The sequence below is a fragment of the Citrus sinensis genome, chromosome 3 (assembly GCF_022201045.2).
Source record: "Citrus sinensis cultivar Valencia sweet orange chromosome 3, DVS_A1.0, whole genome shotgun sequence".
Classification (NCBI taxonomy): domain Eukaryota; kingdom Viridiplantae; phylum Streptophyta; class Magnoliopsida; order Sapindales; family Rutaceae; genus Citrus; species Citrus sinensis.
This window is the reverse complement of record NC_068558.1, coordinates 47,907,745-47,969,385: the sequence shown is the minus strand read 5'-3', so window position 1 is coordinate 47,969,385 and position 61,641 is coordinate 47,907,745. Positions and strand designations below refer to the sequence as shown.

The window sequence follows — 61,641 nt, the reverse complement described above, 5'->3', positions numbered from 1 at the left end:
CGCGGTGTCCGGAAGAGACGGTGGGGCAAATGGGTGTCTGAAATTAGAGAGCCACGCAAAAAGACACGCATTTGGCTGGGTTCGTTCCCCGTGCCGGAAATGGCAGCTAGGGCTTATGACGTTGCTGCGTATTGCTTAAAGGGACGAAAAGCTCAGCTAAATTTTCCTGACAAGGTTGAGGCCTTGCCACGACCTTCCACGCGTGCGGCTAGAGATATTCAGGAGGCAGCGGCTAAGGCAGCACATGCCGGACTCATTTCATCAGAAAAGAGTGATGTCTCGGAATCGGACGGTGATGACTTTTGGGGGGAGATTGAGTTGCCTGAGTTGATGAATGGTGGGTGGTACAGCAATTCTTGCGGATGGACGTTCAGCTGTGATACCACGTCCACGTGGATTGATGAAGATGCACAGCCACAGGAACAGCAGCCGCCGTCCATGGCATGTTTGTAGATTGAACGCTGTGGTTTGTTACGCGTGTACGTTTGTATACATATTTTTAACCGGCCGGTCCATCTTGTACGTTGTAATTACTTGGTATGTGTTAGTTATTTGTTAGTGGGCCGCGTTTAGCTGTGCCATCATATCAAAGCTCACTGGTTTTACAATAAATTCGCCATTTGCGGCTCTGCGCTTATGATATCAATGTCTATATTTTTCTCAAGTTTGTTATGTTGAGCGTGGCTGTTCGTCACGGTCGCTGTCTCGTTTACATGTGCCATGGGCCACTGGTTCATAGCAATTGGGCATCATTGGATATGTACATTAAACCCACGATGTTATGCATAAATAAATTCAATCGATTTTAACTGTTTTTGCGTAATGAAAGTTAAGCCTATTTCTGTTGCTGAAATCTTGTTCCTTATCGGATATTTTGCCCATTCCTCTATGAGAGCCTGCCCCACTTTTTTTTTCTTTATTATTATTATTATTATTATTAGGGTGCTGCTAAGTTACAGATTCTGTAACTTACAGCTCACCCAAAACAAATTTTACACAACCCCTCAATTGTTTGAATAGCAACACTTAGAGGTTTGTTTTTGGGTGGTTGTATGTTACAGATTCTGTAACATAGAAAGGTCCTTATTATTATTATTTGTTTTGGATTCTTTGATCGGTTGATGGCTGAGGCTGAGCCCATAAGAAAGAGAAATTGCCAGAAGCTTGTCTCTTTCCGAATTTTGGGATTCGCTGCCCAACGTAGTTAAGATTTTGAAATTTTAGTGTTATTACCTTATTTATATGCATTGTTCGAAACAGGTAATCTCAGTCCTCTGCACGTAAAACAAAATAAATAAATCACTATTTCATTCAAAAATTATATTATGATGGTGCAATTTAGAAACATTGAAAATTATATTAAAATTTCATTCAAAAATTTTAATTTAGAATTAAAGCCTGGGATGGATTTATGACATCGTAAATTAATTTTTACAGCATTGTAAATTGATTTATGATACCAAAAATTTGTGTGTGTTTAAGAATGAGCCAAATTTATTTTTAAATACTAAAAAGAAAATGAATTCCACATATAACCACTATAACTTGAACTCATTCTCGCATGAAAAAAATGCCAAACACCCTCTCCTGTCTAAGGAAAGTAATTAGAACCCTATCATGTGTTTAAATCCATTTGAACCCCTTATGTTATAACAATTTTGTTAACTATTTTATTGATCATTTTACTATTTTGTCCTAAGTGATTATAAAGTTTAATGTTTTGAGAATATGAATCAAGTAAAATGACCTATATACCCTTAGTGATTGAATTAATTTAATACTATGATGTTTGTGAACTTTGTATTCATAAGATAAATATCTAAAAAATTGACATAGATAAATATATTGCATTCGATCGTACATAGACATCACTACATAGTTATAAAAGAACCTAACCCACCTAATTGTCACGGGCTTTTATTAATTCAATTATCAAGTATATATCGACTTAATTTGGGTCGCTTATGCATATAACATATTTTCTATATGGCTCTTATAGCGAAGTTTGTTCATGTCACCACAAAACTCAACTTAATTCGAACCCCATGTACATTACAAAATTTCTGTATGGTTCTTACAACGAAACTCGTTTATATTGCCATAAAATTCATTAAATTGAGTGTCATGTATTTGAGAAGAATGCGGAAGAAGAGCACGTTGCTGCTCATCATATAAATCATTTACTTGATTGATATTCCTAAAATATTAGGGGCAAAATAGGTAAAAAAAAACAAAAAAAAAGACCCTTGACTCGATGTCTGATATAACGTCAGCAGGTTTGGATGAGTTTTAAAGCATGCACAAGGGAGTTCCGTTACATTCTTCAAACAGTAGAAGCTTTGACTAAACTTTTTTTTCCTACTCACTTGGGTGAAATGGAAGATAATTTATCAATAAACCATTTATTGTTTTGTTTCTAGTAATTGATCTTTAGCTACCTCAACGAATTTAATTATCATAATTTTTAATTTCATTTTTTTCTGCATGTGAATTTACAATTTTTTTTGTATGTCTATATATATAATCATTCTTAGTTGTATGTGCCTTTTTTTTTTTAATTTAAACATGATCTTAGTCTTTTAGTTTCAGAGAGTTATTTTTTAATGAACTATAAAACTGTATGGTTTAAAAAAATTAATTTTAAATTTATTATTTAAAAGTATGTCCACATAAAAAAAAAAAGAATATCTTCACTAGAGAATGAATATATATATTCTAATCCTAACTTACCATGTAAATTTCTTTTTATTAAGAAATAATATAGCATTAGTTTACTTAGAAGAAGACGAATCAAGGACTTTATTTGGAGAATGACGTGGTGAAGATGGGATGACAAACAACTGATCGTTTAGTCAAAATCTTTGTTTTGAATTGGTTGACCCATTAATCTTCTTATTAATTTTCAAGACAATCACTTGTCATGTACAATAAGTATTTAATAAAGGGGATATAATACTTTTTTTTTAATACTGATTAAACATCATATTACTGTATTACACAGATATTTACAACAACTGCTATTATAGCAGATATATTACACTGATAATTACAATCAGATATACATGAGTGGGACTTACATTATTACATTGAATTATGTGAAGTACATGCTCAGACAAATAACCTTTCACAAAGGAGGATGTCCATCATCCACTCGCATTTCGCAAGGGAGAATGATTTTTACATATTAAGAACATTTAGCCCCCACAATGCTTTTGTGGGGGCTAGAACCGCTGCCCTCACAAGCCTTGTGAGGGCAGCAGCCCACCACTTCGGCCAATGCCGAAGTGGCAGGGGATATAATACTTATGACTAATAAGAAGCCCACTGCCCACTCTTCTACTGGATACCGCTAATCAATCATCAACGCGTCCAATTCTTAATTAACTCCCGATTTTATTTTTTGTTCTTCAAATTTTCTAAAAATCAAAGGATTATGGATGTTTATTGGCTGATGAATACAGCAATGAGGTTCTTGATTACAATCCTGAAGTTGTCAGTGATTTGAACCCGGTCTCTAATGGGCCAAGAGTCGAACCGAATCGAATAATTGGCCGGACCACATTATTGGCACCATTGATGCTGCGACTGAGATATGTGAAACTTAGTTTCTTCAAATTGCACCAGCATTTTCATTGCCACCAATTAATTAAATATCATATAACTCTTTTCTAAGTACTCTCCCTCTCAATTGAATTGGCACTGGCTGTCTACGACTGTCCAATAAGAATAACACAACGGAACTTCAGGAAATAGTGACAACAAATGCTTTCACTCATACTAACAAACAACAATTCATAAAAGTGGCCAAACAAAACAAGCAATTAAATACCATATTCTAGACATACAATACCCGTTGCTTTAGGGCAGGACATTCTGTATACATATATGAAAGTGGCTCAAATGCATTTATGTGAAGGCCCGCACAGAACGTGTCGTATCAATTGTAACATTGCAATCGAAATCAATATTGTACACTACAACAAAATTGATTTATTATGGCAGAGGTTTTATGGCAAATTTTAATTATATGCCGTTAGTTATTATTAAAGACGACATGTCTAATAGCCATGCCGTTATTCATCACCGATAAGATTAATACTACAACGGACTTCTAATACATGTTGTAAAGGGTGTGTTTGGTGCATGTGATTATGGTGTATTATAACAATGTTTACATTAATTTAACATCAAGACCATGATTGGAAAGAAATTGTATTGGGATAAATGGAGTAGCTAAACACGACTGTGAGTCGAGTTTAGCTTAATGCCTGCCCAAGTGCTTTAGGCCTAGCATGCATTGTGAAGTATGGGTATGGGTAAAAAATTTTAAAGTTTGTTGTGAATATGTCTAGTTAAGAGTTTATAAAAAAAAAAACACGTGCTTATAAATTAAAAAATAATTTATAATTTATATAATATATGATCTATAAGTGTGTGATTTACTATGTTGTGTTTCTACCATTTCATTTATTTGACTATTAATATATTATGTATTAAATAATCATCTTTAATTCAAGTGGTTTTTTTTAACTTTTAGTTTTATTCTAAAATTTATTTAAAAAACTTAATGGAAGCCTAAGCTAGGCATCCAGGCCCGGCCCAAGTTCGAACCAAGCCCGTCTCTCAATCTGTTATCAATAACATCGACTTGGGCCTAAGTTTGAAAAAATTCGACCTAAACCCGCAATTTGCTATTTCAAATTAGAAAACGCTATGTGTTATTTAAATTCATTAAATTAGTTTTAACCCCCATTTTCTCGACACATCAATTATAAAAACTTACAAATTCATTTTTTACTCTATGCACCTATTAAAAATTCCAACAAAACCCTACTTAAAAGATGCCTTTTAACGAGTTTATCGTTTTCCACAAAATTATTTCCTTACCAACAAATAAATCTATATTCTCATTTTCGCGGCCTTCATAGTTCTTTCTTATTTTTTTCATTGTTCTTAATCTTTTTCTTGGTTCAAATATAAACTAAAAATATGTATTTGGTGAAATAAAGAAACAAAATTACTAAATTATTTAAAAGAAAATGTATGTTTAGACCAAGGAGGTCCAAAACACGAGCTCCTTGCACACACATGTATGTTTAGTACCCCAAGAAATCTTGAATTAATTTCACCTTTATGCTTCGTGGTTTTACAGGATTTATTACTGCATATGACCGTCTTTCATATAGATTACTGATAATCAAATTGTAACAAGTGGGAAAAATATTGAATACTATGCACAACAATCTAGCCTACTATTTTTATTTGTTCCATACAACTGATTAACAAAAATGAGAGGAACCTAGGTGTAGAGTGGGTGTAATCTTGTTCTCTTTTTTGAAAAATAAGTAATTATAATTACTTTTTATTAAGGTGACATTTTGTTTAACTAGTTGATTTTGATTTTGTAAAAATAATCTAATGCTTATTGAACAATGAATATATGTACTAACACAAATTTTAAAATATTGATTTCAAATAATTTAATAATAATACTTATAAAAAAATTCAATAATAGATATTAAAAACAAAAATAATATTTATTACTTTTATTATTATTATTATTATTTTGGTTCTGTTTAGCATTGAGATACTGTAACTTTTAAACTACAAAACTATAGTTGCTCTAAAATATTATTATTATTATATTATATGTAATAAATATAAAATTTAAATAATAATTTTGATAAAATTATTAAAAATATATAAAATTTTCATCATACAAATAAAAAATCGTATCAATATAATTTTAAAAATATAATAAATAATACTTATCAAATATTTTAATATTGTTACTTTTAAATTATAGTTCAAACTTTAATCCTAAGGGATTAAACTGACCTTTGTCTACCGTTGAAACAACGCTCAAAATCTAGTGTATTAAAACCCCCAAATTTCCCTCTAAACCTAAGCATTCAATCTCTCGCTCTCCCCCTTTCTGTCCTCTCCGGCAAGCCCCAGTCTCTCCTCATCAATTCGGCATTTCCTGATTTGAAATCTTTCAAATTATTACGTAAAACCCTAAAGCCCACGCACATTCAAAAACCCAAAAATCAACAAAAACACACACACAAACATTGGAATAGGTATGGAGTGGAATCAGGAAACCCTCCAGCACCTCTCCCAATGCTTCCTCCACACTTTATCACCATCCCCGGAGCCGCGTCGCGCCGCCGAGAGATCTTTAGCCGAAATGGCGGACAGGCCCAACTATGGACTCGCTGTGCTTAGACTCGTAGCCGAGCAGACCATCGACGAACAGATTCGCCACGCCGCCGCGGTCAACTTCAAGAACCATCTCCGCTTTCGCTGGGCCCCTGCATCGGATCGTAACTCTGGCCCCACGCTTGCCCCTATCCTCGACGCCGAGAAGGACCAAATCAAATCCCTAATCGTGGGTCTCATGCTCACTTCCACTCCGCGCATCCAGAGCCAGCTCAGCGAAGCCTTAGTGGTCGTCGGGAATCACGATTTTCCTAAACACTGGCCCACTTTGCTCCCTGAACTCATCGCCAATCTCAAAGACGCTGCCCAGTCCAACAACTACGTCTCCATTAACGGTATTTTGGGAACTGCCAACTCTATTTTCAAGAAATTTCGTTACCAGTTCAAAACAAATGATCTTTTGCTGGATTTAAAGTACTGTCTCGATAATTTTGCTGCTCCACTGCTGGAAATTTTTCTGAAAACTGCTGCATTAATTGATTCTACTGTGAGCTCTGGTGGGCCCGTTGCAACTCTTAAGCTATTGTTTGAGTCTCAGAGATTGTGTTGTAGGATATTTTACTCATTAAATTTTCAAGAATTGCCTGAGTTTTTTGAGGATCATATGAGAGAGTGGATGACTGAGTTCAAGAAATATTTAACAACAAATTACCCGGCACTTGAGAGTACTAGTGATGGATTAGGTCTTGTTGACGGACTTAGGGCTGCAGTGTGTGAGAATATCAGTCTTTACATGAAAATGAACGAAGAAGAGTTTCAGGGGTATTTGAATGATTTTGCTCTTGCTGTGTGGACTTTACTAGGGAATGTGTCACAGTCTTCAAGTCGTGATAGTCTGGCTGTTACTGCAATTAAGTTTTTGACTAACGTGAGTACGAGTGTGCACCACACTTTGTTTGCGGGTGAAGGAGTGATACCGCAGATTTGTCAGAATATTGTGATTCCAAATGTGAGGTTGAGAGATGAGGATGAAGAACTTTTTGAAATGAATTATGTTGAGTTTATTAGGAGAGATATGGAGGGTAGTGATGTTGATACTAGGAGGAGGATTGCGTGTGAACTACTTAAAGGGATTGCAACGCATTATAGGCAGCATGTAATGGAAACAGTTTCTGTTCAGATACAGAATTTGTTAACTTCATTTGCTGCTAACCCTGTGGCAAATTGGAAGGATAAGGATTGTGCCATTTATTTAGTTGTCTCTCTTGCAACTAAGAAGGCTGGGAGTACTTCTATTTCAACTGATCTTGTTGATGTCCAGAGCTTCTTTACATCAGTTATTGTCCCAGAATTGCAAAGTCCGGATGTGAATGCATTTCCTATGCTCAAAGCAGGTGCTCTTAAATTTTTTACGATGTTTAGGATTCAGATTCCTAAGATCCATGCATTTCAATTCTTTCCAGACTTGGTTAGGTTCCTTGGTGCAGAGTCAAATGTGGTACATTCTTACGCTGCAAGTTGTATAGAAAAACTCTTGCAGGTGAAGGATGAGGGAGGAAAGTCGAGATATAATTCAGCAGATATAACTCCATATTTGTCGGTGCTGATGACCAGCCTTTTTAATGCTTTTAAGTTTCCAGAGTCAGAGGAAAATCAGTACATAATGAAGTGTATAATGCGGGTTCTTGGGGTTGCAGAGATTTCCAATGAGGTCGCTGCGCCTTGCATATCGGGCTTGACCTCTATTTTGAATGAAGTTTGCAAAAATCCTAAAAGTCCAATATTTAACCACTATCTCTTTGAGTCGGTAGCTGTTCTTGTCAGGAGGGCATGCCAGAGGGATCCCTCTCTCATATCAGCTTTTGAAGCAAGCATTCTCCCCAGCCTCCAGATAATCTTGCAGAATGATGTGACTGAGTTCTTGCCATATGCATTCCAGCTGTTGGCTCAGCTTATTGAGTTGAATAGGCCACCTCTTAGCTCAAATTACATGCAGATTTTTAATCTTCTTCTGTCCCCTGATTCATGGAAGAGATCTTCAAATGTCCCAGCACTTGTTCGTTTGCTTCAAGCCTTCCTTCAGAAGGTGCCCCGTGAGATCGCCCAAGAAGGCAAGCTGAGAGAGGTGCTTGGGATATTCAACATGCTTGTCTTATCACCTAGCACTGATGAACAAGGCTTCTATGTCCTCAACACCATTGTTGAAAGTCTTGAATATGGGGTCATTGCTCAATTTGTGCCTCACATCTGGGGAGTCCTTTTTACTCGCCTCCAAAACAAGCGCACAGTAAAGTTTGTGAAGTCTCTTTTGATTTTTATGTCACTCTTTCTGGTCAAGCATGGTCCTGAAAACCTTGTTAATACAATGAATGCTGTTCAATCTGGTATTATTTTAGTAATCTTGGAGCAGATTTGGATACCAAATCTCAAGCTTATCACTGGAGCCATTGAGTGGAAGTTGACTGCTGTTGCTTCAACCAGACTTATCTGTGAATCTCCAGTACTTTTGGATGCTGCTGCTGTTAGACACTGGGGGAAGATGCTGGACAGCATTGTTACTCTTCTTTCACGGCCTGAGGAGGAGAGAGTTGAAGAGGAACCTGAAATGCCAGATATTACTGAAAATATGGGTTATACAACCGCGTTTGTTAACCTTTACAATGCTGGGAAGAAAGAAGAGGATCCTCTAAAGGATATAAAGGATCCAAAGGAATTCTTGGTAGCATCTTTGGCCAGGATTTCTGCTGTTTCCCCAGGGAGGTACCCCCAGATCATTAGTGAAAATCTTGAGCCAGCTAATCAATCAGCATTGCTTCAGCTATGCAGCGCTTTCAATTGCCCAATAGTTTGAGTGAGTAGTTTTCTAATCATAATTATTACTGCAGATTGAGTCTATCTAATCAAACTTTGATGTAATTAGTACAGCCCTAATGTTCTTGTTCGGTTGATAATCATACTTTCTCCCATCAAGAATTACAAATCTTGCAAAAGGAAAGGGGAAGTTGTAGTTTTATTTCTCATTAATCAGAACTGTTTAATAGATTTATTTGATTTCTTTAGCTGATTCAGTATCTAATGTTTCTTAATAATATAGGATTAGAAATCAGCAGACACTTTACAAACTGGACTGAAGAATGTCAATGTCCTTGAAATTTGCAAGTTTGGTACCTTTTTGTGAAAGTGCCCAACAGTTCAAAGTTACGATTTATTTCCCTAACATTGTTGCCAATGGACTTAAAGAATTATGCTGGTTGGTCTTTCAGTTATTAGAATATGGACCTGGATCCAGATCATCTACTGACAGTTGTTATGAAAAATATTTAGGTTGATTGATTTGTATTACTATATGATGTGATTCAAGCTCATTTTTTCTGTTCTTTTCCTTAGAAAGATGGTTAGTTTGCTGGCTAATAACATTTCTCTTAAAGTTCATTTTCTTATCTTACCATTTATTCAATATTGGAAGAAGTCACATTTACTATTTACTTGTACAGATCGCTGAGAATAAATTTACGGTCCTTTATAGAAATTTATGCAAGTCCTCCCTTATGCCACTGATGGCACCGATACCTTTTTGTTGTCTTGGGATGCTCCATCATAGCTTTGACACTGCCCTGTTACTGTTTCTCGTTTGTATTTTCTCATGTGATTTGGCTTGCAGTCTCAGACGCTTCATCTAATCATTTGTTATACAATTATTCAGGATCTTATCTACATGAAGACTTCTATTTTTCTTCTGGTGTCAGTTTCATGAAGTTTTGGTCAGCTTGGAATTGTGAGCAAAAGGTACTTAATGCAATGTGAATAAATGGTTTCGACAACTCATTTTCCTTGTTGCAATTTCTCGGGATTGTAACAGTTGGAGTTTGTGGTTGCAGTTGCTCATTTAGTTATACCATGCATAGATATCAGACGGTGAACCCTATGTGGTGGGGTAAGGCACCTCCATCTTAATTTTTTGTCACAGGTTGTCTTTTTCAGTGTGCATGTTTCAGCAACTTGTAGATCTTTGTTGTAGACAAAGGAGTTATAGGTTAAACTCACCCTGCATTTTTCAGTTACATGTGTGCATTATTGTGTCACTCATGGAAGCAGTTATGCTGTTGTGACCGAATTTAAATTTTTTTTTCCCCTGCTGCTGCAAGTTTTGGTAGTTCTTTTCTTTGATCCAGTTCTGTGGTGGCCTAGTATGGTTGTATTTAAGTGTCAGCTAGAGTTCATGTTTATATTGGTTCAGCATCATGCTGGAGTTGGTTGCTAAAATCTTGAATGTTATGGCCAGTATTAGAACATTAAGCTTGGTCCAATGTCACTTCCAATCTCTTTGGAATTTGGATGGACCAAGACAGATTTATGGTGAGTTTATGTGTCTTCTAACATTAACCCCAAAAAAAATAAATAAATAAATAAATTAGTTGAATTAGAAATATGGAAGGTTCAATCAGGAGAGAACATGCTTTGTCATAAAATGGCATCTGTCTTACCGGAGCAAGAGGTTTCTGTGTTTTTAGGGAGTTTTTATCTATAACAAGGATGCTGAAGTGATGGGGACGGCTCTGTCGTCCTATTCCCACCCTTTCAAACGATGCTGCGTGATTTTCATTTTTCACTTCCGTAACAAACAAAAAATTTGCATCTTTTGAGTTATTAATTCAAAGTGTAAGACATTTGCGTGTCTACACGAGAACGAGAGATTGCGAAGACGACTTGATTTGTTTGCCATGGGCCCTTAGGTAATTGGGCTTCTTGCCCATGGGAGAAACCCAATTATATATATATATATCCAATGTTGTTTGGTATTATATGCCCTGCCTGAAAACGTAATATGTGAGAGTTGTGTGGCATTTCAGCCTTCTCTTTGCATAATGCCTAAGGGATCTACGCTCTCGTCTGGCCGTATGGTACCCGTACGGCCCAACGCTTAAAATGATAGTGGCCCGTAAGGTCATAAATAATTTATTTATTTGCACCACTATTTAAATAATGGACGAATAATGAACCGAGTTTATTTAATCTAACTATATTTGATTAAATCCAAAGAGTTTTCTAATTTGTTTAGTATACATGCCCCACAAGTCATTACATCCTTCTTGGAATTATGCGGTGCTACTGAGCTCGGAAGACCTGCATTAACTCTTAGTAAGCCGTTTCATATTATTTCCAATTAATTAAAGGTCGCAACTGATGACAAAATTTCAATATGCTAATCATTAAATTCATTGTGGAAACACTATCCCACTGTTCTGCGACACAAATTATGATAATCATATTTGTTTAAAAGCATTGGAGCAAATGTTTGTGGTGGGTTTGGAAAGACTGCCCAACTGACTTCCACTGCCAGTTCTTCCTATCAACAATTTGTTGGCTTTGTTGCTTGTTAATATGTAATTCTGAAAATTGGTTTGGCTTAATTTCAAGTTTCCTTATAACCTTGGGCTTATGAGCTTATGAATTCGAGTCTCAGCCATTGTTGGGACTCGACTCCTCTTTTGATAAGGGTTTATTTGACTCCCTACTTTGGAGCAGAATATATTTTTCTCTAGTATTAAGTGAGGGTATTGTTTAGGTTGTACCATATTAAAATCATAACAAAAATTTTCAATTACTATCTGATTAAAAGTATTAGTAAAGTTTTGATTGTAATATATTACTATTTTTTAAAAATTATTTTCAAATAATAATAATAAATAAATAAACAGATAAATAAAACACAGGGAGTGTCCTCATCGCGAATAATGGTACGGAGGTAATCATGATCGTAGTATTATGTCTCATCTGACCCACGGTCGGATGGTCCGGGTTAAGCCACATAATTGGGCCCACACCCACTTCCCCCCACTCGATATGATGGCCTAATTTTTTTTAACACTTAAATTTATATCCCATTATGCCTTTTATTGTCCAATTACAACTTACTGATTATCATAATTTTTCTAAGCGGTAACTTTATCCTATTTGACCAATTATCTGTCATCCATGTGACCCTGTACGTGCCTAATAATGTTTGGAATTTCTCTCCACTATTATTCCCTTTGTTATTCGCCTTTCTTTTTTTTCTTTTTTTTTTTTCTCTCTGTTTATTCTTAAAATAGGACAATTGTGCTTTTGTGAATTAAATAATTAAGAAAATCAAAGTGAAGGGATACCCACATGAAATTTCTTTTTCTTTTCTTTTCTTTTCTTTTCTTTTTTCTCCCAACAACTTCCGCATAAGGTCTTAACAACTTTTTCTTCTTTCAGATGTGTTAAGTGAAGGTGACATGAATTTGAAGCGAAAAGGCAGCGAAAAAGATTAAGGATGAAACGGAGAGCCAATGGATCTCAAGGCCGAGTGAAACTTTGGTCAAAAGTAAAAGTACGGATACTGGACAGAAATTCTCCCACTTACCACTCCCTCATTGGACCTCCTCATTCAGGCTTATTGGATGTTTTAAAAGCAAAACAAATAAAATATTATTTGCGAAAAAAGAATCCAAATTTCTTCTATACGGAGGATTAAAAAAAAAAAAAAAAAACACCTTATCAACAAAATAATAATAATAATAATAATAATAATAATAATAATAATAATAAAGATACATATACTTTTTTCTTAATGGTGAATTTGATGCCCATGATGATGATGATGGTTTTCACATGTTTTAACATGAATCGCAAGTTTTTGCAGCCTCATATGAGGGTCAGGTGTTACTTTTTTTTTTTTTTTCTTTCTTTAAGGTTCCTCGGGAACCAAGATGCAAACAAAAGTAATAATAATGTTTATTCCCTAATAATTTCGCAGGGTACCTACCTACCCTACAGATGAAATACAGTAATTTAATGAATGGTGGGAATAAAGGGAGGATCCAGATTGGCTGAGGCCTCATTATGTGTAAACATTTTAGGGCAGCTGAGGAAGAAACACAAACTGAATTGGTCTCCACATGGGGCATGCACCCAAAGTCACCAGTCCCACCAATCATGCATTTTCCATTTTATTATGTTACAGAAAGTAGGGCACATTGTCTTCCAGCCTCTGGGACTGGGAGGTCAACTTTTTAGTTACCTGTTATTTATTTTTTAACCTTAACATTTCCCCTTTAAGAAAGTAGCTTTAATGCTTTATTATTATAATAATAGTTATTATTATTATTATCTTTTAACAGTTCAAAATAATGGGAGCAATTCAGAAGATTCTGCTAAGATACCAAAGCTTTGACAACAAAATTATTTGACAAGCACAGAATCATAGAAGCGCTTAAATGAAGTTAAACCAAAAAAAATTAAAAAATATATATTTTGCTTTGCTTTTGTCATCAAATGATCCGATAAGTATTTTTTTGTTTGACAACAATTCAGGGATCAAATCTCTGATCTTAATGGCATCTTCAGATCGGATGGATAAGATATGAACTTAATAAGATAAGATAAATTAAATTAATTTTTTTTAAAGTGAATGTGGGAGTTAGATTTATTAACCCTTGAGAGGTGGCAAGAGTCAACTGTAACGTGAAATTAAAGCAATAATCTCCTTTATAATATTGATCTAAAGATGCAGTCCAACATCATTAAGTTATTTTAGATTTATATAACCTCATTGGCCCCAAAAAAAAAAAAAAAAATTATATATGAGAGAATAAAAATACACCATCCTCAATGTCATTGGTCGATCCGTCATCTTGTTCATATCCCTTGTTGTTTAAGATTAAATATACTTATTGAAATTGCTAGCAATTAGTATATAATCAGTCTTAATATTGACTTACTTAAGTCTGGACCAAGAATTAATCTGGCATTGTCAAAATGGTTCTAATAGAAATTTTTTCTATTATCCCAATACCAAAAAAAAAAAAAAGCAAGAATTTTAGAACTACACTAATTTTTAATTTACTATTTGAATAAAATTCAAAATGTTTGAAATTTCATTAAAATTTAATCATTAGGAGATTTTTTTACTATTATTAAATGCTACTTTGATTTTCTACATCTATTATTTGATTGTATGAAATCATTAACTCAAAACCCACGTCAAAATTTTAAGGAAAATATTAACTTGAAATAACTAAAAATAACGAATTAAGTTGAAATAATCTCTTCCTATACATAGAGTATTCTTTGGTGATGATATTTTTCACTTTAATAAAGTAAGGATGTCACTACGTACATACAGACAAAGTTTTTTTTTTTAATACTGGTTATACATCATATTACTGTGTTGCACAAATATTTACAACTGTTATTATAGCAGACATTACACTGATATTTACAATTAGACATACATAATTGGGACTTATATTATTACATTAAATTAAATAGAGTACATGCCGATATTTACAATCAGACATGCATAATTGAAACTTACATTATTACATTAAATTAAATGGAGTACATGCCCAGACAATATAACCCTCACAGACGAGGGATGTGTCTGCTCCACTCGCATTTTGCAAGGGATAATAACTTATAAATATTTTAACCCCCACAATGCTTTTTGTGGGGGCTTGAACCGCTGCCCTCACGCCCAACCACTTTGGCCAAAGGCCTAGTGGCACATACACACAAGGCTAAATAAAGAAATTGATCTTTTCCTCACACTAAGGTTAATTAGTCAAGAAGAGTTGCTTAGTATTGAAAAGATGCAAAGTAATTAAGAATAAAATATTCATTTGAAGGTTGGTTGAAGTTGATTGGTTCTTAATGACATACTCTCTTAAAATTTAATCATCAAAATTTTTTAACACGATTAAATGCTACTTTAACTTTCCACATCTACTATTTAATTACATGAAATCAATAACTCAAAATTTATGTCAAAATTTTAAGAAAAAAATGAAACTAAAAAACATCTTATTATATATAGAGTTATTCTTTAGTGAGAACATCCCCACTTTAACAAAATGAAGATTTAAACCGTGCGGTTTAATAGTATTTCTACACTGATTTTGTTAAATCGCATAGTTTAGCAGCGTATCCACATGAAAAAAAAAAGGCACCTTCACTGAAAAAAGACTATATATATGGTCAAATGAAGAAATTGTTCTTTTTCTCACTCTAGGATTAATTAGTCAAAAGAGTTGCTTAGCATTAGAAAGATGCAAAGCAAACAAGAATAAAATCTTCATTTGAGGGATGGTTAAAGTTGATTGGTTCTCAATGACATTGTCTCTTTTATCTTTTGTTCTCCGAAAAAAATATAAAATTAAAATAAAGTAGAAAAGAAGCCTTAACCCTGCAAGATGCATTAGATTCATTTCACACTTCAACATTTAGTCCAAAATGACGCGAACAACAATTGCTCATCAATCAGACGGCGTAAAAACAAAGTTGATTAATTAGTGTCATTTTTTTAAAAAAGTAGAAAAATAAACAAATAAAAACGGATGGTGATTGTGTGCACAATAAATAATGCGTGGACTGATGCTGATCGTGTATATAATTGATCACGAAGTTGTTTCCTTTGCCTAAGAATAGAAAAAAACATCATAGCTTAATAGAAGGCTGGCCGTTTGTTGACGACTTAATAATTACCATTGTTTTGGCCATGATTTGGATTCCACAGTCCACTCCACCACTAAGCTTTTCTTAATATATGAAAAATCAAAATATTCTCATCCGTGCGCCCGTTGTATTATTTTAAATTAATTTGTTTGTATTGCTTGAAAGGAACGGTCCATGTTATACTTTAATTAAATTAATACATATGAAACTTAATCAAATCTTAATAGTAATTGATCTCTTCCCCTTTACTATTATTTAATTATTATTATTTTAAAATAATCAAAAGCAAGGAATAATATTCACGCGCACTAACATATACCTGTGCAGCGTAATTTTTTAATTTCCTTCTTAAAAAATATAATAATATCATTTTGGCCTTCATTAGTTTGGTAAAACCACAAACTTGACAGACAGTAATAATATTTAGTTCTAATTATCTTGAATGAAAAAAAAAAAGGAATCCAGTTATCTTGAATAATATTTTTAAAATGCAAATAAACAATGAAATTAGTTGCAGCCCTTCTTATTTATAAATTATGACTTATTTTTTAAAATAATTATTGTCCAGTTACCAGTAACCTCCAGGCACGTTGCAGGAAAATTTTTTCATTTGGGAAGTGATCAATGTATAATACAACTTCATCTCGTAAATGTAGTTTAGAAACGTGAATATATCTTGTACCAGTGGTCATTTAAGTTCAAATAAGAATAGATGGTAAGGATTAATGTTTAATGAGTGTGATTTTTCATGAGCATCCTAAACTTAAAAACAAAAAAAGAGAGAGAGAGAGAGCGAGTACAATACAATTTCAAAAAATTCAAATAATAATATATGACAATATAACTATAGTATTCATTTATTTATTTCTACAAAAAAAAATGTAGTTTCTGAATTATAGGTAAGTAAATTCAATTTTTTGAACCAAGATTAAATACTAAACTTTTCATAATCAGCTAGGATATTTTCATAATTTTAAAACTCAGAAAGAAAAAACCTTCCACAAATTCAAAGAAAATGAGGTCTAATTTAAATCGGGTAAAAGCTTGTTTAGTCCCTATATTATGAGGTTAGTGTCCATTTAGTCCCTGTATTTTTTAAAACATCTCAAAACGTCCATGCTACTAAATATTGACACTTATGCCATTATTTTTTATTATTTTTAACTTGCTTTTACAATATTACATTTTTACAATAATGTTTCTTTTTTGGATATTAATAAAAAATTAAATTATCAAATTAAACTCAAAAATAAAATAAAAACAAAAAAGGTATATATTAATTTTTGTGGAAGCTCACGTATGTCTAAAAAATTACATTATCAATTTTTTTAGAAAAATTAATATTTTAACTCAAGAGTGTGTTCCACAAAAATTAATATATATATTTTTATTTTATTTTATTTTTTTTCTTTTTAATAATGTCTAAAAAAATTATTATAATAGGGTTATTTTTTTCTTTTTAATAATGTCTAAAAAATTATTATAATAGGGCAATATTATAAAAATAAGTTAAAAGGAACAAAAGATAATGACAAAAGTGTCAATAATTTAATGATAGGGATGATTTGAGGTATTTTAAAAAATATAAAGACTATACAGACACTAATTTTAAAATATAGGGACTAAACAAACTTTTACCCATTTAAATCATTCTTAAAATTTTTTCTAAAGCCAGCTGCACAGTCCCCAACTGATCCCATACCAGCTTTGCTACTGCCCACTTCCGTGGGTTAAAGCCTATAGAGACTATTTTCTCTCTCTCTCTCTCTCTCTCTCTCTGGTTAAATTCATAATGCAAATATCACCTCGTGGACTTGTGGAAATAGAATTTTAGAGTTAGTTCAATATTAAATCTAAATCCTAAATAATAAGTTGTACTTAATTCTTTATAAATTTTTTGCAACAAATATATATATTAATATTTAATTAATTTTATATTCTTATTTAATAACTATCAATTGTATCTTAAAAGTTAGTAAAAAATTTAGATAAACACTAAATTTAAATCCTAATAATTAATAGACCACTCCACTAAAGTTTATAGAATCTCAAAATTCTCATTAAGTTTCTTATGACATGTGTATTTGTAGAGGAGAAGTTCTAGACTATATAATAATTAATACAACCAACTAATACATGTATAATATGTATTTTTTATTTAACATAATCATCACTTACATGATAATTTTTGAAAATAAATACACTCATATTATATTATGATTTACTTATTATATGACTAATATGGTACATTTAATATATTTTAAAAATTTTCATATGCAAAGGTGTGATTTGGTACAATGAGCTTCACAACAAAACTCTCTTAAATAAAAACTCGCCGTGTGCATAGTAAAATTCCTGAAAATGTAAATCGTTAAGTTAAATAAGAAAATCAATTTATTTACGGGGTTAATTGTATTACATTGATGGCATATTTGAAAATATTGCATTATTTAAGTGCTCCCCAAAAAATAAAATCGCATTGTTTAAGAAATTCGAAACAGAATGTCCTGCATCAGAAAAGGGAAAGCTACTCGCCAGACGACGCGTAGGTACGAAATCGACCAAACCACGTGGCTTAACTTTACGATCTTCGCATTCAGACGTGGATGTGGACCACCTAACTGATCGGCATGGTCGGATATCAGTACATCAGTTACACTGTTTTCAAAGCAAAACCCACGCTCTCGTTATTAGCGTGACTTGCACTCTCCACCCCCCGCCAAATAATTTTACATTTTTACAGGCTGCAAATAATATTACATAGGTTTACTAATTGGTTATTATATAGATGTTAGTTAATTATATGCCCAATTTGTCACAGTGGTAAAATAAAAAGGAAAATGTAACTGACATTATCCTTGATCTCCATTTTCGCAAGTTGCTCGCATAAAGCGTCATGATCCAATTTCCAAATTTAAGCGCGTTCTTTTCACGCCATCAGAAGAGCGCCGCAGGCTTTAAGTCCAACAAGAGCTAGTGGCCCCACGACCTGTAGCAACACGTGTCAATTACTAAGGGTATAATGTCAAAAGCCAACCAACCACGAAAATTACCCCCAATGGAAAAATAAATAAATAAATAAAAACGAAATTAAAAGACCAAAAATGCTCTGCCGGGTTTACACGAGCCAACAAGATTGCCTGCCACGATGAGGACAAACAGCGCTACGGCCCACAAAGGGTAAAAAGGAGAAAAAAATTGACGACATCGTTAAATTATAACGGAACGGAACGGAACGGCGCTCCACTCCAATATAAAAATTATTTTACCATCAAGACCTCACGTTTTCTAACGGCAGCCTTGGGTCGGGACGTGTCAGTGATGTGACGTGTTATGATGCTAGTCAACTGCTGGCTTCGCCGCCTTTATCAGACGGCAGTGGCTCGCTCTCCCCAGAGTGATGTACGGCAATCCCGTGATCCCTAGTTCCAGTGTAAAATTAACCGGGGTTAGGTAGCTGAGAAATTAAAAGTAATTTCAGAGATTTATTGAATTTCTTAAAAACCGAATTTGTAATTTGTGACAGAATTATAATATTTTGGCAACAATCATGTGAATGTTATTCTATGAATAAGTTCCGTAGCCGCATAGCGTGATGAGCTGATGAAACGCATTCGTCAATGCAGTTACAATATATGTAAATTGTAATTCATATTGATATTAATGATATTAATTAGCGTTCATAAGAACAAAAAGCAATTAATATATACAATGAATGACCCAAAAAAAAAAAAAAAAACTTCTACCGATAAGCATTCGTATTTTTTCACATGACCAATTATTGCTAGCATATCACTTATTTTAATACTTTGTTAAAAAATGAAACCCACCATGCATAGTACATTTTTATATTTTTTTTATATTTTACTGTACAAAGTGATAATTTCCTCAACCCTATTAAAATGTGTAATTTAACAATATTGTGCAAAATATGTACATGTACTATTGGTCAAAGGATTGGTGCTCTCAATAAGATTGAGGCATTAGTTTGAGTCAATTTTATCTTTGTTCATTAAATTTAAATATATATAGTTAATGTTGATGATGAGAGTAAATTTCTAAGATAATCTTAATAGATTTATTATGAATATATGTATATGAAGTTATAATAAATCTTAAATTAAAATATCTTTGTAGATTGTAATCAATATAAAAGGTTATTTTTATACTAATATGGTACATTATATGTGAAAGGTTTGAGTATGAAAATAGTGAAAAGAATAATTTTTATGTTGCATCTTTTGTTATTATGCAGCAATAATATTATTTATGGGAGAAAAAAATGAAAAATCATAAAGAGAGAGAGAGAGCGAGAGTAGACTACTAGACTCTAGCGCGGAGTGCAGTGGAGTGGAGTGGGAAGAGAACGCAAAGGGAATACAAAATGGCTCGGAGAAAGCGATTTTGGGGATTTGGTAACGTCTGATTCAGGGGTCTTGAGAGCGAGCGAGCAAAGAAACGCATAACATAACGACAACACCAACAACAACAACAGAAGCCAAAAGAAAAAAAAAAAAAGAAAAAAGGGAAAAAAACCACCCAAGTGTTTCCATTCAACGGAGGAGCGAGTGAGAAGACAAAAGCACTGAGTGGTTTTGTAACTGAAACCAGGCCCAGATAGAAGGATTAGATAGCTTAAGACCAAGATATAAACACAGTCAGCTACACACTGAGTCTTCTAATTATGGATGCTTACAATACATAAACTTCTTGTCTTTGTTTTGAGTCTTTTGGTTTTCTCTCCTCTCTTTCCTTTTTCCTTATTCATAAATGGGGTGGCTTAGTTAAAGTTCCTTTCTTCTTCAAGGCTTTTTCTTTATCGTTTTCTGCCTCAGCTTTTTTGTCTTGTAAACCAGTGGTGTGCTTCTCTTTTTTCATGGCTTATGTTGAGCCTAATTTCGGATGTTCATTGAGCTCTCAAGGCGGGCCAGGTGAGAGTATTGGTTTGACGATATATATATATATATATTTCTGTAATGTATCTGTTTGTTTCCCGAGAAAGTTGAGATAATGAAAATCAGAGAACTTGATAATTCTAAACCTTGTTACGTGATTTGTTCCTCAGCCCCAGCTGAGTGGATCAGTTGGTGGCCTGCAAAACTGTGATTTTTTGGGCATTAAATTATAAATTCTATAATGTTTTGGCATCGTTTTTTGTTCTCTAAGCAACTGAAAGACCTGCAGATGATTTCTTTTTTCTTTCTCTTTTTTGGGAAAAGAAGTATTTTCTTTTTCCTTGTTCGCTCGTTTTTTTATTATTGAGTTAAGTTTTGGAGTTTGATTTGGTTCAGGAAGTGGTGATCTTTATAGAGAGTTGTGGAAGGCATGCGCAGGGCCATTAGTGGAAGTTCCTCGCAATGGAGAGAGAGTTTATTATTTTCCTCAGGGTCACATAGAACAAGTTTGCGTTTTTTCCCCACTTTAATTTGCCTTTCTTTTTTTTTTTTAGTTGCCGAGTAGATCGATTTCTTTCTGCTACTGCCTTTTTTTTTTTCTCTCCAAATAAAATTTATTTTTGGTTTGTATTTGAACCTGAGTTTTGCAGTTAGAGGCGTCAACAAATCAGGAATTGACTCATCAGGAACCTCTGTTCGATCTTCCATCCAAGATCCTTTGTCGCGTTGTTCACATTGAATTACTGGTATAATAATGTCTCTCATTTCACTCTTATTATCAATTTCTATTTCCTTATCCCTGCTGACTGCTGACTCTGTAAAATGCCTTTATTTTCATTTTTAATTTTTTTTTATAAAAAAAATCAATAAACCAATTTACAGGCCGAACAAGAAACAGATGAAGTTTATGCCCAAATAACTTTGCATCCAGAAACAGATGTAAGTGCATATCGTTCACTTTTCGTCCTTCTTATTGTTTCAAGTTGAAAATCGGATCCCAAAAGTTAAGCACACTTTTACTTTCAGAGAAGAAAATGAGTTTCATATTATTATTATTATTATTTCTTGTTGTTGTTGATTTTATTTGCAACCAAATGGCCTTAGAAAACGATTAAATCTTTACCAAAAGATGAGCTAGGTTAATGTATTTGCATCTAATACAGCAAACTGAACCTAGGAGTCCTGATCAATGCCTGCCTGAGCCTCCGAAGCAGACGGTCCATTCTTTTTGCAAGATTTTGACTGCTTCGGATACTAGCACCCATGGGGGGTTCTCTGTTCTTCGCAAGCATGCAACAGAATGTCTGCCTCCATTGGTAACGACTTCTAGCTTATATTAAGGTTTCTTTCTTGTGGGATATCATACGATCAGTTACCATAAAAGATTTATTAAGCTCTGATTTTTATTTTATTTTGTTTTTTCATTAGGATATGACCCTAGCAACCCCAACTCAGGAACTGGCTGCCAAAGATCTTCATGGGTATGAGTGGCGATTCAAACATATATTTAGAGGTAAAACTTTGATGAATGTTTGTGCAGTAATTGTAGTTTTGTTGAACAATGATACAGTCTGTTTTTTGATTCCTTCTATGACCTTATTTGCTCCTCTGTATTTGCATAATCAGGTCAACCACGTAGGCATTTGCTTACAACAGGTTGGAGTACTTTCGTCACTTCCAAAAGGCTGGTTGCAGGAGATGCTTTCGTGTTTCTAAGGTAGTTGATTTTGGGTTTTGTTACTTCTTATGATGTTTTGATTGAGGTGCATGAATGTTGTGGTTTCTCAGACACTATATTACCATTATATGTTATGTAGAGGGGAGAACGGGGAATTGCGAGTTGGGGTTCGGCGACTTGCTCATCAGCAGAGCAGCATGCCTTCATCTGTAATATCCAGCCAGAGCATGCATTTAGGAGTGCTTGCTACAGCAGCTCACGCTGTTAAAACCTCAACCCTCTTTATTGTGTACTACAAGCCAAGGTTCTTAGTGCATACATGTGTGAGAATCTTTTTATCTTGATCATCCTGTTTCTTGCATCTTAGGCTGTCTTTTGCTTCATGCTTCCATCAGAACGAGCCAGTTCATAATTGGTTTAAACAAGTATCTCGAAGCTGTTCACCATTGTTTCTCTGTGGGCATGCGCTTCAAGATGAGATTTGAGGGAGAAGACTCTCCTGAGAGAAGGCATTTCTCCTGTTTTTATTTTCCAGTAGTTAGATATTTGAATTTTGTTTAATTGGCTGATTCTTATGGGTACTTTTATACAGGTTCACGGGTACCATTGTTGGGGTTGGAGACTTCTCTGAGCAGTGGCCAGGTTCTAAATGGCGGTCGTTGAAGGTTTGATTATAGTTTTGTTTTTTACACTTTTTAATGCTGACCTATTTATTTTCTTGTTTTTGATTCTGGTTTTTCCAACCACTTCTACTTTTAGATTCAATGGGATGAGCCGGCTACTGTTCAAAGGCCTGAGAGGGTTTCTCCATGGGAAATAGAGCCTTTCGTAGCTTCTGCTCCCTTAAACCTTGCTCAACCAGCAGTAAAGAGTAAGAGACCTCGGTCCATTGACATTCCTGCGTCGGGTATGAGAATTTTTCTCTTTTATTTTTCAAATGATCGGCGAATGAAATTTTTAACTTGTGTACGTTATTGAATATAGAAATTACTACAAATTCGGCAGCTTCAGCTTTCTGGTATCAGGGATCAACCCAGTCCCATGATATAACTCAAGTGGTTGGTGCTACGGAAGGTCAAAGCAGCGAAAGCCAAGTTGTCCGGCCTATGAGGCAAAAAGAAATTGATAGCACCATTATCAACAACAGTAATGATTGTAGCTCAAGGCTTGCTCCAGAAGGAATATGGCCTTCCTCTCCTCATTTAAATGTCTCTTTAAACCTTTTTCCAGATTCAACCGATGATCACAGAATTGTTGCAGCACAGTCTGTACTCTCTGGTTATGCCTCTTCTGGAAGGCCAGGAAATACCGTGATTCATGAAGAAGTGGAAAGAGGGAAAAAATCCGAGGCTTCCCTAGGTTGCTGGTTATTTGGAATTGACCTGAAACACAACTCCAACACTGCTGCTCCCTTAGGGAGGAAAGTAGTAGATCCAACTACTGGTACTAGTGGTGTGAAAGGATCTGCTCGAGCTGCATCTGATTTTGATGCGTCCCAAAATCAGGACTTGAAGGAAGTGAAGCGAGGGATGGCAGATGTATCACGAAAAGAGACACAGAATAAGCAGGGCTCTGCTGCTTCCACAAGAACTCGTACAAAGGTAAAGTTTGACGTTTTTTCTGGCCCCTTATTGCTCGTCTATTTTAATTGTTAGCATTTGATCGTAATGTTATTTATTGGATTTTGAGAAGGTCCAAATGCAAGGAATTGCTGTTGGCCGTGCTGTTGACTTGACTGCCTTGAAAGGGTATGATGACCTTTTTGATGAATTGGAGAAGATGTTTGAGATCCAAGGGCAGCTTCGTCCACGTGACAAATGGGCTGTGGTTTTCACCGATGACGAGGGTGATATGATGCTTGCAGGAGATGATCAATGGCCGTAAGTAACGTTCCAAGTATAACTACATTATATATTTCCCCATTGATCAGTGCCGTTGCAATTATGATCTTACTTCTTAAATACATTGCAGGGAGTTCTGTAAGATGGTAAAGAAGATCTTCATATATTCAACTGAAGAGGTGAAGAATATGGCCACAAGCAGCAAGCCGATTGCTTCCTCAGTAGAGGGCGAAGGCACTGCTATAAGCCTGGACTCGGAGCTCAAGTCCGAAACATGAAAGTTCAAATCCCTTCTTATTAAATACTTTTCCTTTTTTTTTTTATTATCTTGTTTTCCTCTTCAGTTGGTTGGTGGTAGTCTAATTTTGCGCAGGTCTTTTGGAGCCTTGCTTAAGAGTAGTAGTGATAGAGTGAATGAAATGGACTGTGTTCTACTGTAAGAGGTGGTAGGCTCTTGTCGAACATTGGAGAAACTCCGTTGGGTTTTAGTGATGTAATGTGCTTCAGTGCTTGTGGAGTTACGTGGTTTTAAATCTTAACATAGAGCAGCTTGTAAAAATGTATGTATGCGGTTGCTACTTCCAGCTTTTCTTTTAGTGGAAACCTGTTTCATGTAGCTTTCTCTAGGTCAATTTTATATGCTTACCTGCAATAATTTCTTCTAACTGCATGCCCTTTTTTAACTAGTGCAAGTTTTTAGGTGTGTTTTCTCAATATTTATCATATTATTTTGAATTATTTTTATTTTTTAAAAAAGTAAACGTGGGTTTGCGTTGGCCAAAAAAAAAAAAGAAAAAAGAAAGGAAAAGGAAAGGAAAGAAATGAAAGAAAGAAAGCTAGTGGGGATGGTGACATGAAGAGAAATGCAGGTGGGTTGATGCTTCATCTTGCTTTCTAAGTTTGTCTACAAAAAGGAAGCAAGAGCTGTTTTCAAAGTGATTTATTTGTTCCTAAGGGGAGTAGCTGTCAACTGAAGAATGGAATGGGGAGGCTTAATAAAGGTGTATAATCTCTTTGACAATGACATCCAAGATTCGGGAGACCATTATTGTCTCGCAGCTGAGAGTTTCGTTTGCATTTTAAGTCAAAAGTTTCAGCCCTTAAACTCTCTCCGTCTCGCTTTTAAAGGAAGATTAAAGGTTCAATTCAACTATTCAAGATCTTGCTCATTAAATTCTTTAGTCTAGAGCTAAGCAATATAAAAATGATGCACCAACAAAATAACGTCGTATACTATTAGAGTCATTAAATTCTTTAGTCTACAGCTAAATTTGTACGTATGTATATGTGCTGCCCACTTTTATTGCATGATTCGCGGCTTTAAATTTCTGTTTGTTAGAACAAGAATGCCATAATTGCTGTCCCCTCCATGCGAATTTCAAAATCACTTAAAAAGGGTTTCGATTTTGTATGATATGCATCATACTGTATTGGCAAGAAACAATTGTTGCCGATAATTTGTATATTGAAAATTCATCCTAAAAGTAAAAGATGGGACATTTAACATGCGGATGATGCGATAATACAATTATTTTATTCATAATTTGTGAAAATTTATCGGTCCCTTGATAAATAGTACATTAATTTAGATAAAATTTAAAGACAACTTACAACGTCTATCTTTACGCACAATCATAAGCATGTACAAGCTTAATCTTCTCAGTTTAGCTTTGGTACCACGCATGATCTGAGATCTCCGGCATTAGTTTGTTGAATGAGCCAAGCGATTGTTTCAAGCACCATTGCCCTGTTTCTATATGAGCTATTGCTATTGAATGAGAGTCAAAATTAGAAGAGCAGTCAAATCTCTTGAGATACAATACTCAATTACTGTTTGGAATTTGACATAAAACATAAGTACTTAAAAAAAAGGTGACACAATTTGTTGTGCTCGATTATGAGTCCGGACAAAAAGCCACTGCAAAAAAATTGCAATCATTTCTCCTCTTGGAAATAATTATTATTTGCACCCCAGTTTATAACTACCGGATCCGTGGCGCAATGGTAGCGCGTCTGACTCCAGATCAGAAGGTTGCGTGTTCGATTCACGTCGGGTTCAATCCCCGAATTTTAATATTTTTGGTGATTAACTTGATCCTGGGCTGTCAAAGCAGCTGCCCAAACAAAACTGAGCTTTGTCTTTACTCCCTCAGAGTTTTCATTGGGTAACAGACTATTAAGGCCCAAAAATATTAATGGGCTTGGCCGATACCCTTTAGGCAAGGAGATATAGTTTTCCTTTGAAGTTGTATTTTCTCCCAGGCGAGGTTATTTTCAGTTTTCCATCCATAATTTCTATAAAGTATAAACCCACTCCATTTGAAAAATTATTACCAAAAAATCATATTATTTTAAGAAGGAAAATTATCATTACACTACTTTTATTTTAATTTATATTCATCCAACCACCATAAAATTTTTATATGTTCTCTGCACCACTTTTCTTTTCACATTTATATCAACTAGTCATTTTTGTACTAACACCGTTAAATAATTTTAATAAAATGATAATTTTACCCCCAAATAAATTAAAAGACTATTTTATCTTATAAAAGCTTTGAAAAATAAAAAATTATAGTCATAAAAATATCCCTAAATTAATAAAAAATAAATCACAAATAGAGGTGCTCAATTGATTTTACAAAATTTTTAATAATTATTTTTATTAAAAATTATAATTTTGCAAAATTTTAATAAAATAACTGAATTTATTTATTAAAAGAATAAATCCTAAAATTTTAATAATTTAGGGAATTTTTATTAAATCCCAAAATTTTACAATTATTTTATATTAAAATAATTTTTATTAAAAATAAAAAATATAATTTTGGGATTTATTTTTATTAAATTTAGGGATATTTTTATCATTATAATTTTTTATTTTTTAAATTTTTTATAAAATAAAATGGTCTTTTAATTTATATGGGGTAAAATTGTCATTTTATTTCAATTATTTAACGGTGTTAGTGCAAAAATGGCTAGTTGATACAAATATAAAAAGAAGGTTGGTGCAAAGAACATGTTATAATTTTTTAGTGGTTGGATGAATATAAGGCAAAACGAATGTGGTGCAATGATAATTTTCTTTTTAAGAATACAAACATAGATAAAACTCAAACAATAAGTCAATTAAATCTCTGTTTTCTTCTTCTTCTTTTTTCTATTATTGAACTTCGGTCTTTTGACTATGTTTGACCACTAAAATTATTTTAATATAATTTTTATTTGATTATTTTATCTATATAATATAAAATGACCAAATTAAAAAAAAAAAAGGAAAAGTATTATTTTGCTGTGTCTTAAATTGAAGCCCAATAATTTTTCAATACCTCTACATGTAAATATATAAGTATAATAGCAGATAAAATTTCATAAGATATGAGGGGACAAAGATAATTTTGTGAAAAATCATTTGAAAATATAGAATTTTATATGTGAATATTTCTAAATCATTATATCCTAGCCAATGAAAAAAATAAAAGAATCGTTGGTAAATAGAACACAAATTTGATATTTTGCACGAATGTCCCAAAAAATTTTATGACTCTTTTATGATCTAAATATTCTAGAGATTTTAATAATTTTATGCTATATGTCATGTAATAATAATAATAATAATAATAATAATAATAATAATAATAATAATATATGAATAGAGTGTAAGTATATTATATTTTAAATTTATCAACTAGTAATTAATATGTAAATTTTTGTTCGATAAAAATTCAGAACAAGCGAACGAAGATGTTGACCCTGTCCGAAACGGACAATTAATGGGATTGGTACAATAGTTTGCCTGCCTTTTTGGATCTCTCGACATTCGTCCGAAATGAAATGACACGAAAGCGCAACTGCACGCCTTGCAATTACATTCACGTGTGCTTCTTTTTGATATTTCATGATCACCATCTTGGGTGCTGCTGGCATTGTTTGTTTGCTTTAATTATTGTCCTTTTCGACTTTGCTAGCTGACAAATGATTAATATGCTTGTTTGTGGATTTAGATTTTTGCCTATACCATGGTAACAGTGAACTGTTATTTTCCCATTTAAAAGTTGAATTTCCATCCAAGCATGATATTTTCTTTTTTCCCTGTAATCTATTAATTGTGCATTAAACAAAATATTATTGAGCATGTGGGAGATATAGGAAATATTCATTAGTCAATTGATTTCATTTTACGTAAACATGGTAATATAGATACGGATACAGGATTACAATAATGATATGAATGTAAGGTGAGGTTTACAGGTGAACGAAGAGTTACATTTTTTTAAATCTGACTCTGCTTTTCCAGCTTCAAAGTCAAATCAAGAATCCTCTCATGTTACTCCTCTGCAGTTTTAATTTGTTTCAAATTTTCCTAATCATGTGAGTGCAGGTGATCACAACGGCTTCTCAGTCATTCATGCAGCAACTCTTCTTCAAGAATCAAGGTCAGATACTTCATTATTTATCTCCTAACATGGTACTGATGTTGTTTTTACACTTGTGTATGTCCATGATATTTGGTTACGGGAAGCAAAGAAAGTGTTGTGAAGATGGTAATCGAACAACTTAGCACACAATTTGCATAGAAAGTAGTGAACTTGTCCCAGAAGAGATGCGACTTTTTCAGAAGTCGAGGCTATAATGGAATGAAAGAGGAGGCGATCTTGTCGCATCCGGTGAAGGCATGCAGGGTTTGGACTTTGGAGTGGATGGGGTAGAGGAAGAGGTGTCAAATTTGGTGGCTCTGGTTGGAGAGGGACATGATAATGTACCATCAATGTATTCAAGCAAATCATAACCAAAAGCAAAAGAAATAAATTGAGCCCGCCATGTAAGATAGCTGTCAGGGGTGAGTTTGAGTGGCAATTTTGCAGAAGCATCGATGGAAATACAGCCACCAAGATTGGTGACATCAGGAGATGTTGTGGTGGTTTGAAACGACATAGAACTTGCATCTGACATTGAAGAAAAAATTAAATAAATAAAGGAATAAATGACAGGGTAGAGCACAAGGAGCTCTGATACCATACAAGGAATATGGAGAAGTGAATTGATTTCATTGGTGTAAACATTGCACAATATATACATATATAGAGATTACAAAAATGATGTGAATGCAGAATGAGATTTACATGTGATAAGATAAACCAAACCCATTACATCAGTAAAAGGATCAAAGTTATCACTTGAGATCACATTTGTCTGCAACATTATTTGAGGTAACTGGAGATGATCCTGGTGTTTGCTCTATAAGAGAAACAGAGTGGCTCAAATTAATTAATAAATAGCCTTTGTTTTCTTACATTACGAATTTATTAAGTTATTAAAAGCTCACTAATATGAAAAGACTAAAGAGGGTCGTCTTAAAAAAACTGCTTTGTTTTACACGTCTATGTTCTTATTGTCGTTATACTTTTTTAAAAGTTGTCTTTGTTCCATGTCCGCTAAACTAATGATACACACACAGTATACGCAAAATAGTCTAGTGATTAAGTGGGAGCTAGAGATCAATATGGTTTTCACTTTTCAAAAAAGCCTCAAGTCAATAGAGAGATAGAAGAAGATGGATCTTCTTCTTCAGTCTTTACTGCAACCAGCTAGCTCTTTGTGCGTGCTTTCTCCTAAGTTGAAAATGACACTCTCTTTTCTCTTTATCCCCCTTTTGACTTTTAGCATTTTTGAGGGGCGCCGGTCCCTGGCAGCTAGCTGGCTCCAATGCTCAAAATCGTCATCAATCATCATAATTTAATTTGCATTATCCCCATTGCCCCCATATGCTTAATGGATTGCACCTTTTAAGTGTTGTTGCTTGTTACTTGTATTTTCAAAAGCATCCAATTCAGTTTCCAGGATTAGATATTTCAGTTTTCAGACAAAATAGTTAGGTTGGCAAATCATTTACATTTAACACATCATGTTTCGCTCAAAATTTTCAACAAGAGATTCGATGGTAACAAGGAAACATTTGATCGGAACGGCAAATTGTTGTATCAAGTAAAATCCAAGAAGTTCATTCCTGAAACAGAATATCACATCTTGGCATCCAATGCTGACCAATTGAAATCAGGTGCGCACATGACCGCCGTATTGCCAACACCCAAGCCTTTTACATCGGTTGAAACATTTGAAAGATCTAATCTTTTTCCACCTTTTTTTTTTAATTTAATTTGAATCAAAGATTGACCCAATAACACTTCAGCAAAGCGAAGGCCATCACCAGATCAGCCTGTCATCGTTTACCTATTAAAAGGGATGACACGATGTTGCTGCTTTATTGCTTTCACAATATTGTATTTTTGTTCTTTATTTCAATTTAAAATTGGAGGGCAGTTTAGTTCATGATACCGACAAGTCAATTTACCCCACTTTTAATTTCTTTTTATTAGTATTTTTCATTACTGTTAATTTTTTTTTTAAAAAAGATCAAATTATCATGAGAATGTGATGCAAGTGTACCCACATCTTTCTGATTGGAAACTTAGTACCCATTCAAAATCAAAGCCGTGCACTGCACGCAACACGCACTGTGGCCTTTAGTATTTTGGACGGTTAAGATGCAATTAATCTCCCTAATCATTAGAAAATACACAACCAAAGTCATTATGCTTACGTGGCGAGTTTCTATCGGTGCTATTTTAGAGCCCACCAAAATCAGATAGGATCGACCATTTAATAACGGTTCACCTCTACTTAAAACAGTGACAAGCAATGAGCGACCAAAACCGAAAGGGCCGAGGACTTTCCTTCGTCTCCCTCACTGTCTCCATTGTCTAAATAAAGCACAAGACAACACGTAAACACTCGCAGTGAGTGAGAGAGAGAGAGAGAGAGAGAGAAGAAGAAGAAGACCATGTGGCCTGATTCTGAAGCGATGGATGAAGGGCAAAGCTCAACGCTAAAGCTACCACTTTTTTCAATAACAGCAAGAGCAAGTATGCAGTCACCAGAGAGGCCTGGAATGCTAACCCCACCACTTCGGACTTCAGCTTCGGTCCCATTTCGATGGGAAGAAGAGCCTGGCAAGCCCAAGCCTTGCACCACTGTCATCACTCTGCCAGACACGTCGAAAACTGATTTTTCTCACAAGTGTTTAGAGTTGCCTCCAAGGCTTTTGATCATGGATGCTGCTAATGCTAATGCTAATAATATTACCAAACTGTCCTCACCCACCACTGTTCTTGAAGGTCCTTATGTGGCTCGGTCGTCTAGGTTTCAGACTCCTTCGTTTAGAATGAGTAGTGAGTGTTATGGGTCTTTTCGTGGGAGTACTTTAAGTCCTGAACATAAAAATAAAAAAGATAGTGATGAGTTTGGTGTTGTGGTGCTTAGTAATAGTAAGATCGTGAAGAAAGAGAAAGGGGTTTTTGGTTCTTGGCGTGAGAATGGGTTAAAGAGCAATAAAAGAGAGGTTGGTGGGGGTAGTTATGTCTTTCCATCTTCTGTGGATAGGTTTTGTGAAACTGAATGCAGCAGAGCAGAGGAAGGAAGCTCAAGCAATTGCACTAGTGATAAGATCACAAGGATCAGAAGATCTGGCAGCTTTACTAATGTCTCTGTTGCCACTGCTAGGCCTCGCTTCTGGGTAAGGTTTTTTTCGCTTATTATCTTTGTTATTATTATTAACTTTTTTTCTTTTAAACTCATTTGGTGGTAAAATTTTCCTATTCTGAAGTTTTTGAGCATCCAAAATTAATCATTTTCTTTCCTCACTGATTTCTAAAATCTTTTTTTTTTAATATGGGATTACTTTGATTAGTAATCTTGCTATTGTAATTTGCACTGGCCCATGACTTCTTTTATGCAGTGCAACTGTTTAACTAGTGACTTCTTGTAATAGCAATAGAAAGAAATTTTAAATGGACGTCAACTGCTACTGCAAAAAATAGTTTTATTTGTTGGCCGGAAGTTTGGATTCAAGTTTTATTGCAGAGGTCCCCAGTTATACCAAAATGGGCAGTGGATATGGATTTCACTGGCACATGACAGGTTAGGTTAGGTGACACAGTTAGCCAGCCGATGCTTTAAGTACTAGTCACTAGCGACAAGTTAAGGTGGTGCTGTTCTTTTTAGCCTTGTTGAAAGTAAGAAATAAAGTCTATAATTTGAAACAAAAATGATTATAAAATTTGTTATCATACAAGATGGATCAAATCTACTTAATTTTAAATTAAGTCATAACATAATTAGGCCTGCCTGCCGTACGTTCATCGTCTTTCAACATTTTGATTTGCTTTATCATTCCATCTTAATATTCTTTTCCTCTCCTGCTTTTGGATATTTTTTGCATGTATGCGGTAATGGTCATCCCCCAATTTGCGGCAAATCTTATAAACTTTGTGTGTTGGGAGTAAAAGTTTCTGTTGTTTTGACAATGCAGGCGACTATATATGGGGGCTTGAAGCAAGTGGTTGTGCTTCCATGGAGAAGTAGAAAAGCCAAGAAAGATGGCCTTCTCAGTTGATTGACTTCTTCCTTTGCGTACCGGGAACTTACATTTGCTAGTTTATTAATGAATTACCTGTAGTGTACTACTTTATTTCCTTTATTTTGTTTTGCTTGGGTGATAATTAATCTCTGGTGATGAAAATGACGTATCAAATGTAATCTAGCATAGCCCATCAATGCCTACTTCTTAAGCTAGCTGGATTCCGCGATGCTTTTTTTCTGGTGATGGGCCTAGGATTGCAACTCTCTCTGGCGTGTAAATAAATCTCAATAGCAACAGCCGCAGCATTGGGTGGGAATATCTCATATTTGTAAGAAATGAATATGAAGCATATGGCTCGATTCTCCCCAAAGCCTAGAAAATATTACATATTACAACCCCACGGTAGCAATCTCTTAATTCTCAATTGTTTGCTAGAAATGCAAATAAAAGGATGCATGATCTTTAGTTCCACTTTTTCGTGTTTGGTTATTTTTCGTTCTGGATAAGCAACAATCATTAACACGACATAAATGAAATATGGACTGCCAAAACAAATGAACCTAAGAACTTGGACACAGCTCAGGGAGTGGGGGAATTGTATTTCTGTATCAAAGTGGAACCAAAACGACGACTGACCAAACATATTACCTGCTTATTTGTACAATCATCGAAGCCAATTTGCTGAATGACCAGATTGGCTCAGCTTTCTTTTTCTGGACACAAGCAAATGTCCTACCAGTAATAACCTATTAATCTCATATGGATGTCTACATGGGTAACAGATAAATCAGAACAGAGGACGAAATTGCGAAAACCAAGTGTCTCATAAAACACTACGTACACAATTATTTTTTAGTGTAATACTTTCAGAAATCTAATAAATTCACTCAACTAAAATGACAAGATCAGCCAATGGGATGGAAATGAGATTGTAAGAGAAAGAGTAGCAGTGAATTTCCCAGGTTTTCCCTGAAATGCATGGGTCCCAATGAACCTTTGCTGATTTAAAATTCAACACAACATGAAATATTCATAATTCTACACAAAATATGATGATGTCCAATATGCAACAAATTCATTTGTCCTGTTTCACAGTTAAAACTCAGGCTTATTTCATTGTTGATACGATAGAAACAAAAAATCGCAGACCCGAACAGTGTGCTAAGATCTTCAAGTTAATTCGTAAATCAAATCACTGCTGTTTTTTCCCAGTCACACCTGCAACCACCTGCAATGATGCAAGACAAAGTAATAAAATTACTAGAATGTAAGCTGATACATGACATGAAGGTGAAGAAATTCCTGTGAAACACATTTACAGTAACAGAATTTGCATCTTCAGTGTTATAAGCGAAATTTCATATTACTGTTACTCTCTGATCTAACTGCATCAGATTGCTAAAAGGAATTAGGTAGGCAGCCAATTCATTTAGTCATTCAGACATGACAATTTTAGCCATATACATTTCAGGAAATTTTCTTTTCCTTCCAAAAAAATGAGTTAAAAAGTCAAATAAGAATGAAATTCATATTAGGATTTCACGTGATAACAGCCAGAGGAGAAAATTAAACCTAATTCAAGAAGACCTATTTCAACAACAGAAGCAAGTCTAGGAATTATGTTATCAGGGTGTTACATTACAAAGCATAAAGTAAATGGCATTAAAATTGAAAAGAAAAAACTAAAGCCAGAAAAGGCACTTGCTTAAATTTATATTGCAAACTACTCAAGCAACCATAATTTTGTCAGTGAATCAGAAAGTGAATCATAAATCAAAATTCAATACTCACATCGCTTAACGCAGGTTGAGGCACTTGTTTGGATGATTCAAAGGAGTCTAGCATGGGCCTTACAACAGCTGGAAGGAAGAGGCCTGGGATTTTCACAAAAAAAGTTAATTGTCACTCACCAGGAAGATGAATAATTGTTTCCTCAAAATCACTCACCAGGAAGATGAATAATTGTTTCCTCAAAAGGAAAAAAAAAAAAAAAACCAACTCATTGCGCTGCAGAAAGCACTCATGGTTTATTTTCTGTAAAGACAAAGAATAACGCATTCACCACGTAACGTATCTTCTGCTCATAAAAATTTAAATCGATAGGTGTAAACATAAGTGAAATTACTTAATAATCAACATAAAAAGCCGTGAAAGATACATAATAATAATGTAATCTCCATCTAGACTTTTGAATATAGGGCTCAAACGAGAAGAACAATACAGTTTCGTAGAACATTTCCACATAATTCGTCTTAACTATATCATACTAGTTAAAGATAGCATTTCTGGTAAATGAAAAGATATCAAAAATTGAAGTGCATACTCGGTGAAAAAAAAAAAAATTAAGTAGAAACCTAAAAAGACTATCTTACAGGATTGAATAAACAACAGGAATCAAAAACCTATGAATAATAACATGGGAATTTTACTTGAGAAGGCCACAAATAATAACCGTAACGTAACCAGAAGAAAAACTAGCATATTCGCCTCGCCCCAATTTAACTGATATTTGCCCAACGTATCAATCGATTAACAGATAGATAACAATTAATGGAACAAAAATTGAGAAGTGCATTCAGGGATTGGATACCAAAAGCACCCATAAGGCAAGAAGCTGCAACGACCGGCTCTTGTGCGACAAACATTCTCAGCTTCTCCATCACCGCCATCTTTTCTAATATTTCCAGAGAGTTGTTTTGGGTCTTTGCAATGTGGGTCAGCGGATGCGGATCTGTGTTTATCTTGCTTTGCTTTTGGCTCTTCTTCTTCTTTTCTTTTGTCTTTTTTTTTTTTAAAAAAAAAAAATTAGCAGTGCGTAAATTACCCGGGCCGGTATAATAATGTTCGGGTCGGGTCAAGCAATTGTCAGTTTGCCGAATATAATTGCTCTCTCTCTCTCTCTCTCTCTCAATTTTTTTTTTTTAAATTTTTCCCTTAAAAACAATTTCTTAATTTCAGGGGGATCTTCTTCTTCTTCTTCTTCTTCTTCTTATTCTTATTATTATTTAACATAATCTAATTCGTTAAGATCGTGTAAATCACTTCCAATAAACAAATAAAATCCAACCGAATCTCCTTTTAGTGATGAAACACGTTTTTAACGAATACATTTCACATTTTAGTGTTGGAACATGTTTTAAATTTTGCTTTGATAAATCTACTAAAGTTGATAATACACATCAACCATCAAAAATACGAATAGGAGGTGGAAGAGGTTTCAGCTTTCAAACGCAGATCACTTCATCAATCATCACTGAGATAGGGATTTTAGAGTAACAAAACGAGATTGCAGTCGGATGACATGTTCGACTAATATACATACACACACACGAACCTTATCATTAAACTACATAGAAAGCAAAAACGAAAAGGAGAGAAGATTCACCTACTTACAGAGACCAAGAAATCTAATTAACCACATACATATATCTACCTAATTTTGATTCAAACACTTTCCTTAGTAAAATCATTCATCACAAGAAGCACGGATTCAGTTAATGCTCTCATACGTCGCTAGAAAGGTAACATCCATCCCACAGTCCATCCCAATAGCAAACCAGCGCCAACAAGACCCAAGCCCCACGCAAAAGCAAAAGCATACTTTGACATGTCATGTTTTGGTCGGCCTTGCTTCCCTCTTTTGCCCTTTGCAGCTTTCTGCCAATTCTTTCCTGTTTTCCTACCTTTGGGAGGCACCCATGGAAGGGCCACTGGGAAGAGAGTGGAGATTGGCTGGTCACTATTCTTGATCTGGAAGTAAAGGGCTTCTAGCTGCAGCATTTGGAACCACTGTCTATATGCAAAAAGTTGCGAGGCTTGTCTGAAGAAGAGCTTGAGGATATGCTCCTTCTCAGCATAGGCTTCCTTTGCTGCCGTCTCAGCTTCCCTTGCTCGTGTTTGAGAATGTCGGAGAGCTTCTAATAGTTGAGCCTTGCAAGGGTCACCCTCAGAAACTTCTTGTGTTTCTGAGATGCCCTTGTGTGCTGTGCTACACCTGTTAATAAGATAAAAAATTCAGCAAAGATTAAGCCAATGTATATAGCTGTGTTGGACATTGATGCAAGCGCACAAGCATGCGCGGAAGTACATATGCAAGTTATTTACCTACTCATACTAGCAGAATCATAGCGTTGAATATTACTACGCCGGAAACTTTGATTTGCTAGGGATATAAAAATTCACATGAGACACCCCTATGAATGTTCATAGAGAAATAAAAACTAATCTTCAATTCAATTTCATGCAATAAACAACCAGAAAATATGACATTAAAATATACCCGAATGATTCGCTAGAACCAAATGGCATTTGCCCTTCTTCAACTGAAGCTCTTCTAGAATCAGGAGAGCCCTGAGCATGAACAACTGGATTGGAAATGTAATCAGTTTGGTATTTCAAATGCAAAGATGACGTTTCATCAAGATCAGAGGCCCGAGAACGAGCATAAGGGTGGGCCCTAGTATGCTTCTTCTGAGGTGGAGGAAGGTCACAGTTTTCCATGTAGCTGACTGACTTCTGGGCAACCAAGGAGGCCAAATCATCTTTATCAGTTGTGCGCCACCACGGCTCAGTCTTTCCACCCCCAATCCAGGGAGATTCTGGATCAAAACAGGGTTCCTTGGATGTTTTGGAACTCGGGCATCCTACAGAATCCATTTCAATAAATTCATAGTTCTCCCTAATATCCATAAGTTCAATAAATTCCTGGGTTGTCTTACAATCTACAGCCTCTACATTTTGTTTCCTAACTTCAGGATCTTTATTCCTACAAACAGCGGAGACTCTATTATAAAGCTCATCGTGAGAAACATCATTGTTTATACTGCCATCAACAAGAGTACCACCGGTGCTATCTAATGAGGGGTCCCCACTGAACTTAGAGGGTGAATTGACAAAGCCAGCTCTCAAGGCTTCCATCTCAGCCTCCACAGCACTTATTTGCTCACTTGTTAAACCTTTTTGGCAGCCGTAGTTAGGTTGCAGCTGAAGCCACCATCTTGTATCAGAAGGCAGTTCAGAATACAAATGATTCATGTTTAGAGGCATGAATCCTGCAGCAGGGTGATCTGGTGCATCTGCTACACCAGCAGGTCCTGCATCAACCTGTTTGGACGATGAAGACGATGATTGGCAGCAAGCTAACTTGGGAGCTCTTTTGGCATCTTCTTGGACAAAGCAACGATTAGCTGCCCTCTGCCACACAGCCCTTGCTTCAGCTCCTGCCATTACATTCTGGAGACATTTATCTGTCAAGAAGCATTTCTTACTCTTTAGATGACCTCAAGATATTCATCCCAATTAAGAAGCACAAACTGTTAAGCTTCTCCTTCTAGTCAATAAAACACGACCAAACTAAAACGTAAGCTAAAATAGATATTATGGGTTACACAAGACAGTGATAATTTCACACTACCACAACACTGCTTCCCCACAGCAACAAAAGAAAATCAAGAGCAAAGCAAAGCAATTAAAACAAAATATTCATCCCGAAATCCCAAAACGAAGACTTTTGCGTTGAAAATACCATCAAATTCTTTGAGGAACTTATGTTGTTGCCAAGCCCAAATAAAAATCGTCAGTAATGCAAATGTATTTTGGAGGCTTATGATATATGTTAAATCAAATCATTTATCATAACCAAACACCAAGCAGCCCTCTGTTTCACCCCTGAAGAAACAGAACACCACCTCCCCAGAAGAAATGACCAAAACAGGCATAACACAGATAATTCAGGATCTAATTTCATCACAGTAGCAGCAAAGCACAACCAATATCATCATAATATCATCATTCCAAACATCCAAATCCAAACCACAGGAATCAAGTACAGAGGCCTTGCAACTAACAATAAAATTCTTTTCCGAAGATAGCAAGCGTATTATGTAAAATCTGTCCAATTTAATTTTTGTAATTTAGAAAATCTTATAGCAATCACACCCACAGTATCTGACTCAATAACTAATTCAGTTAACCAAAAATAATTAAATAAATAAAGCTACCGCGACCACAACAAGCCAGCGTAAAAACCAACCACCAGATGATGATACATGCATCAAACACAATAAGAAAATTGAACGAGAGCAAGAGAACGAACCATCGAACAAGAGTTGAGGGAAGGGGGAAAAAAAAAGAGATTGAATTAAGACGCAAGTGGCGTGGTTGAGTGGATTTGAAACCGAAAATGGAATGAAACCATTTAAGTCCAGATACGAATGACTTAACAAACGAATCTAAGAACACGAGACAAGTAAGGGTGGTGCTGTCAGCATACCCCTTTGCTATGCATATCCTTTTGTTGTTCTGTTATCATCATTCTCCTGTCTTTTCCCTTTTTTTTTTGGCTGAATGAAAATGTCATGAAATTATCAAATTACAGAAAGAGTTAACATATAACGGCGTCGTTTATCACCTACCTGTCCTTTTTAAGAGTTTGTTAGTGGGGTCCACGGACGCCAGATTTCAAGCAGTGGTTGTGAGAAAAGATCTCGACCGTAGACCTTTAATTGTAATTGCGGGTCCGGATTATTATTTACAAGATAAGGCTCCGTATCTCCTAAGTTTTTAATACGAGAGGGTCAAGTAATAAGAAAATCTCGAGTCCACCAAATTCCAATATCATCATATTTTATTTCGTTTTTTCCTATGAAAATTAGATAATCGCAAATTTAAAATATGAATGAAAATCCGTAGGTTTTTTTTTTTAAGACGGCTGATGATTGAACCCACGAAGAGACTCCAAAGTTGAACAGAAATATAAATAAAACAAACGAAGCCAGCTCGGCATCTTTCTCAGAGCTTCAGACCATTTGAGCTGCTTGCTCATAGAGTAAATGTGTTTTGAAGTCAATTGATTTATTTTCAATTACACTTGATTTTTTTTCTTTTTTGAAATTTAATTAAACAGGAAATTGAAGTTTCGAGTAATCCTCAAGTTATCATTAATTTCTAGTGGCATTTCTATAATTCAGTGTGTGCACATGGTTTCTCGCAAGATCTTGTGTGCCCTTTTGGGTTGAAACTTTGAGAAAATCAGGCTTACAACGGAATGGAGTCCGCGTGTCAGTAGCTTGAGAAACAGATTAAAGTTTTGTAGAATTTGATGCCGATAATAATATTACGCTTTGCTTTTTGACTTGTTAGTTTGAGATTTGCGGTGAAGCGAAGTGAATGAATGACACAAGGAGGTCATGCGACGTGACACGTGGTTATCGTAAGATCTTACACTTCCGCCAAGTGCCGACTCCCAGATAGCTTCATTTTGTTTAATATAACCACTGCGTCATTGTAATTTTTCAAAACAAATATTAACACATCATACAAATATTTGTTTGTTGTAATGATATTTTTTAAAAATTGCAGTTGGCGGTTGGGCACCGCCCACTCCCAGGATATAAATGATTGGTGCAAAGATTGGTTAACCTCTGCCCTGGGCCTAGGACGGCATAATTCATAAAAGGTTGTTTGGTTTGAAACGATAGTTATTGCTAATTCGCCGAGGCAAACCAGATTCATCCTCTTAAATCTCTAACAAACATTTTTTTCAGAACACCACTGAGAACCAAACCCGCTAATTCGCCGAAGTCAAAATCATTTTGTTATTTCAACTCCGTCTAATTCATAATAAGGGTGTGCGTTTAAAATTAAAACTGGACAATTATAATTTAAAAATTACAATATTAAAATATTTAATAAATACTAATTATTATAATTTAAAAACGATACTGATATAATTTTTTATTTATATAATAAAAAATTTATTACATCTTTAATAATTTTATCAAAATTATTATTTAAAATTTATATTTCATAATTATAATTTTTTTTTTACAACTGTATCTTAAAAAATACAGCAGTTCAAACCTAAGTCAGGTCACTTGATTCGCTAACACGGGAAGAATTTGTATGGTACTTCTTTCCAAGTGATTACATATACGTCTGTATACACATTTACATTTACTAGATTGTTATAAATGAAAAACTTGCAGAACAAACTGTCGCTGTTCATACACTGAAAGATGGCGTTCTCTGATCCGAAATTCAGAGGTTCGGACTTCTTTAAAGCTCGGACCCTTTATTTCAGTTGTAGAACCCATTGCCATCCCTAACTGAGGCACAAAATTTCAATCAAAATATTATACAAAACTTGATGCCTGCTTGCCAAAGAGAACGGGCCGCAATGTACCTACCACGGCTACCCAACTGTTTCTCCATTTTATAGAATTTCACATCATGTATTGCGCTGCTGAAGTTTTCTTTTATTATGGTTTTGTTCCCAGCGGGGGGCATAAAGCTGAGGAATGCCGAATTTAGCATATTGAAGAACTCAACTCGCAGTTCATTCTCCATCCCTCGAGAATAAACACCAAAAATCTGGATCTTCCCAAGGCTGCTATCAAATCATTTTGTGCTCATGAAAACGATGGCCTGGAAAGCAATCTGTATCTACAGTTGATCATGACAGATAATGCACTGTAATTTGTGAAATATAGACACAGGGCTTGATCTGCAGCATCTACCAATTCCACATAATATAATTTGTTCGCATTTCACAGGTTCTGCAAGACCTCCGATGCTCTTCAAATAAAACTTAACCTCTTCACAACCTATGCTGATAATCCTCGAGTTGAATCAGCTTCACAGAGCCGTCTCCACCACATGATAAGAAACCGCGTGAAACAACTTGTATATCTGTTACACCAGCCTGTCACATTTAAATATAATATTTGCTTCAGTGCAAACACAATTAAAGGTACTTTCTTCCAACAAAACCAAGATATATCTTCCAAAATAGAAGGCTAGCAATAAAGTAAGAACAATCGTTACCCGTACAACTCCGCCAAAACCCCGAGAGCTCGGTTGCAAAAAGGTGTGCCTTTCATGCAATTTTGACCAGTGATAAACTAACTGCGCTGCTTTTGCATCCCAAAGTTTTACATCTCCATCTTTGCTCCCTGTTAGGAACAAACTGGTATTCGGGACGGTGGATATTCTGGTGACACTCCCTTCAGCCAGATCATTTGATAGAGATATTAGATTAAATTAGTCACTGATATGAAGTTATAATTGTCACTGAAAGAAATTGCCTGTACCTAAGTGTGCCTTTGGTATATACCAAAGCATCCCATTCTGATCTCCTGGTTTACTCCCAGACCCTGTTTGCGCATCAGCGTGCGCACACGTATTGATACTTGATCCACCCCTATCTGAGTGCTTGTGCTTCTTAGTTTTCCCAGTTGCTATGTACCGGAAATCATGTATTCCAACATCGCCACCTTTACCACCAGTGACAATAAGGGGAGAAACAGATCCACTTCCGAGGTCATTATCAAACACAGAAATGGAGCGTGCACCACCTTACATGAATAGGTAAAGCTTATTATAATAACCGACGGAGAGATTGCAAATGTAAAGAACCAATTTTTAAATCAATCAATCTAGGTTCTCAACAGATTACAATAAATGTACCAATCTGCATAACGCTTAATGCAAGACACCTCACCACTGATGCTACAGATAATGTAGTGTACAGCAAAGTACTATTTCTAGACAGTCACTATTATGTCAGAACCAACAAAATTCCTCTTATGTCAAGAAAGCAGATTGTAAAATTACACAAAGATTACACAAACCAAACTCAGGACAGCTACCTGTGTCTCCAATCAAGAGATGAATTGTAGCTTTTGTCTTATTTTGCAAATTATGCACAAAAACTCGACATTAATCAAAACAAGCATCTGCATTTACTCAAAGCGAAGTTTAAAAGTTTTAAGGGTAGAAAGAGATCATATAAACCTTCATGACAGGTGATGGAAGCTCGGGAACTTGTTGGTGGAGCCAATGTGTCCCATACAACTACATTGATCCCATTAGAGCTGTGCCCGGCTGCAGCAATGACTGACCCACTTGAAGTAATATAACTGACATCCCTGCAACCAAAATTGCAGCTGATTAATAAAAACTATTTAGCAGCACAAAGAAACACCATTTCAACTTGTTAACAATTAAAAATTCCTAATCTAATTGTAAGTGATTCTTAGGAATATGTGGCATCTTAGGGAAAATGGGGAAGATAACCATACCAGTGCACTCAAAGAAAGTATAGATCACACATACCATGTCTATCACCGAAAATGGCAAGAAATTATACCCATTCACAAACTAAAGCCATATCAATTATTCCAAAATCTTGCTAATGAAAAATAAGGCAACAGCTGGAATTTCCTCCAAAGGTATGGGATAACAAGAAAACATACATTGCGTGGCTACTAAAGCAGAGACAAGATTCCATTGGACGGACATTGCTCCTTCCTCCCACCTCCAGCTGCCATGTGCATACAGTTCCATCTAGTGCCGCACTAGCAAATCGGTGTCCATAGTGGTCAAATTGCAATGCAGATATAGATGCAAGAGCATATGGGGGAGGAACATTTGCAGCAGGCAGCACACCATAAGTTGCAGTAGCTTTATCCTTACCAAACTGCACTTGATAAATTTCAGGTAAGTCATATGTCCTTAAAAAAATTAGTGTACAACAGCAATACAACTGATAGCCCACACATCTGAACAAATACTACAAACTTCATTCTGTAGTTAAAGACACTTCTGGAGCTTTCTCAGAAGCATGTTTATATATGCCACAAAGAAGGAAAGAATAGCGAAGTAAAGGGATAGAGAACCGTTCAGTAGTTAGAAAGAAACAATAGGTACCGACACTAAAAGTGGTAAAATCTATTAAAATATATATCTTTTAAACTTTAAGGCAGTGTTTACTTTCTGGAGTGGGAGTGTGGAGTGTGGATTCCTCCCACTCCAGTGTTTACTTAGCTTAAAAAAGGAGGGAGTGGGAGTGGGAATCCGTGGGTCCCACCCAATTTTGGAGTGGGGAGTGGGATTCCCACTCCCATGGGGGGAGGTGGGAGTGGGAATCCACTCCCCCCTCTTCCCATTTTATCCTTATAAAAATAAATAAATAAATAATATTTAATAAAATAAATAAATAATATTTAAAAAATAAATAATATCATATTTATTAAAAATAATAATTATATCATATTTATTTTATTAAATTTAATAAAATAAAAATAAATAAATATTATATTTAAATTAATAATATTAAACATTAATTTTAATAAATATTAATTATTTATTTAATTAATAATAATAAATATTTTATTCTAAAAAAATATTAATTTTGTACTATATTATCAATAATAATATTTCATTTGTGTTGCTATTATTAATAATTTTTCTTCATATAATTTAAATTAAAATTAATAAAAAATTATGATTTACATAATTAAGAATATTAGTAATGATTATTAATTTATAAATATAATAAAATATTTATTTTATTTTCCAAATATATTTTTTATTAATTTTTTAATTACAAATTATAATTCTGTACATAAGGATAAAATTGTAATTTAAAATAATTTACTCTCAATCCAAGACAAAGTAAACAAATAATTAGGATTCTGATTGACAATCCATACTTTCATTTAGTCTAAGTAAACACCCTACTCCCACTCCCACTCCCACTCCACACTCCTAATCCAATAATTCCCACTCCTCAGGATTCACACTCCAATCCAAAAAGTAAACGCAGCATAATTTGCAATCCAGAAGTGAAGCTATCCGAGTGATGTGAAGACAGACTAAAACGGAAAAAAAATTAAAATTAAAAAAGAACAAATATAAGAGGTAATTCACAAAATAAAATTATTTTCAGTCAAATTTCCTACCTCCCACAAGTAAATGTGTGTATTGCTAGAACCAACCAAGAAAAAAGGCCTTAAAGGGTGACTTGAGAAAGCCCTTGTACTTATATTTTCTACTGTAGCTGGTGGATCCACATAATCCTCAAAATCATCTTGAGTTTCCCAACCTAAGGCAGATGCTCCAATACCAGCATAACCAGGAATCCCAAATGCTAACCCACCAGTCAAGTCTCTCCCTGGTCTTGCTAAAGATCCGACACCAATGGTTGCACCACCCAATCCAAGGTGTGCCCCTTTATTGCTCCCAAGACCAACACCAGGAGAAACAAAAGTTGGAACTGGAGTTGATTCTGAACCAGCCCAACCATTCTGTGGCCAATCAGCATCTGCCCAGATATACTTTAATTGATCGTGGAGAGGTATCTCATCTTCCAGGTTAAAGAAAACAATTCCCTGAACGACAGCGAATTTGACATTGACATAAACCAGAGAGCAATGTGAATATATATAGACTAAAATAAAATAAAAGCAAATAGAAAGAACAAAAAAATTCTACTGAATTGAGTATGGTTGTATGTTTGACAGCATCTACAGAAGGGATGTTAAGCAATAAGAGAAGGGAGAAAAATACCATGAAATGCAACTAATTAGCAAGAGAGGCTAACCAAAAAGGCACCTATCGTGTTGCATTAAAAAGTTGCTCTGAAAAGCAAGTGACAGAAATGCAAACAAATGCACATTTCTTGGCGAGCATGCCAGAAAAAAGGCAGCAAAATAGCAGTATGGATGCAGTTATAATTTATTTACATCATTCTCATTTTTTCTGTACGTGTAAACACACGCATGCATTAGAATTAAAAGACAGTCAATAATTAGAAAATGTGACTATAACAGAGACGATCTTGGCTGTCAGCTGAGTCTATACAGAATGCAAGTAAAATGGAAAGAGGAATAAGAGCATCCCAATTCTCCAGTAGGAAAGGAAAAAAAAAAAACTGTATGCAGAGACTAACCTTTCGGTTGCTAGCGATTGCACCTTGCCTTTGGTCAATGGAGTTGACACACAGTGCCTGCTCAGAATAAGAATGTCTAATTACCATATCAAATATGATGGAAGGCTTTGGAGATGTTATTTTCAGGAATGAAATACTCTCGTCATTCAATTTGAGGCCAGAGCCTCCCATTAATGTGATCATACCTCCTATGGACCAAAAATGCAATGAGAAGAAGTCAAAATACTTACCTCAAAGAGTTCCCCATTTCTCTTGCATATTTCCTTGGGCGCTTGAAATGGTATAACCTCATTTGCCATGTTTGCATCTTTGTGCCAGGACCTAGGAGAAGTACGACTATTCCGGAAAAGATCTTTACTAGCTGATCCAACTTCACCACTGGCCAAAGTACTGCCTAACTTATCTTCATTTTTACAGGTCTTTTTGATTTCATGCTTCAACTTGACACCTTCATTTATGTGACTCCATCCTTTAGACAGTTTACAATTGATATAAGATCGCCAATTTAATTTTTCTTGCGTGAAACCTTCGTGTATTATACTGGGATCAGAACAAACATCCCATAATAATTCAGATATGGCTGCTTCATCTTTGTTATTTATAATGTTCATACTCACAACAATCTGATTTAAATGTTGATAGAGGGTTCCAGATTGAGATGGAGTAGCTTCTTGTAACCATCTCCTAGTAGGGATATCAAATCCATTTTCTACCTTATACCGTAGGAAAAATGCAAGTTGTTTCACATGATGAGAAGATATATGCAACAATGCGGACTTCAGTAATTGAGCCAAAAACAAAGTGAGCAACCTCATTTGTTCCTTTAAGCCGATACTAGCAGATTCAGGATTTGTCAAACTAGAAGTCCAGGAAGAGATGTGGCCCCCCAAAAGTCTAGAAGAATGATTCTCATCAAGTTTAACGGACATCGAATTGAGCTTATGTTTCATAAACCTGGACATGTGTTGCCACAAGCAAGCCCCCATGATTTGCCATCTTTCATCTTCTGGAATTGAATTCATAAGATCTGTACTTCTTTCATCATCAACAAATTTAGAAACCTGAAGGTCCCCAACCATATTGTCAATTGATGTATTGCGGGTTAACAACTCCGCACTTTGGTGAAAAAATGTCTTCAGATTATTCATATCAACTTCATACGGAGTATGTCCATTGGTATATGTGATCAAGACAGGTTGAAGCACCTGAAGAAGACCTTTTGAATCTCTCTGAAGCCAAGCAGAGGCAAAATGCACATAATATTCATATAAATCAAGAAGAAAAAGAGGAGTTATGAGCTCTTCAGGGAAGGAGCCAGAAAAAGTCCTCATAGCAGCTCTTAAACTCCACAGCGAGAATATGATAGATTGAAAATAATACCCCTGAGCATTTGACCACCTAGATCTAACTTCATGATGCCTAACATTTTCACTATTAGTGGATTTCAAATGGGAGCAAGTAATGCTAGTGGCAGCAATAAACCGTGAAAGAAAAATGGAGATATCTTCAGCAGCCTTCAAAAGGGGCTTATGCTGACAAAAATACAAGGAGAGGCCATCAACTGTATCACTACTCTTTTCTTGTGACTTTCCTTGACAAATATATCCATGTAATAAATCATATCCAATGAACAATAATCCATTGTTGCATAACAAGCTTAAAATCTGTAGAATGCAAGAAAAAAGAAAACATATCAATTCCTCTTAGAAACCGATGTGTCATCAATTGGATAAGGTAAAGCAGTAGCATCGTGGTTTAAAAACTTACCTTTGCAATTAGAGAGGAAGAATCCATTGAAAATCTCTGCTCAAAAAATGCAAGTGCAGTATATAACTTCTGTTGAAAATTTTGCACTAATTTCTCATATTGATGAATCTCAAAATCCATAAAGCATTTACTCGCTCTACCAAATCCTAAATCAGGCCAACTAGGATGGTCCCTAATTAATTTTGAGAAATACTGGAGAGATAAATCCAACTTAGCGCAGGACTCCAGATGCAAAGCAACATCACGTAATAGCCAGTTAGAAGAACCAGTAGCAGCAGAAGGCTTCAGAATCTCAGGTAGAATATGAGAATGTCCAATATTCAATACACTTTCCTGATCTGTACCCCCAATAGTGCTGGGAGAAGATGAAAGGCAATCCAAAGCTTCAAGCTTTACAATAAACAATGGAAGTTTATCAGTCACAGCTACTTGTCAAAAGCTTAATGTCAGACATGTGCGCACAGTGCCTAACCTAAGCAACCATTAATAAGAAAATTCAACCATGTATGGCTACAAGGAAATTAAATGAGAATAAATATAGGGGTCCAAATTTGAGTAAGGCTGGAAACTATTTATGAGGTACAGCTTCTATTACTTGTGTGTGTATTTATCCTTATGAAAAAGTCGACGCTCACAACCCCAGGCAATAAACTTAACAGCAGTGGCAAGTCTCAGATATAAATCATTCAAATACCATATGATAAATGTAGGAGATCAGCACATGCTAAATATAGTAAGTGCAAGGAAGGACAACTTTTTTAATGAAAGAAGACAAGTCAAGCAAAGAGTAGGAAGTATCATGAAGTTTCTGCTAAATAACATAGTCAACCAAAAAAATGGAAGTTGAGGACAGATTTGACATACGATAGTTGTTTAAAAAATAGTTGAAAAAAAAAAGAAAAAAAGAAAAGACAGACCCGAATAAAATATTATGAGACCACCAAGTAGCACATTACCAAAGCAACAAAAACATTAACTGATAAACTCCACTTACAGGAAGGCCACATCTGTTCAAGGCAGTAGCTCTCATCAAAGCTGCCCACCGACCAAGGATTGCAGCATTTTTCTCCCCTATTGCATTCCTCATGCTATTTTTGTTTGCTAGCATGAGGCAATACAAGCCAATACTGGGATCCATAAAAGCAACACTATTGGAAGAAAGAGCAAAATTGTTGATTACAGCAGTTGATTGGAAACCCAGCATGGTGAGAAAAGACTGAGAATAGTTTCCTAATTCCCACTGCAAAAACAAGAGAGCTAATTATAAATTCTGAGACTCCAGAAGCTGCATGCAGCTACAATCCAGAAAAACTTGAAAAAAAGAGAGGAAACTCAGAAACAGAAGAAGATATAATTTCAGGAACCTCCAGAAGGCTAGTGAGCCAGTAGTCTCCCCTCTCAATTGAAGATGGAAGTATAAACTTTGTCACAAGATTACGCTCCAATGGTCCACCATGCTTCTCCACAAGCCGACAGATTACTAGTGCGAGCTGTACATCCCCAAGGTTTCTTGCGCACACAGTGACTGCAGAAGCAGCATCACCTCCAAGCAGAAAGAAAGCAATAGCTAGCTCTAATTGATGTCTCCCCAGTAAGACATATGCATTTTTCAGTGCCGCTGCCTTATTTTTCTCCTCCTGTAAACAGTAATTAATGCAAATAATGGATGAACTTGACCCTGAAAAAATAAATCCAACACTGACTTTTGCTCGGCATGTTAAAATCATCAAATGCAAGGTAGATAATATATTAATATGTATGAAGGCTAGTAACTTGAAAACAGTACAAGAAAATAAAACCAGGAAAAAAGAACCGGTAAAAGAACAATTGTCCTGAATAGATCTTTGTTGAATTTTCTGCTACTGTACTGTTTCTAACAGTTGCTAACAGCAAAATCAAAAACTTAATCGCATTTAACTTCACACAACACCTGAAAATTGCGAGAAAGAAATCCCACAAGCGGTTTGTCCTTCTCATCCTTGCTGATTTTGAAAAGGCCAGCCAAAACTTGAATTCTATTCAGTGCTATATATAAAAGTGCACAATCCTTGGGATCTTTCTTCTTCAGGTATTGCAATCTTGCCAGTTTCTCCATCTATTTTTCAAAAAACAACATCAGGAAGTACTGAAATTGCAAAATAAACTTCTTTCTTCGATTTGTTTTGAGTAGGGATTTGGGACAGGACAAACAAAGAAGTACAACTATCATATGTTGCCAAGTAAAGCACCCTAGATACAGATAGCATGCACCATAATCAAACCAAAAAAAAAAAAAAAATTGTGTTATGACATGTGCAACGAAAAACTATGGAGCCCATTGGTCACGTAAACGCAATTTGTCTCACTCGCAGCACTGGCTCTTCACAAGGATCATTCTAAAATGCACACAGAAGACAGGCAATCAAAAAGGCCCCATACATAAACTGCAGATGAATGGACTACAAGATCATAAAGAATTCTCATCCGACCTCAACTTTCATGCTGATGTACAAAATCCTAATGCAAATACTAGAAACAGAAAGCTTACTGAAAAGAAAGCATTCTAATTGTAAACCTGCTTGAGCGTGGAAAATTCAAATTGAGTCACTCTCACTGACAACCTTGATAACTTATTGGGGATCTCCAGCCAAACTGTTTGGATAATATATGGAGCTAAAGGCCAGCCCCTGAACTACTCATGTTCAAGGCTTACCCTATCCCTCAAGTTACATATGTATAAAATAAAACTTTTAAATTTTAAGGAAAATTTTGCACAAAATCCACATTATATACCAGAGATGGAATATGAAAACAATTCAGAGTTTTCAGATAACAAATGAATTTTACTGTTAAGGTGGCATGGCATTTGGACGGTCAAGAAAATCAAATACAATTGACACCAATTAGTGCACCAAGTTATCCAGGAAGGAGATCAAACAAGAAATGGATGTTATAATTAAAATTTAAATGCAGTTCATAAAGATAGTAACAGCTCCATATGTTACCCTTGTGCGCAATTGTGTTACATCGGTATACCAAAATCCAACACCCAAAGCCCGCATTTCTGGCCAAGTTGGTTCATTAGGTAAAATAGAACCAAACAAAGTTTCTTGACACTCAGAATGGAAAGCCCATGCTATAAGCCTGGAGTCAACAGCCAACTCTTCTGCAGATACCAATTTACCAAACCTTCGAAAGAAACATAGTAGCTGAAATCTTAATTCCACCCAAAACCTTCAAAGAAACAATTAACAAAACCACATTTATTGTACAGCAAATAATATACAGCTTTATAAAAGAAATAAGCAAGAAAGAAACAAACAGCAAATGACATATACCGTACAGGCACACAGATAAGAATGAAGAATATTATTGGATGAAATCATAAGATGAAATCAATTTACACCACAGAAAGATGTGTTAATTAACTATTCTCATTTATATCTCTTATGATAACTGTTTGCAGGACTACAATTTTGAATTTGCTATTTTATCTCTTAATGCTATAATTTGATAACATAGTTGCATGATGCAGATTAAAAACATCAGCTAAATGAGACAAGAAAAACCCCCACTTTTAGAAAAGTTCAGATCCATGGATGCCAGCTATTATGCTTAAAAGCTAATCCCAAAAAGAAGAGAAGATCCGATCTTCAATAAATAAACAGCGGTGTTTGAGGACTGAGAATCACAGTTAAATATTGATTTTTTTTTAACACATTGTTGTTATCTAGCAGGTGCAGGGGTGCCTTGAATAATTGACTCTTCTGCAAAAATTCTAATACTTGGTCCACCCACCTGCGGCACATTTTTATCAACTATTTTTCCACAAGGGAAAAAACATTAAAAAAATGGCAACACAGACCCACAACTATATAAACAGCTTGTAGAAATGCCCTTCAATAAAATCTAAAATCATTAGGTAAGAACACCTTGTAATACTGTAATAGAAACTAAGGCAACAAAAAAAAAAAAACCAATAAATCAAATTTCGGAAACACCTTTGCCCAGGTTCATCAAGATTTTCATAGACTGAAGCAGAGTGCTTATTATCAAATTCGTTCAATAGATCTACAACTGCAAGAATTTCCATCTTTTCTGCGTCAGTTACACCTGCTAGCTCATAGACATTCTGAAGTAACTCAACAAAGCCACTTAACTCCGATTTTGTTGATGAACTGGAATTGGAAGCATCTAAGTCCATATTGTAAGCAAATTGGCGAAACTGCAAAGACGTTGAAAATGTATTAAGCCCACTCCATTGAAATCCATTATCAGTTGAACCTTTTGAGAGAAGCCCTTCAAAGTACGTTGACAGAAGGATTTGTGGAACAATATGGCTAGACTTTGTATAGCAATATCTCTTCTCAGATGGATAATTAGAGGGAAGATTTTCAACAAGATGCCTCACAGACACATATGCACGCTTCCAGTTGCCTGAACATAATAAAAATGAACTTTTTTTAAGTGATATATCATCGGCTTAAATCAAGCAACTAAGTAAAAATATGGTAACGTGCAGCTTCCTATAGTGAAAGTAAAACATTTCTCTTCCTTGTAAAACATTTTCTGCTCCTTGTCCTTCCAAAAGAAGAAAAAGAGAAAACGTTCCAGCTAAAAGGAGATATCTTTTCTTATATATATATGCATAACTAACAACACCCTTGCAATGATGAATAAAACTGCAATCATGTACATTGGTTAAATGTCCTCTGAACACTTAAGATGAAAAAAGATAACTAGCATTGCGGTAACTCTGCGAAAGTACTAAAATTTGATTATGAGAATGAACATTTTGCTGAAAGGAGCATGCTGCTAGCTAATATACCTGAATATATATTCAAAAACAGCGCCTTTGGATGATAAACAGGCAAAGATCCTCTTAACTTCTCAGCTATTTCCAGCATGCTCCAGGAACCAAGAATGGCTCCACCACATTTCAGTTGATCACTTGCTACAAGGTGATCATTTTTCATATCAATATTTACAGAAGGAGCAGACTCATAATCTCCCCTTTGATCTCCAGCTGAGGATTCACTGTCGCAAACTGTGAATATCGTAGAAACAATGTTTTCATTGATTCCACTCTTGTGGCAACAAAAATTGTCTATGAAAACATTCGAATTGCATTTGGCCTGATGTTTTTTATCTATAAGAAACAAAAACTGACTATAGATACTAAGGTAGCTCTGATGAACAACAATGGCAATGGCCCTGCGACCCCAGGTGAAGTCATGAGCAGCAAAAGTAGGAGAAAACGCAAGGCAAAACCAATTTTGCATCTTCAAAGAATTTTTAGTGTCCAACAAAATTTGACCCCCATAATGCCTCTGAGCATATACTTTCAGCTCATTCTGCAAGCAAACACCAAGTAAAGACTGACCATTTTCTAAAGTTAACCAATTTACAGCTACAATATTTGTATCAAAAGATAATGTATCTTCCAACACAAAGCTCCCTAATTCTGTAACACAGACAGACTCCCATATGCGAACATTGCTGACAGCATTTGAATGACTTGCAGCAGAAACAGTAGCAATCTTCCTCCCACCATCAGTCAAAGAGATAGCAGAAACAGGACCTTGATGAGCAACTAACATTCCCACGAGCTCCCAAGGCATACAAGAGGTTGATGACCCACCAAGTTCACTTCTCCACAATCTCAAACTGCCATCAGAGTAGCCTGTAGCCATAGTATATGGAGGAATTTTACTGCACGGATCATTGTCATAAACCAACTTTTGTTGCATAGGCACCAAATTATTTGGACAAACCACTGCAAAACTTGTAACCCAATTGCGGGTGTGAGGCTCAGGAAATTGTGATGAACAAGGATTGACACCAATGAAATATTTTTTTCCACAAAAAGTAGTTTCAAACTTGCACATGCTGCATTTAACAGTATTGTTATCATCAATACATCCGCAGCAGCTTTCAGATAAATCAAAAGAGTGAAAGGTGATTTCCCATGATAAAGACTCAAGCCCTTTCAACCATACCCCCAAAAGCATAAATTTATTATACATAACAGTTTTATCATTACAAGATGGCAAAGGTACAGAGAAGATATTAGCGGGACCATCCTCATAATGACCATGACCAGTAAAAGGTATAGTGCAAACATAGTGACACACTATATCATCCACTTCAGTTTGAGAAATTTTTACTATAAAACAATCAATTCCTCCGACATGACCCATGAGAAGAACCATGTCTTCATCCAGAAGTGAAGGTGCCCACCTCAGGCTTGTATAATTGGAACATGACTTTCGAGTTCTGAGCTTTCCACAAAGCTTCCATGAGGGCATTAATGTTGGAAGGTCAGAGATGCAGTTTGAAATGGTGGAAAGTGACCAGAATAACAGCAAACCATTAGAATCCAGTGAAACAGCCAATTCAAATTCAGAGACACAAGGATGTACTGCAACTTGTAAGATTTTTCCAGTATGACCTTCTATGCTTAAAATCCTACTGGCAGAACATGACAAGATTTGTCCTGTGCTGGATTTATCAGAAGATACGTCCTCTACATCTCCTGATCTTTGAGCATGTAGTAAAGACCAGACCAAGGAATTACAATGTGACAAATGAACCAAAGAGCAAATAGTTGGAAGGCCAGACACACAATCTCTTGAAATAACAACTTTATTAAGAAGTGATTGCCCCTGAAAACCTGAAAAACCAGAATTATGAGGGTGTTCAAGTTCCAAATTTTGTTTCTTCCATAATGTGACACGGGGAAACCTCAAAGGGGAAATGTCGTCAAGACAATGGATGGCCCACAAGGTAACCAAACTTCCAGGACCATACCCAACTAACCACTCACATTTTCCAGTTCCCCCATGTTCATACACCCCTGTAGAAATGAAATGGTTAGCTCCTTCACCTGTTTCAAACATACATCTTATTTCTTTTGCCCATGTTATAACTATGTCCATGCCCAGTGCTCCATTCAACGCCTGATTTATCTCAATTATAGCACCAACACAAAAAGATCGTCTTATGGTTTTATGATCATTAGTGTCCTTGGCAACTTTTCTTGTCTTCCCACTGTCCATCTCACACCATAATCTAACAGTTCCGTCTAAGCAGCAAGTAAGCAGCACATGCCTCTGTGATCGTTTTGTGTCTCCCGGTGAATGCCTTCTGGTTGATGGTCTCCATTGTACCATTGAAACAGGCTGAGGATGACACAGCTCGAGTTTTATGTATTCAGACTTTCCATCACTACAACAAATAAACACACATTTTCCCGCCTCCTTAGGTCCTAAAAGGTCCAGTTGACTCATGGAAGCTGCAGTTGCTGAAGGTCCCTCAATTGACCAGGTTGCAGAAACAAGATTCTGAGGATAATTCTCTTTAAACTTCCAAGCTATTTCCCACAATGTGTTCTTCTTTTTCCACAGAACAGTCTCCATTCCACCAGCAACGATCCCATCACCAGATCCTGTCCACTCAATTGCCTCCACCTTCGTACCTTGTACAAGAATTGCATTCTGGCTCCAACAAAAAGAACCTGAAATTACAAGTGAAAAAAATAATTAAATTTAACATTAAAGAAAGAAAAGAAAAAATCATAAATACATAGTGAATTTGATTTAAAAGAAATTTCAGTCATTCTCTCAGCATTCATGCATCCAATTCTAGGGTACATAGTGTACAAAAGCTTATAGAAGAACTATAACCTCTAAATGCCAACATAAAGAGCAAAAATCAATGCCACTAAAGAAAAAGAATGATGAAATGCATAAAACAAAAAGATCAGATTCAAAATACTTCAGACACCTTTGGAGCTCGCTGAGTCATGAGCAAAGACGAAGATACAATTCTCCGAGGCAGCAGCCAGCTCGCCGATTGAAGGAGTCTCGGGAGACCAAGAAATGGAGGTTACCGGCAACGAATTGTCAGAGAGCGCGAAAACTTGGCGGAAAATGGGACCAATTAGGGCTTCTTCTTGAGAGAGAGGAGAAGGGAAATGAGAAATCACCAGGAGAGATGATGCTCCGTACGCCACCCATGAGTAACCGGCGAAATCCGGTAGCCAGTCGATGGTGGATGTGGATCGGGTCGGGGCGGTCGGGATGAATTCGGATCTGAGGAAAGCAAGTGGAAGGTGTTCTGTTGGATCCACGCAAGGGTTTGCGTTTTGTAAACTACAGCCTGATTCTGCTTCTGGCATTTTGTTTACTTTATTTACGAACTCTCATCAGAGTGTGAGGGAGCGAAATTTGAAGTGGAGCAGCAGCTCTCGTTGTTGCTGGTGGAGGGAATTGCGTGGGATATAACCGTTTCCCTCGTAATACCCAAAATTCACCTCCATCTATTAAAATTTATAATTTTACACGTACATACTAAAAAATTAGAGAAAATATAAAAATAGTCTCAATAAAATATCAACAAAAAATTAATACTCGACTCATTCAATCTACTTACTCGACTTATTCAATTCTCTTAATTTCTTACTCAACTGAATGCTCAACTTACCAAACTTCATACCCGACTTCATACTCGACTTATTCAATTACCTTCACTTCTTACTCAACTGAATGCTCAACTTACAATACTTCACTTCTTTAAAAATATTAATACTAAACTTAATATACTTACCCGATTTAATACTCAACTTCTTTAAAAATTACATAAATTTTACTTGACTTATTTAAAAAATTTACTTGACTTTTACTTAATACTCGACTCATTTAATATGCTTACTCGACTTCTTACTAAATTATATACTCGACTTATTTATCTTCAATTCTTACTCGACTTACCCGACTTCGCACTAGACTTTTCCCTGCACTGAGAGGAATAAAGGAGTGGATTCTTAGATTTTTTTTACTTTTTTTATTTTCGTGAGGTATATGTATGTAATAGGATATAAATTTAATATTTAAGAACAAATTGTGTATATTTAAATAAAAAACTCGTTGCTGGTGCACTGAAAGTTCTGAATTTTTTTTTTTCAAATTTGTAGAATTTATTTAAATGACCCGAAAATAATTTTTTTCTACAAATATGATCCAATATTTGAAACTTTTAAGATTTACCCCATAGATAGGGTGAAATATTATTAAAAAAAACTATTCGTTCTTCTTCAACGGCTCTTTTCTTGTTCAAAAATCGAACGGGTGACAAGTAGTAAAGAATTCGAAAAAGAAAAATCTTAATTAAAATCGAATGGGTTAAAAGTGATAAAGAATTCGATAAAAATCATAATTGTCTATGAATTGAATGAAAGAAAAGATAATGGGAAAAAAAAGAATTAGAGTATGTATTATTCAAAAATCTCTAACATACTAATAACCTTCAAATTAAAAAAATGCACAAATTGCAATCAAAGTTCTTGAATTCTTGATCTAATATTAATTTATAGGTCAAATGTACATTTTTCTCATGAATTACCACTTCAAATCGAGATTCTTGAATATGATTTTTTTTATACATGATTATTTTAAAGTCTGATTTCTTCTAAGAAGAGACGACTCTATTAATAGACACAACAACAAATTTTCTTTAAGGTTATAATACAAGAACATTCGATTCAATGTATTAAAAAAATATCTTCGATCAAGAATTTTAGCCCTTTTGCAAGTATTAATAATAATTTAGTCTTTCTTGTTATTTTTATAATATCTAAAAATGGTTACTTTTCCGATTCTCTCTTTAGTCGGTAGGTTTAATGAGATCAATTTTTTTCTTTTTTATTTTTCAAAAAACTGTATTCAAATTATTTGTACCAAAGGAGTCCTCCGCGGGAACTTTCAGATGCTGCTTGAGGAGAAGGAAATTATTACTAAAGGTTAACGGGTCTCCCATTTCGAAGAAGGAGCTCCACGAATTTGGTTCTACGGGAAATTTGTTCCTTTTGGCAACCATTAGATGATTAGATTAAAAAATTTCACCCGATCATTATGCTTTCTTAATTACCATGCGTAAAATAATCTCAATCTCTGCGGTTCTGATCGAGATAAACATTTCTATTTTTATTCTTACCATGCGTAAAAAATTTCACCCGATCATCATAACCCAACAAAGTGGAATGTTACCCATTGCTGCCCTAAACAGGGTTGCCAGGAACATAATGGGCATTGATTTTTATTTTTATTTTTTTTGTTGGGAAGCTGAATTTGAAATGCTAAGAGCAATTGACTTGGGGGGCGGTTTTATGATGATCATGTGTTGAAAATTGAGTGAGTTCATTGTTGGGAGTTTTGAGACAGGGAACCTAACACAGTAACCCATGCGGATTTTTCCCAAACAAAATGACTAATGACGATGAAGCTATTCTCACTGGACAGAGAAATCAAATAATTTAGTCAGTATTTTTTCTTTTTTTAAATGATTAGAAACTGAGAAGTCAAAGTTATATATTGTGCTGCAAACAATCCACTGAATAATTTGAAGCTTGATTTCTGTATTTCCATGTTTTCCGTGAAGGTTCTATTTTTCGATTTGTCATTGATCTTGACGTAGAAAAATCGTCGACATGGATGGGCACCGTGTTCAACTCTCACGTGGTTTTGTTTGCACTTCTATGTAAGTCGAAATTATTTTGCAAACAATTTGAGTTAACAATCTCAAATCTGTTAAAAGCCTTGTCACATGGCATTTTTATATAGCAGCTCGTAAAATTTGCTTTCGTGGACTTGGCATCACAGCAGTATTCAATCATTCAGATCCAGTTGCTATTACATTTGTGAATTTTCTAATTAGCCGTTTGGCAACAGCTTCAAATAACAGCATCAGGACATATTGATAAATGACAACTGAGTTTTTAAGTTCTAAAACCAAATCCAGACCTTCTCTTGGTAACTTCTTTCTTCACTCTGTATGCGTTGGAATCAAGAAGATTTTCAAGAGATTTCCCTTTTCTGTTCCGAGCCCGTCCTGTTTCTTTCAAGAGTTCAGCAAGCCTTTCTTTCTCGTCATCAATGTCCGGATTTGCTGTCCCAAGTTTTTCTTCTCTCACCTTAAGGATGTACTCCAATATCTCAATAGCATCTTCGACCCTGTAATTAAAAACAAAAACAAAAACGATTCAACGTTCAACGAAGAAGACTCAACAATCAAGCAAATTGAAGTTTTGCCTTAAATTAATTTAACTTTAAAAAAAAAAAAAATCTTACATTAGAATCTACAAGTAAACCATAAAGCCCCAAACAGATAACTTGATCATTATTTTCCCTAGAAGAAATATAAAGATTCATGAACAATACTTAAGCCTCAAGATTGGGTTCATCCAATCATTGTCTCCCATCATGTATATATCATCGAATAAAAACCTTATCTGCTACAATCAGAAGTGGGACTGAAGACGGCAAATGCTATCTGTGCGTGACAATCGGCCTAGGCAAGATGATACATGCAAGTCTATGTTGGGTAAGATAAAGCCTTCAATTATATAATAATATTCTGTGAGAGAAAACCAGTAAGTGGCAACAAAACCAGTAAGTGGCAACAGCAGAGAACATGGATTGCAAACAAATGGGTAGGGAGCTAAACAAAAACTTGGAAAGGATATCAAAAGTGTGCTTACCTCCCCAAGGCATCATAAGTTGCTGCAAGATTGCTATATACCCCGAGAGTGTCCAAGTGACATGAACCACACTCCTGCTCCAGTACTCCCCTTGCTTCTTCAAACAGTTCAGTGGCCTCATTTATCCTGTAGAGCTGCAGACAAGCCAACCCCATCTGGTTCAACACGATGCCAAAGAATGCCGATTTACTCTCCCCACTGGCCCGTAGCTTCACTACAGCACTCTCAAAAGAGGATCGAGCCTCTCCATACCTCCCAACCACATACAACATCACACCCATCTGCGCTTCTATTCCTGCGATGGTGCTATGGTACCCAGGGGTGTCTTCCAATAACTTCATGGCCTTTTGCAGGAGCTTCAATGCCTCTTCATGTTCATTCAGGGCTTCGTATATTGCTGAGATTTCTGTCAAGCCATTGGCAATCTCCTCAGGTGCAGTTGCAGGAGCTGGTTTCGCACACACTCTTAAGGCATTCTCACAGTAGGATTTTGACTCCCTTAGTTTGCCTATCCTGTAGTATAGATCTGCAAGACGAATAAAGATTGATGCTACAGAAAGGTGATCTTCACCCCTAGTGGCTTTGAAGACCGTAAGCCCTTTCTGATAAGAAAAAATGGCCTCGTCAAAGCGACAAAGGGACATATATATGTTGCCAATGCTAACATCAATGGCAGCAACCTCATTCTCTTGACCATTAGCGATCATTACCATGCTAGCCAGAACAAGGTGCTCAAGGGCAGATTCGTAGTCCGCCTTTGCCTCATAAACAAGAGCCATAAGCCTACGATCAGCTGCTTCTTCAAGGGAGGCCGAGTGACCGTGTTCCCTATGAATTTCAAGGATCTTCTTGCATAGGTTTTCTGCCTCATCAAATTGCATTGCTTGAATATGTGCCTCAGCTAAGTACCTGTCTTTTCATAGTTAATTGAAAGGAAACAGAATTCTGCTAGAGGTTTGAATTAACGTCTCTCAAACTCTCTTTCTCTCTCTCTCTCTCGCTTAAAAAATAAAATAATACTATACTTACAAAAGCGAGATAAAGAATTAGTTGACTTATTATTCATTATTCTATAGTATTATATTAATCGATCAATAGATAACAAAATATCGTCTTAGTTAGAATATAAATATGTATACCAACTATGTAAGTATATCATTACTCATATAAATACATTTGTGGCACTCAATTAATTGTTCCTTCAAAAGAAATTAATTAGTAATGCAAGTTCCCATTTCTTAGACTTTTAATACAGTTCGATCCATTTTGTATTCAGCCGCAATCGTGCTTCCTACTAGGAATTATTTAATTACCTTGAGCAAAACAGAGTCAGAGTAACAGACAAATGGGTGATCCGGTTTTGGGCTGATAAGATACAAGCCCAAACCCGACACCAAAGTGGAATAAGCAAAACGTGTTTCAAAAATACAAAATCACATATTAGCCTTCTGCCAAGTCTTAGACTAACATGCGCCACGAGTAGTTAAAGGTTCCGACAGAAAAGAATGACATACCCAGAAGCTTTACCTGCAAGTCTCAGCGACTCTCGGATCCGAATCTCCGAGAGCCTCGATTTGGATCTCCAAACCCGATTCGTAACACCAAACGGACCTGTCTAATAAACCCATCGACGAACATGTGTCACCAAGCTGCATGTACCCGGAAAACTTGGCAAGCGCACGATCAGAACCCTTTCCAATATCCACGACCTCAATGGACCGTTCCAAAACCGGAACCGCCTCCTCGAACCGGCCCAAACTACAATAGATGGCTGCCAGCATGTGCAAGCTCATGACCAGCTCCAGCTCCTGGCCTGAACCCGAAAACCTCTCAAACGATTTGGAAGCCCGAGTTGCGTAATCCAAGGCCTTGTTCGGGTTATCACCCGAACTGATAGTTTCTCGCGCCAACTTGAGTAGAAACGGACCCAGATCCGGGTTGTCCAAAGACGATTCATCGATGGTCACCTTTTCGGAGGTTCTTTTTGCGCGTGAATTTGAAGGTGACGGAGACGGGAATCGCTTTCTAAGTGGAGATGGGGATCGAAGGTTATTAGTGGATCCATTTTGGATTGCAGGTATGAGAATGTTTAGCGGCGTCGTATTTGGCGGGGTTTTGACGGAAATTAGACTCGGCATTTTTGTTGTGAGCGTGACCGTTAGGAAATAGAAACCAAACCTAAGGCATGCATATAAAGAAGCCTGAGTGAGTGGGTGGGTGGGTTAAATTTGATGGTGGTGGGGGAAAGTTGCTTGGAAGAAACGTCTCATGATCATGGAATTAGAGTACTTTAATTTGATAACAATATTTAAAAAGAAAAAAGGAACGAACAAGGATACGAAATCCATTGATGATTGATATGTAAGGTAAACAGTTAATGAGTGAGCTGTTATTTGTAAATCGTAATTGTGTTGTGTGTATTATATATTATCATAAAATTGAAGACGGAAGAAATGCGATGAAGAGTCTGCTTCTTTCTCAAAACTTTATTATTCTTCACCACCTCGACTCGACGCTCTTTTGCTTCTTCCGTAATGTTTCTTTAGTGCCTCTGTCAGTCTCTCTCTGCTTGCTAATATCGGTGGACCCACGTCCCCTTCTTCCTTCGCTTTACGAAGGAATTTCCAATTGCGAGCGACGAGAGAGAATTAATATTGAGAAATTTCATGAGAAATTTCACGGATTCAAATAGTCTTCTCTTTTTGTTAAGTATTTTATTATTAAAATAAATTTTGATAAAATTATTTAATTAATTCATATTCTCTTTTTTTCCCCCTCAATTCTTCAATTCTCACCAGGTTTTTTAGATATACTTTTAAATGAATCGAACTAAATGATGATGTTTTGTTTTTCAACTTGTTTACTATATACGTAGGGATAGTAATGAGCACTATTCGCAATAGGTCCACCATTATTAAATCCGCATCCGACAAAATTTAAATTATTAAAACTATCCGAACTTGTTACGGATTTTTTTTTTTTAAAGAAAATTCACTTGTTGCAGATTTTAACAATTATTAATCTTGCAATGATATTTAGTGGATTTTTTGCGAGTTTCTAAATTTAAAATCATAAATATTCAAAATGTAAATTTATAATAATAATCTAAAATTTCACATAATATACTCAATTTTAAAATTAACCAATGTAAATGGAA

At 35.4% G+C, this 61,641-nt stretch overlaps 8 protein-coding genes and 1 non-coding gene across 18 annotated transcripts in view; 5 read left to right on the top strand and 4 right to left on the bottom strand.

Annotated features, from left to right (window-relative positions):
* LOC102628492 (ethylene-responsive transcription factor ERF023) overlaps window positions 1–803 on the top strand; it is a 977-nt gene extending 174 nt beyond the window's left edge. The window contains exon 1 of the mRNA XM_006491416.4: window positions 1–803. This exon is cut by the window's left edge and continues 174 nt beyond it. Coding sequence (XP_006491479.2) covers window positions 1–453 — 453 coding nt within the window. The 3' untranslated portion in view covers window positions 454–803.
* A 5,082-nt stretch (window positions 804–5,885) lies between these two features.
* LOC127901131 (exportin-2-like) lies at window positions 5,886–12,551 on the top strand. Of its 3 annotated transcripts, none has more exons than XR_008053239.1 (3): window positions 5,886–9,013; window positions 9,866–9,948; window positions 12,403–12,551. XR_008053239.1 is itself a non-coding variant. In XM_052437467.1 (2 exons), exon 1 carries the CDS (start codon window positions 6,086–6,088, stop codon window positions 9,011–9,013), a length of 2,928 nt encoding a protein of 975 aa, XP_052293427.1. In that variant the 5' UTR covers window positions 5,886–6,085; the 3' UTR covers window positions 9,866–10,329. The 3 variants fall into 3 exon arrangements, 1 of the variants encoding a protein (XP_052293427.1); XR_008053238.1 differs by lacking the exon at window positions 12,403–12,551 and adding an exon at window positions 10,041–10,329; XM_052437467.1 differs by lacking the exon at window positions 12,403–12,551 and having other exon boundaries at window positions 9,866–10,329.
* Window positions 12,552–19,957: 7,406 nt separating this feature from the next.
* LOC102627440 (auxin response factor 18-like) lies at window positions 19,958–24,669 on the top strand. Of its 4 annotated transcripts, none has more exons than XM_052438844.1 (14): window positions 19,958–20,570; window positions 20,931–21,040; window positions 21,185–21,280; window positions 21,417–21,473; window positions 21,698–21,850; window positions 21,963–22,047; window positions 22,161–22,251; window positions 22,352–22,516; window positions 22,608–22,721; window positions 22,805–22,877; window positions 22,972–23,083; window positions 23,197–23,813; window positions 23,905–24,092; window positions 24,184–24,669. In XM_052438844.1, exons 1-14 carry the CDS (start codon window positions 20,516–20,518, stop codon window positions 24,329–24,331), a joined length of 2,064 nt encoding a protein of 687 aa, XP_052294804.1. In that variant the 5' UTR covers window positions 19,958–20,515; the 3' UTR covers window positions 24,332–24,669. The 4 variants fall into 4 exon arrangements, with proteins under 4 accessions (XP_052294804.1, XP_052294803.1, XP_052294802.1 ...); XM_052438843.1 differs by having other exon boundaries at window positions 22,972–23,119; window positions 23,218–23,813; XM_052438842.1 differs by having other exon boundaries at window positions 19,961–20,570; window positions 22,972–23,119.
* A 1,371-nt stretch (window positions 24,670–26,040) lies between these two features.
* TRNAW-CCA (transfer RNA tryptophan (anticodon CCA)) lies at window positions 26,041–26,112 on the top strand. The gene has a single exon. It is a non-coding gene; the product is annotated as a tRNA-Trp (tRNA).
* A 4,637-nt stretch (window positions 26,113–30,749) lies between these two features.
* LOC102627811 (hypothetical protein) lies at window positions 30,750–32,943 on the top strand. Its single transcript, XM_006491235.4, has 2 exons — window positions 30,750–31,626; window positions 32,422–32,943. Exons 1-2 carry the CDS (start codon window positions 30,895–30,897, stop codon window positions 32,503–32,505), a joined length of 816 nt encoding a protein of 271 aa, XP_006491298.1. The 5' UTR covers window positions 30,750–30,894; the 3' UTR covers window positions 32,506–32,943.
* A 458-nt stretch (window positions 32,944–33,401) lies between these two features.
* Window positions 33,402–35,318, bottom strand: LOC127901470 (uncharacterized). The gene is made up of 3 exons (XM_052438853.1): window positions 35,063–35,318; window positions 34,264–34,346; window positions 33,402–33,700 (listed from the first exon to the last, which is right to left on the bottom strand). The coding sequence occupies exons 1-3, from the start codon at window positions 35,139–35,141 to the stop codon at window positions 33,665–33,667; spliced, it is 198 nt and encodes a 65-aa protein (XP_052294813.1). The 5' UTR covers window positions 35,142–35,318; the 3' UTR covers window positions 33,402–33,664.
* Window positions 35,319–35,687: 369 nt separating this feature from the next.
* On the bottom strand, window positions 35,688–38,901 carry LOC102628391 (uncharacterized). Of its 3 annotated transcripts, none has more exons than XM_006491238.4 (3): window positions 38,744–38,901; window positions 36,752–37,718; window positions 35,688–36,466 (listed from the first exon to the last, which is right to left on the bottom strand). In XM_006491238.4, exons 2-3 carry the CDS (start codon window positions 37,696–37,698, stop codon window positions 35,986–35,988), a joined length of 1,428 nt encoding a protein of 475 aa, XP_006491301.2. In that variant the 5' UTR covers window positions 37,699–37,718; window positions 38,744–38,901; the 3' UTR covers window positions 35,688–35,985. The 3 variants fall into 3 exon arrangements, with proteins under 3 accessions (XP_006491301.2, XP_006491300.2, XP_052294809.1); XM_006491237.4 differs by having other exon boundaries at window positions 38,567–38,844; XM_052438849.1 differs by having other exon boundaries at window positions 38,472–38,775.
* Window positions 38,902–40,350: 1,449 nt separating this feature from the next.
* Window positions 40,351–55,252, bottom strand: LOC127901466 (uncharacterized). Of its 3 annotated transcripts, XM_052438839.1 has the most exons (16): window positions 54,734–55,249; window positions 51,777–54,464; window positions 50,950–51,385; window positions 49,954–50,182; window positions 48,900–49,064; window positions 48,334–48,606; window positions 47,964–48,209; window positions 46,970–47,359; window positions 45,433–46,866; window positions 45,203–45,259; window positions 44,214–44,642; window positions 42,726–42,949; window positions 42,265–42,398; window positions 41,562–41,825; window positions 41,296–41,474; window positions 40,351–41,173 (listed from the first exon to the last, which is right to left on the bottom strand). In XM_052438839.1, the coding sequence occupies exons 1-16, from the start codon at window positions 55,125–55,127 to the stop codon at window positions 41,069–41,071; spliced, it is 7,647 nt and encodes a 2,548-aa protein (XP_052294799.1). In that variant the 5' UTR covers window positions 55,128–55,249; the 3' UTR covers window positions 40,351–41,068. The 3 variants fall into 3 exon arrangements, with proteins under 3 accessions (XP_052294799.1, XP_052294800.1, XP_052294801.1); XM_052438840.1 differs by lacking the exon at window positions 48,900–49,064; XM_052438841.1 differs by lacking the exons at window positions 40,351–41,173; window positions 41,296–41,474; window positions 41,562–41,825; window positions 42,265–42,398; window positions 42,726–42,949 and adding an exon at window positions 43,970–44,126 and having other exon boundaries at window positions 54,734–55,252.
* Window positions 55,253–57,524: 2,272 nt separating this feature from the next.
* On the bottom strand, window positions 57,525–61,001 carry LOC127901467 (protein KINESIN LIGHT CHAIN-RELATED 1-like). The gene is made up of 3 exons (XM_052438848.1): window positions 60,012–61,001; window positions 58,485–59,393; window positions 57,525–57,957 (listed from the first exon to the last, which is right to left on the bottom strand). Exons 1-3 carry the CDS (start codon window positions 60,620–60,622, stop codon window positions 57,723–57,725), a joined length of 1,755 nt encoding a protein of 584 aa, XP_052294808.1. The 5' UTR covers window positions 60,623–61,001; the 3' UTR covers window positions 57,525–57,722.
* Window positions 61,002–61,641: the final 640 nt, after the last annotated feature.

Excerpts from the sequence above, each read along its gene's own strand:
- LOC127901467 (XM_052438848.1), bottom strand. The coding sequence starts at position 60,622 with ATGCCGAGTCTAATTTCCGTCAAAACCCCGCCAAATACGACGCCGCTA. Across the intron at positions 59,394-60,011 it reads AGAGTCGCTGAGACTTGCAG|GTACTTAGCTGAGGCACATA; the intron begins GTAAAGCTTCTG and ends ATGAAAAGACAG. Across the intron at positions 57,958-58,484 it reads ACTTATGATGCCTTGGGGAG|GGTCGAAGATGCTATTGAGA; the intron begins GTAAGCACACTT and ends TTTTAATTACAG.
- LOC127901466 (XM_052438839.1), bottom strand. The coding sequence starts at position 55,127 with ATGCCAGAAGCAGAATCAGGCTGTAGTTTACAAAACGCAAACCCTTGC. Across the intron at positions 54,465-54,733 it reads TGACTCAGCGAGCTCCAAAG|GTTCTTTTTGTTGGAGCCAG; the intron begins GTGTCTGAAGTA and ends TTGTAATTTCAG. Across the intron at positions 44,643-45,202 it reads CAATCGCTAGCAACCGAAAG|GGAATTGTTTTCTTTAACCT; the intron begins GTTAGTCTCTGC and ends GCTGTCGTTCAG.
- LOC102627440 (XM_052438842.1), top strand. The coding sequence starts at position 20,516 with ATGGCTTATGTTGAGCCTAATTTCGGATGTTCATTGAGCTCTCAAGGC. Across the intron at positions 22,252-22,351 it reads GATGCTTTCGTGTTTCTAAG|AGGGGAGAACGGGGAATTGC; the intron begins GTAGTTGATTTT and ends TATGTTATGTAG. Across the intron at positions 22,878-22,971 it reads CTAAATGGCGGTCGTTGAAG|ATTCAATGGGATGAGCCGGC; the intron begins GTTTGATTATAG and ends TTCTACTTTTAG.
- LOC102628391 (XM_006491238.4), bottom strand. The coding sequence starts at position 37,698 with ATGGCAGGAGCTGAAGCAAGGGCTGTGTGGCAGAGGGCAGCTAATCGT. Across the intron at positions 36,467-36,751 it reads GGTTCTAGCGAATCATTCGG|GTGTAGCACAGCACACAAGG; the intron begins GTATATTTTAAT and ends TCTTATTAACAG.
- LOC127901131 (XM_052437467.1), top strand. The coding sequence starts at position 6,086 with ATGGAGTGGAATCAGGAAACCCTCCAGCACCTCTCCCAATGCTTCCTC.
- LOC102627811 (XM_006491235.4), top strand. The coding sequence starts at position 30,895 with ATGTGGCCTGATTCTGAAGCGATGGATGAAGGGCAAAGCTCAACGCTA. Across the intron at positions 31,627-32,421 it reads CTGCTAGGCCTCGCTTCTGG|GCGACTATATATGGGGGCTT; the intron begins GTAAGGTTTTTT and ends TTGACAATGCAG.
- LOC127901470 (XM_052438853.1), bottom strand. The coding sequence starts at position 35,141 with ATGGCGGTGATGGAGAAGCTGAGAATGTTTGTCGCACAAGAGCCGGTC. Across the intron at positions 34,347-35,062 it reads TTGCCTTATGGGTGCTTTTG|GCCTCTTCCTTCCAGCTGTT; the intron begins GTATCCAATCCC and ends TGAAAATCCCAG. Across the intron at positions 33,701-34,263 it reads CTCAACCTGCGTTAAGCGAT|GTGGTTGCAGGTGTGACTGG; the intron begins GTGAGTATTGAA and ends GCATCATTGCAG.